The 72,089-nt window shown below is 40.3% G+C and overlaps 1 protein-coding gene and 1 non-coding gene across 3 annotated transcripts in view; one reads left to right on the top strand and one right to left on the bottom strand.

The window, feature by feature from the left end:
- Positions 1–10,148: 10,148 nt before the first annotated feature.
- DCTN4 (dynactin subunit 4) lies at positions 10,149–41,764 on the bottom strand. 2 transcript variants are annotated; one of them, XM_058281026.2, is made up of 14 exons: positions 41,321–41,580; positions 39,877–39,947; positions 37,197–37,375; positions 33,092–33,135; positions 30,527–30,634; positions 29,333–29,353; positions 28,867–28,940; positions 28,505–28,617; positions 28,263–28,372; positions 20,281–20,354; positions 17,349–17,403; positions 15,845–15,952; positions 13,234–13,331; positions 10,149–12,766 (listed from the first exon to the last, which is right to left on the bottom strand). In XM_058281026.2, the coding sequence occupies exons 1-14, from the start codon at positions 41,453–41,455 to the stop codon at positions 12,553–12,555; spliced, it is 1,404 nt and encodes a 467-aa protein (XP_058137009.1). In that variant the 5' UTR covers positions 41,456–41,580; the 3' UTR covers positions 10,149–12,552. The 2 variants fall into 2 exon arrangements, with proteins under 2 accessions (XP_058137009.1, XP_004472056.1); XM_004471999.5 differs by lacking the exon at positions 29,333–29,353 and having other exon boundaries at positions 41,321–41,764.
- A 21,034-nt stretch (positions 41,765–62,798) lies between these two features.
- The window catches only part of LOC101413027 (uncharacterized), a 23,240-nt gene continuing 13,949 nt past the window's right edge, over positions 62,799–72,089 (top strand). The window contains exon 1 of the transcript XR_009181722.2: positions 62,799–63,087. This is a non-coding gene — a transcript (uncharacterized protein). The remainder of the gene's footprint in view (positions 63,088–72,089) is intronic.

Here is a 72,089-nt window from a genome sequence, read left to right on the forward strand (position 1 = left end):
GAGGGTTGGTGAAGCACCTGGAGGTCAGGTGACGGGTGGGCCTCATGTCCTCTGGTGTTTTCTGGCACTAGGTCTTGGGCGGTGATTCCCTGCCCCTCCCCCCCCCCCATGGTCAGGTCTTATCTGATGGTGAGTTTCCCCTGGTCCTCCTCCTTTGCTGCATTATCTCCCTTCTCCTGCCTCTCCCTACCTCATCCCCCTCAGAGAATTCCACCCTTTATTCTTTAGGGGTGATGCAGGAGGATGATCGTCTTCTGCACCTACGTCATGCTGTCATGGGGACATTGTCCCTGTCTGCCAGGGGAATGGAATTCTCTGGCGACCAAATCTAAAGATCTCAGGAGGATCGCTTGGGGGATTTGCGGTTGGAACTGGAGAAAATCCTTGCATCACCATCATCTTAAGTGGAGTTGTTGGAGTCTGAAAGATTCTAATTTAATTTGTAAGTTAAATAAGCAAGGCCCAAAGATTAAGAGTAGAATGACCAGAACCAATGGTTCAAGGAGGAAGGAACCAAGTGAAGAAGGGAAGGACGGGTCTGACAGCCTCCCAGCTGGACGAGGGAGCAAGCCCTAGTTTATTAGTAATTCGGCTGGCTGCTTCTGTATCGGCAGCAGCAATGACGGCAAACAAGGTTTCAGCAGTTGCCTGTTTAGACGAAGTATTGAGAAAGAAACAGGTACACCAGGGCTGAATTGCTTTTAACAATTAGGGGGGCAGGAAAGGATGCCAGCGATGCAGCTGTCGCTTCCATCCACGTGGATGTGTTTGTTAAGATGTTACCAATGGGGACGTCACCAGTGAGGTGAGGGTTGGTATGGCATATCCAGCAGTCCAGCTGATCGTGGGTTGTTGCTACAGTGGCAGTCCAGTCAAGGAAGATGTAGAAGAAGCCAATGAATCTGAAAAATAAGCCTAAGAGGGCAAGCACAATTGTTAAGTAGGTGCCCAAGCGGTAGGTTTTCTCCTGTGAGTAAAATAATAGTGGAGGAAGAGAATGTGGCTCAAGCAGCTGAGCATCCGCCTCCTACACGGGAGGTCCAGGTTCGGTTCCTGGTGCCTCCTGAAAAAACGAAAACAAACAACAAGCAAAACAAACAAACTCAGGGAAGCCAATGTGGATCAGTGGTTGAGTGCTGGCTTCCCACATACGAGGTCCTGGGTTCAATCCCGGGACCCTGGGACCTAAAAAAAAGAAAAAAACTAATGGTGGAATTTTCTTCCATAGGTCTTAGGACATTTGCTTAGAGTGGGCAAGATCCAGGCTTACAATACCACACATGTTAACCCTCCATAGGAGCAGGTGTGTTCTTTAGGTTCTACTCACATTGCTCTGGCAAGTATTGCCCCTGGTGGTATGACTTCCACGCAGTTGGCTCCAGCGTTCCATGGCCTGTTGCATAGCCCCTCTGGCACTATGGAGCGAGACTGGAGGCAGTGTCCACTGCAGGGCTAAGAGACTGAGCCTTCACCTGTTTCCAGAGAGCATTAACTACAACCTCTAGAAGCTTGTATTCATTTTATTTCTACATTTTAACCAAAATTATGTTAATCAACTGGTACTTTACTGTTTTCCTTAGCAGAATAGGGGGAAAAAAACTATTTTCCTAATATTCCCCTTAGTAGTAAACATAAAGTCTATACATTTACAGTAGTCCTAGGAAATACTGTGATTGTGCACAGTATTTTCACAACAAACCAGTTTTTGTTTTCTTTTCTTACTAAAATTTGGCAATTGGATTAATTATTCTCATCCCAAGGCTGTTAAAAAGGTTTAAATTGGGGAATTACAGGACCAACTATGCAAACTAAGGCTTATTCTGTAACATTTCCTCTGTCCCCAACATTCTTAATTTTCAAGCCAAGTAGACCAGAGTTCTAAGCTAAGCTTCCATTTCCCTACCTTATGGCACCTAGCCCTACCCCATAGCTCTCTCAGAGAGAAGGGGGGAGGGGCAGGGTAGGTCAAGTTGCCTAGGAAAACCATTTTTTTTCCTCCAATAGTTTTCTATATTCAAATTTCTGTGTGACCTTTGCATCCTGTCTGGCTTTTCTAGAGGGGAATGAGCATAACAAACAGCAGGTCCCTCGAGGTCAGGGTTTTGATATAATGCCATGAAGTCCTTTTCCCTGTCATTTACAGAAAAGGTCTACTGGGGGTTTGGTATTGTAATTAAGCATTCCATTTTTGGGTTATGTTCCTCCAACCTCTAATTTATATTGTGGCCATGTGGTATTACAGAAAAAGATGAGTTTTTTCACTTTAGGCTGTCCAGTTGGAGAGTGCTCCAGTGTTTCAAGAGGTACCCAAGGGGAAGTCTGTGGGTATAGAGGGAGAGTTACCCACGTCCTGGTCTTCAGCTGGGCCCACACTGACCTATGAAAGAGGAGGGTACGATATGCCCGAGTGAGTGTGGGGTCCCTACAAGGGCTCCCCTTCACTTCCTGGGCTCCAGTTTGAGACCTCCCATCCTGGGTCTTACTGGCCAGGGAGCCCCCAGGTATCCTGGGGTTCTGGCGACTGCTCAAGCATTTCCAAAGTTTGAGAGGACAGGAAAGTCTGAGGCAGAACTGGCAGGCACTGAACTGGGTCACAGGTCAGAAGGGTTTCTAGCACGAAGAAGAGGACGTTTCCCTGGGGGGTGCTTCTGAGGGTGTTTGAACTGTCTTTGTCCCCACACAAGGGTGTGGGAAGAATGTGCCTTGGAAGGAGTTGGGCCATATCCCATGATCAACACCACGTCCAGCTCTCCTCAGTGATGTGGGGAGGTTGGGATTGTGATAACAAAGGGGCACGTGATGGGGAAAAAAGCAGCTACCTAGTGTTAACAGGTTACAGGGGTTGTTAAATGAGAGATCCACAGGTTCAACTGTTTATAGTTAGACTGTGGATCACCACAGAAACAAAATCCCCCTGAATGTTGGATCAGGCAGTGAGACCTGCTATGTGGAGGAGGAAGCTTGCCACCACAGAACCAAAGCATGTCTCCAAGCTGCGAGAAAAGTAAGGTAGTGAGTACTGAACAGGGAAAACAGCAAAGAGAGGTTCTGGCATGACTAGGGTGATTTTCCAGCCAGACCTCCGTGGACGGCATCAGCCGCACCTGCGTGCCCTTGAACCTTTGCCGTACGAGGAGCAAGTCCTCCACCGCCCTCCAGGGAGGGCAGCCGTGGTCAGGCGGGTGGGTCGAGGTCGTGTGCTGTGGCTGAAAGGCGAGCACGTGAAGGAGCAGTAGGAGAGGCCAACAGGCCAATACTTCTCCTGTCCCTTCGTGGTCACCAAAATCTCTTGTTGGAGAAGCCCTAGGAGGTCTTGGAAAAAGACCTCAACCTAGGGTAGGAGGGTTCTTGACACAGTTGTGAGAAAGAATTCAAGGACTAGTCATATAGTAGCAGGAGAATATAATGAAAAGCAAAAGGACATGCTCAAAATAGGAGTGTGGACATGCTCATATGAGTTGCATGAGTTGCACTATTATGTATTCTTGGTGAATACATTTTTTCTATCATTACGTAATATATCATTAAGTGATGTTCTTCTTTATCCCTGGCAATGTTCCTTGTTCTGAATTTGTTTTGATAGTAATGTAGCCACTGCAGCTTGCTTTGATTACTCTTTGCATCTTTCTGCCTTTATTTTTTTTTAACTTTTTATTTTGAAATAATTTCAAACTTAAAGGACAGTTGCAAAAATAATACAAACCCCATACAGAGAACTCCAACAACTTTTGAAGTTCAACTACCATTAGTTTTTCCATACTTTACTGTTAATTCATCTTTATATTTACAGTGGTTTTCTTGTAGACAGCACAAAATTGGGTCTTGCTTTTTAAAAATTCAATCTTATTTATAAAGATGGGATTGGCAGTTATGTAGGGGTGGGGAAGGATAGAAGGATTGAGAGGTGAATGCTAAGGGGTGTGGAGTTTTTCTTTTCAGAATAATGAAATTGTTCTAAAATGTTTTGTGGTGATGAATGCACAATTCTGTGATTATACTAAAAGCTATTGATTGTACACTTCAGATGGATTGTATGTTATATGACTATATCTCAATAAAATTGTTAAAAGAATTCAATCCAACAATCTCTGTCCTTTAATTGAGGTGTTTAGACCATTTATATTTAATGTAATCATTGATATGGTTGGAGTGAAATTTACCACCTTGCTATTTCTTTTCTATTCATTTAATTTGTCCTTTGCTCTATTTCCTCTTTTTTTCTGCTTGTTTTTGGATTAATTTAGTGTTGTTATGATTCTGCTTTATTTTGACTATTGGCTTATCAATTATACCTTTAAAACATTTTTATGTGATTGCTTAGGGTTTTACGTATCTCTAATTGATCACAGTATACTTTCAAATAATATTATACCACTTTACATACAGGGTAAGAACGTTATATCCATATAAGTCCAATTCCTCAATCCCATCCTCTGTGCTATTGCTGTCATATATTTTAATATTCCACATTGTAAATCCCATGTGGTGGTTTTCAGCTTTACATACCCGAGGAAAACATGTTCTTAAATCTAATCCATTCCTTAGGGTGTGAACCCAGTCTAAGTAGAACCTTTTGATAAGGCTACTTTAATTAAGGTGTGACCCACTTCAATCAGGTTCGGTATTAATCCTCTTACTGGAGTCCTTTATACAAGAATGAAACTCAGAGAGAGAGAGAGCGAGCCATGGAAGCAAGAAGCTGAATTGAACAAAATCTGAAGAGAAGAGGCCAGGAGATGCTGCCAAGTGCCTTGCCATGGCAGAGGATCCAAGGACCACTGGCAGTTGGTTCTCAGGACAAAAGCATTGCCTTGATGATGCCTTGATTTGGACATTCTCACAGTCTCAAAACTGTAAGCTAATAAATTCTCTTTGTTTAAGCCAACCCATTTCATGATGTTTGTTTTAAGCAGCCTAGGCAACTAAAACACCTCAAAATACATTGTTACTCTTTTTGCTTTAGTAAGTCAACTGTATTTTAGAAAGATTAAAGATAAGGGAAGAAATACTTTCACAATTACCTTCATTTTTACCATTTCCAGAACCCTTTATTGTTTATGTGTGTAGATTCATGTTTCTTTCTGGTATCATATTCTTTCTGTCTGAAATAATTCTTTAAATGTTTTTGTAGTACAGATCTTCTGAAAATGGATTATCTCTGATTTGTCTAAAAAAGTCTCAATCTCACCTTTATTTCTGAATAATTTTGATAATTTTGAGTTGACAGTTGTATTTTGTCTTTCAGAAATGTAAAAATTGCTACTCTATTGTTTTCAGGTTTACATACATTCTGATGAAACGTGTGCTGTAACTCTTTATCTTTGCTTCTACATATGCAATTTTTTTTTCTTTTTTCCCTGGCTACCTTCAAGATTTTTTCTTTTTCTTTGGATTTCAATAGTTTGAATATGATTTCTTCTTCTCCTCCTCCTAATTACTACTTCAATATGTATCCTAGTTGCATTTACCTGAGCTTCTTGTCTCTTCAGTTTATGGTCTTTCGTTATATTTTGAAAATTCTAAGCCATCAGCTCTTCAAATATTCCTCTGCCAAGTTTCTTCTCCTTCTGGGATTCCAGTTACATACACTAGTCATCTGACATTATTTCATAGCTCAAACTCTCTGTTGTTGCTTCACTTTCTCTTTGAGTAATTTCTACTGACCTATCTCCAAGTTCCTGGATTGTTTCCTCAGCTGTGGCAAGTTTGCTGATGAGCCCATTGAAGATATTCATCATCTCTGATTGTTTTTATTTCTAGCATTTCAATTTGTCTTTCTTATAGTTTCCACCACTTTGATGAAATATGTTCACATACATTGTCCACATTTCCAACTAGCTTCTTTAACATGTTAATCAGAGTTCCAAAATCTAGATCATATCTGTATTTATTCCTGTTGATTGCTTTTTCTCTTGAAAATGAGTTGGTTTTTCTTGCTGCCTTGTGTATTTTATAATTTTTGTTTGAAAGCCAGTCACATTATATAACAGTAGAGACTAAGGTAAATAGTATTAATGCCTGGAAATGAGCAAACCTCTCCCATTAGTATGGGGATTGGTCAGTCTGTTCAGGAATTGAGTTAGATTTGGGTTTTGTCATTGCTAGGTTACTTTTTTTTTTCTTTTAATGAAATAGGTTTTATTATCTTTTTTTAAAAAAAGATACCTAGATCACACAAAATATAGTTACTTTTAGTGCACCACAGATTTTACATACACTAGCATAATTTTGTGCTCTAGGTTGGATCTGGGATGCTGGAGAACTTGCCTCAAGTGTTCTTGATTCATTTTTACCTTATTCCGCTGCCCCGCATGCCTGTACCACACTGGGAAGTCTTTCTATGCTGTTGCCCGTCCCCCATCAACTGATATATGTTACAAGCTGCTTGCTAGGCTGGGGTGGGGTAGTGGCAGTGAGGGGTGGTCCTCTGTTATTTTAGTTCGACCTCACTCTTTAGTAGGAAGTGGGGCTTTTCTCAACATTCTTCCCCCTCCTCACTGTGTAAGCCATCTCTGCCTTGCATCTGTGAGTGGTCTTATGGGGGAGAGAGTTCCCTGCTCGTCCTACATGACAGGTGACCTTTAATGGTATTGGTACTGAATTCTGGGCTTAGAGACTAAACCTTGTCACTTCCTGATGGTAGAGTTTTTCCTGCCCTTCCCCAGTGCTCTGGTATGACAGTGTCTGGTATGACAGTGTCTGCCTGGCCCCCAGTGGCTAAGGACTTTTTGCTCCTTATGGAAGAAAGGCCTGGGCAGGGAGGCAGGGCTCGTGCCTTTCCCACAGTGCAGCCAGTCCACTCCTGCATGCCTCCGCATCAAGGGAGGCTCTCTAGAGCTCTCACCCACCCCAGTCTTCCTCATGAGCACCGGGTGGAGGTTTTTCAAAGACACTATGAGTGCACACAAGCTCCTCTCGTGTCTGGGGCTTCCAGGAGTTCAACACTGTCACGTTAACCCTAATGTAGCCTTTTGAAATTCCTTAATATTTTAGTTAGTTTCTTCTTACCTGATTGTATGGTGGCCAACACCTCTTCTATCCTTGCTCTGCTGCAGGTGAGCCAGTCTACACATCCTTTCTTTCCATGGAGGAGTCTCATCCTCTTTGAAATTCAGGCTATTTGCCCTACAACATTAGCACTCTGAGGGTTCAAAGAAAATTAAAGATTTTATTTGTGCATTTTTCTTAAGAGTAGGAGTGACACTGAACTCCTAAGTCCCTCCTTTTACTTAACTTTAGGAGAAAAATTTCACTACTGTAAATGGAAAACTAGTATCAAATGCTTAGATGTAGCTTTAAAAACAATGATAATGAAAACAAAAGTTATTTAGTTAATAGCTACTGTTGCCTGTGCAAAGGCTTGGAGCCAGAAGCTTATGTTTAAAAAAAAAAGAGAGAAGCATTAGATGCTACAATCATTTTTGATACGTTCTTCATTAATTAACCAGGGCAGAAAATAAAGTTAGGAGGAAACAACTTTTTCATTGCATTATTCTGTTATTTAACGTCACTTTCATTCAACACTTATCATTATTGTGTGTAGGTGTCCCACACTGTGAGATATGCTTCACTATAATGTCACTAAGCACCAGAAAATGAAGGTAAATATTTAAGTATTGCAACTGAGCAAGTGCCTTAACTTTTGAGTCTCGGAGTTTGCTCCAGGCTGCCCATGGAATGGAGTGAAGAAACAGGTGAAGAAGGAGCCCAGATTTGGCTCACAGGGAGTTTGCAAAAAGGAAAGGAGCCACACATATACAAAATCCCATAATACAAGGAAAAAGGAGGTAAAAGGCCTAGACAGGTACAGTGCTATGGAGGAAGATCACATCAGGATGGCAGGGAGAGATGGGAACAGGGAAGAAATTCTGGAAAAAGTGCAGAAAGAGGAAAGAGTAGTCTATGTAGAGAAAACACCAGAGCAGAAAAGCACAAAACAAGTAAGTAGACATTTAGTACATGACAAAAAGAGGCACATGTATTTTTTTTTTAAAGATAAAATTTAAAAAAAAGAAAATGAAAAATTAAATGAAATTAAAAAGGAAAAAGAAACCCAAAACAATAAAAAATAGAGAAAATACCAAAAGCGATATAAATAAGGAAAAGGATGTTAGTGCTAATCTATTTACTTATTCAAAAAATATTGGGTGCCTACTATTTGCCATTGTTCTAGGCTCTGCAGATATAAAACAAAAAAGACAAAAATCCCTGCCTTAACGGAGTTTATGTTCCAGTAAGAGAAGTCAGAAAACAAACAAGAATATAGTGTTTAGGATGGTGATTAGTGCTATGGGAAATGAATCTACAATGTGAGATAAGTACTGTTTGGGGTCAGGGGCAGTTTGCAATATTAAATATGGTGGCCAGGGAAAGCCTGAGAAGGAAACTCACTAAGAAGGAAACCCAGGACCTCACACATGGCAAGCAGGCGCTCAACCACTGAGCTACATCTACTTCCCAGTTAGAGTTGGTTTTTTCCTCTTTTGTTTTTAGGAGGTACAGGGGATCGAACCCAGGACCTCATACATGGGAAGCAGGCACTCAACCACCTGAGCTACATCCACTCCCTTAAGGAAACTTTTGAGCAAAGACCTGGATGTGGTGAAGGTGTGAGCAATGCAGGTACCTGGGAGAAGAGTTAATGTGGCTTAGGTGGCATGAGAATGGGGGAAGAGTAGAAGATGAATATAGAGGTGGAGATGGGAGGGGGTGGGTTTCAGATAATTTAGGACCTCCTAAGCTATTGTAAGGACTCTGTCATTTACTGCTGAGTTGGCTAAGAATCCTTTCAAAGCTTTTAAGTAGATAAGAGATGTAACTTACTCCGGCTGTTGTACTGAAAATCAACTAACAGCTAGGGGTAGTGACCAAGGTGGTTTCAGGGAGACCAGTTCAGATGCTACTGTAATACGGTAGGGGTCTATAGAGATGTGACTTTTCCCAGGATAGTAATGGTAGAGAAGGTATGAAGTGGTCATAGCTTAAAGATTGGCTGCCTTAGCCATGTGGCATGTAAAAGGAGACAACGGTGATGCCAGTTTTTGAGCAACTGGAAAGACAGTTGCCATTTAGTTAGGGACAGCTGCAGGAGGGGCACATGTGGAAGGGAAAAATCCAGGCTAGCTTTGGACTTTTGGAAAATATCCTAGAGTTGGTATTTTAATTTCACAAATGGCCTGAAAACTAGGTGAATCATTAAAAGTGTATGGAGAAGTTTAAGAAATAAGACCTGGTACATGCCAAGGTTAGGGAGATGGGGAACTAGCAAAGAATATGGAAGAAAAGTTGTAAGGTAGAAGGAAAACCAGGAGTTTGTGTCCTGGAAACAAGTGAAGTGTTTCCACACGAGACAGAGCAACTGTCATATGCTACTAAAAGATTAAGTAGGCAAGGACTGAGGCGTGACCATTGTGTCTAAGTGGAGATCACTGGGGACGAGAGCAGTTCTCATGAAGTGGTCGGGGTGACAGCCTAACTGGAATGGGTTCAGGTGAGAATGGGAAGATAGGAACTAACAGAGTTAGGGGGTTTGCTTTAAATGGAGTAAAGAATTGGAGTGGAAGCTGAAGAGGGTTATGAGGGCAGTTTCTTTTTTTAAGATGAGAGAAATCACAGCATGCTGATGGAAACAAGGCAAGAGGGAAAAAACTGATGAGGCAAGAGAGGGAGGGGAGAACTGCTGAAGTGGTGTCCTTGAATAGGCAACAGGAAGGGCTCTAGTGCATATGGTGGGGTTGGGTTTAGACAGGAAGAGCAGGAACAATTCACCTACAATAATAGGAAGGAAGAAAAAGTATATGGGTACTGATGAAGACAGACGGATACTTGTTGGGGCTGGAACATTTTACGTATTTGAATGGATAAACTTTGGGAGCAATGACCACGATAAAAGCTGGGAGATGCCTAACAATGTAGTATTTATTCAATGGTTCTGAGAACATGTTTACAAGGAGCTCAAGCAAGATCTACTTACATGTTTTAGTGAACGAACTTGATTATGAAGTTTTAGCTTAGTTTATCTAAAAAAGTGAATGGAAGCAGCATGTCTCACTGGCCCTCATACATTAACTCTCGACTCTGCTATGTCTTTTGACTCTGAGCCATGGTACTTCCAGTCAGTCTTCAGGAAACCAAACAAAAGACACACCTCAGGCTCTGTCTGTTTTATTTTCCTACATTAAGTTAAGCAATAAGGCAATACAGTAACATGTTAATAAAGATCAAGAGTGCCTCTCATTTCCAAAAAGGGACCAAAAGAATGTTTCTTCACAAATATGCATGACATTTCACTTATTACGCATATAAGTACTTGGAAAAGAAAACTTCAGTGGTTTAATACAATTACAAATCCAAAGGAACTTAGCCTTAAGCTTCCAATATTATCGTATCAAGTGCTAGTGCCATCTAATTCTCCTGCAATGGTCCACATTGACACTGCATTTAACAATCTTGCACCCAATCTAATATAAAAAAGCAACATATGAAAGTCCTAATTCACCAGGTGCAAGTGTTGAACCATTTCTACAGACAGACAAAATAACAGCTTGCACTAAAATCTATCTTGAGGAAACACTAAACCAAAGGCTCTGTTTTTCTGTAAGTTAATTTGGCGTCTGAAGAAAAAAATATTCTATGATAAAAAGTGTTTTTGTTTTCTGTGTCACATGGGGTGATGAAACCCATTACATCATTATTACTTCTGGGAACAAATACCAGCTACATGCCATAAACGCACAACATACAACTTTGTATAGTCTATGCAAATGTGTAAACATATGAAGCCATTGGCTACTCTGATGCCCATTTCCTTCCCTGGCAAAAAGGGAGTGGTGGCTTCACAGCAGGCTCTAGCAGGTAGTGAAGTAAGAGTTAATTTGACACTCTGTGGAGTCACAAAAAACTAAACTCTTGTTATATTCCACAAGTTTATTATTACCCAAGTCCCAACCCCAACTCCTAAAATGCTAAGTCCTATTTATTATTGTCCTAATATAAATGATTATTTTTTTCTTACATTGCAGCATTTATATTATTCTGTAGGAATATTGTTTCATAAAGTTGACTCAACCTTAAGACTACAATTTAGTGTCTTTCAAAGGCTTCCCAAATATTATTTTCCAAGGTATAGCTGACAAATTACTGCGTCCTGTCTATATTCCAGATTCCATTATGTCTTAATTTTATTTAAAGATCTCAAATCAAAAACAAAATCAGGGTAAAGAGGAAATTTCTCTTTTCCCTGAGAGTCTGTTGGATACTTGCTAACAGAAAATGTGGGGCAGCTGGTGGTACACTTTGTCAAGTCTCATTTTAGAAATCATCACAGAAATTAAGGTTAGCAACCCAACTCCAGGATATCAAGTGAAAACAGCATGTGTGCTGTTAGGCCAGTATTCTAGACTATTTGCTGAACTATGTCATGGTTTACAATCAAAATGGTCTTATATGACACATTATATGGCAAGTCATATAATCAAAGTCATAAAGTCAGGAATGCAAAAGGTTCTCTTTCTTAATATCCAGTTTTGGATTTGAGAAATTATAATCATTAGTTTCCCCTTCAAATCAATGGAAAAAACATTAGTTCAGATCATGCTTTTAAAAAATCTAACCTTTAAAATGTTCAGCATTCGGGGAGTACTTGTCCACTCAAGTTTCTTTAGGCTTTTTCCAGGTCCCTAATACTGAGAAGTTACTGAGTTAATGAGGAAGAGCAGAGGAGCAGCAGTAGGGTATATGACATACAGACTGCCTCCTTGTGGCAGAATTCTCCCCTGGATACTGTGGCAACATTTAAATGAATGGAATTTGCCAGTCTCTCGATATGACAGGTAACGGTTTGTTTCTCAAATTTTTATTCAAAGAAAAAGTTCCTTATTCTACTGGGAAATATTTTTAAGAGAACTTAATAAATATGTTCTATATTGTATTTACTTTAGAAGGGGGCAAATGAGGCCTTAAGAATTTCACAGATTTTTTCCATCATCACAAAGCTTAAGACAATGTGACAATTCTATTTTTCTATCAAGTGGAAATCTAAGGCAAGATGGGAACTGTGATGGAAAGTGAAGGGATATGTTTAGATTGCTAGATTCTATCTAATGGAATGCAGAAAGCAGTTGATATGCTCAGACCAACGCTGGATCAGTAAGAACAGGTCCACTTCTGGGTTATCATTTTAGGTTTCATCCATGAGATTCTGACCCTTTGTGAGATCAGATTGGGAGGACAGTATGGTCAGGTGATAAATCTACTGCCACTCCAAGGAACAACCATCCCCTTTCTTCGGATTGGACTATGCTGTTATCAGTCAACGTGCAGGGGTTTAGTGAGGGAGAAGGATTTTCTGGTGCTATAGAAGTAAGAGAAAGAGGAACAGCAGCTACCCTGTGTTCCTAACACCTTGTCTACTCCCCCACTTGCCTAGGAATAGGATTCAGTAGTGCATGGCTACATTGAGTTATAAACAAGACCGAATGAAGCAGTAGCTCCCACATTTTAACACAGGTTTGTGGTGACTGTCCTTAGGGATCTGCCTGCCAGTGGAACCCTTCAAGGAAGAAGTGGGCCCAAGCTGAGTTCCACATGCTGGGTGAGCCAGATGACTTCTGTGCCCTGGTCACTTTCTTCGATGGGGCGGATAGGGGCTGCCAGGTTTTTAAAATCATGCTTCATCTTAAAGCACACGGTCACTTCACCCTCCTCATGTTGTGGGGTAACTCTGATGAAAATACCCACTTTGTTGGCCTTTCTGAAGGCTATAATGCTGTAAGAGGAAACAAATATGGCATTAGGTCACAAGTCAGCCTTATGGTCATTTAAGAGCACAACAGGAAATCTATGATGACAAGACATGACATGACCAACATCCCAATTATCAGCAATGAAGCACTTCTTCAGCAAAATGTTGGTCTTTTTTTTTTAATATTACAAAAGTAAAATATTATCATAAAAATTCAAATGGGAAAAGTAAGTTTTTCTTCTTATTCTCCTCTTTAGCATAGAGAAGAAAACTGTTTATGGAATGATCCTAATGGTAGAAGATATATCTGGAAGAACAAACACCAAAATGTTAATGGTGTTTTTCTCTGGTAGTGAGATAATGGGTAATTTTTATTTTATTTTCTTCTTCATGGTTTTATATGTTTCCCAAATTAGTAATATTTTTATAAGCAGGAAGAAAAAGTTATTTCCAACTGTGGTATATGGAAGGGGTCACAAAAGATCACTCACTCTGGGTCATCCTGAAAGTCCTGGGGTTCTGCCAACTCATCATATTCTGCTGCTGCATCCTTGCCAGCTAAAATGAGCTCTTTGGGAGGCACCACCACCTGGAGAGCAAAATAAAGAGGTCTGGCTCAGAAAGTACATTCAGTTAATGGAACACAGCAAAACATTAAATTTATCTAGATGTATCGAAGTCAAAAGGAAGTTTCAGGAAATATACAGTATATTACTGGAAGAGAACTGAAAAACGTGGTTTAGGAATATATAATACATATCTAGTAAAAGCTTAAGTACAAAGAAGTACAAAAGAATGATAAAGTCAAGTGAGTGCTTATTTCTTTGAAGCTGTATTGGGGAATTTAAGTGGGGAGTGACACACAATGGGCTTCAATTGTATCTTTAATGTTCTAGTTTTTAGGGTGTGTGTGGGGGTCAATGGATGTTTATTTTTCTTTACACATTTTGGTATATCTGAAACATTTCATTATTTTCTTAAAAAAAAATAGAAAAACAAAGAGGAGAAGCATTGTTTCCAACAGCAGGTCTGTTCTGAAATGTATTCATACCTGATTTATGGTCATGGAAAACAGTTAAAGCATTCGTTAGACTTATCCATAAGCTATGACTAGGCCTCAGTTTTGCTATGCCAGAGGCTGATAATAATGTCAACCAAATTTCCAATTATGCATACAAATGTGGCAGGGGCAGCTGTAAAGGGAAAGACAAAATATCTACAAGCTGATGTCTATAAGCATCAGGCACCTCTTTCTGCCTCTGTCCTCATTGGAGCTGTGTATTAGTGCTATTTTTAAAAAGGAGCAAGGACAGAAGTGTCATATTCCTCTCTTTGGAAATGACGCCAGTAAGTGAAATCATTAAAAAATTAGTGAATAACAGAGTGGATTAAAAATATAGAGGTCCTGGGAAGCAGTTGTGGCTCAATTAGTTGGGCTCCCATCTACCACATGGGAGGTCCTGGGTTCACATCCCAGGGCCTCCTTGTGAAGGCAAGCTGGCCGGTGTGCTGTGGAGAGCTGACAGCCCATGCGCTGCAGAGAGCTGGCGCAGCAAGATGACACAGCAAAGGGAGACAAGCAGCAAAAATGTGCAGCAAATGGACACAGAGAAGAAACAGCAAAGAATGGAACGAGCCACAAGGGGGGGGGGGATAAATAAATCTTTAAAAAAAAATAGGTCTTTTCTATAATTTTTGTTATGAGAATCATGCTGAATGTAGTTATGAGTACAAATGTTATGACTATCATGCTGAATTATGACTCAGTGATATATGATACAGAGAAAAGTTCTTGATCTAAAATTTCAAGTCCTAGATGAATCACCAAGTGGCAAAATGTTGAAGGCCACATTTCATTCATTCAACAAACACTGAAAATCAAAATTACCCATTATATTTACTTAGAACTATGTATAGTCTATGTAAGCTGAGAGAATCTAGAGCAGGCATCCCAGCTTTTAAAAGGAGATAATATTTGATAAGAATCTTGAAGAATGAGTGTGTGTTAGACTGAAGGAGAGGTGTGTACATGTTAGGGAAGTGGGGATAGGAAGGAGACATTCTAGGTAAAGCAAATAATATATGCAATTTTTTAGCACAAAAGTCTACCAGTTGGACCTGCTTGGACTGCAACCATTAATCTGTACTATTCAGAAAATGCTAAATATAGGAACCTGGGGGAATACCATAATGGAAAAACTGAGTTGAGTTCATTAAGGAACTCTTACACTTTCCCAGGAGTTTACTTTATCCCAAAGTCAGAGGGAAGTCAAAGATCACCGTGGAAGCAATAAAGAAGATTATGGGATGGTTTGAGCTTTATGTACCCAAGAACAATGCTCTTAAATCTAGTCCATTCCTGTGGGCTTGAGCCCACTGTAAATAGGAGCTTTTGATGAGGTTACTTTAGTTAGGGTGTGGCCCAGCCCAATAAAGATGGCTCTCAATCCTATTACTGGACTCCTTTATAAGAAGAATGAAATTCAGAGAGAAAGCCACAGAGGAAGCAGCCAGAAGCTAAAATAAATGGAACCAGGAAGAGCAAGGAAAGGCCAGGCGATGCCGCCATGTGCCATGCCATGTGCCAAGCCAAGGACCAAGGATAACTACAGCAGCCAGTCACAGAACACCACAAATTTTGGGGAGAAACCTGGAGAAGGGAGAAACCAGCAGACACTACCATGTGGCATGCCATGTGGCAGAGGAGCTAAAGATGGCTAGCCGGTGGTCTTTGGGAAGAAAGTATCGCCTTGATGATGCCTTGATTTGGACATTTTCCTGGCCTCAAAACTGTGAGCAAATAAATTCCCATTGTTTAACCCATCCATTTCATGGTATTTGTGTGAACAGCCAAGAAAATGAGAACGGGCTGGAATGGGGGGTGGGATACAAAAAACCAAGTCAGTTAGGAAGTTATTGTTACAGTCCAGGTGAGGAATTAACCCCCAACTGCCAGTGGCAGTGTATTTAGTGTAAAGTAATAAACTTAGGTGACAGAATGAAAAGAACTTGGTGACAGCTTTCATGAGGGAACAAGACAGTGGCCTCAAATGAGGCCACTCCTGATAAAGAGTCAGTTAGGATGAAGCAAAATGCTTCTACCTTAGCAGTGCTGTTGGTATTATCAGGGTCCCCCTCCTCGCATTCCAACAGCGTCACATGGGTAAGGTTCTCCACTGGATTCGTAAGAGTCAGGAGGACCTGGCTCTCCTGGGGGAATAGGAAAAGCATCTCTCAGACACGTTACACTGCCACCTAAGTCCACCTGCTAAGTTGCTATATCAAATATTCCACAAAATCATCATCTCCTCCCCATTACTTCTAAGCAATCACACCATGCATTCTCAAAGTGCTGATTCCTATTCTATTATTTATATGTTAGACTATCTATTCTCTGCAGTTGCTATTTCATTGAGGAAATGGGACAGATCCATAGAAAGGGCCAGTTACTAGGTCTAAAAATTCTCAGGAATTACATTACCTAAGTGATTAACAGTTCACAACTTTTACCCCATGCAGGTTACCACTTAAGGCTTAAAAAACAGGGAAACTCTCAAAAGTAAAATATGGTGGTCACAGGTTAACCAGATATATTAACACAGGAAAAAAAAATGGCACACCAAAACTGAAAAAGCCTTTCAAGGTGTCTTAAACCTTGATAATCTGCCTTTGTTTGGTACTCCCTAGAGATGAGCAACAACATCTTTAAGATGAACAGGGACTATATAAATGTCTTCATGAACAGCATGAAAGGGAAGAGCTAAAAAGGGTGCCACAGCATGTTCTACAATTAAATAGGGGGTGTGTGGGAGGAAGGGGCATAGATGAAGACTCCAAGGAACAGAGGGGCTGCAGTAAAGACATCTGGCCAATTCTGGGCACACACCCACCTGTGTGCACACACACATACAAGATGGTAGGGGATCCCCAGGCTAGAGAAGAGGAGCCAAAGTTCTCTTTGTAGTCAAAGTGTTCTCCTTTCCTTTCCCTATCTATAATTCTACTTCTGCATAACATGTACACCACTCCTTACACATACATTTCAAAAAAGTTGTCAAGGATCCCAGCTTAGAGGTCCGTGGTTCAAACCCAGGGCCTCCTTGACCCGTGTGGAGCTGGCCCATGCGCAGTGCTGATACGCACAAGGAGTGCCCTGCCACGCAGGGGTGTCCCCCGCGTAGGAGAGCCCCATGTGCAAGGAGTGCACCCTGTAAGGAGAGCCGCCCAGCGTGAAAGAAAGTGCAGCCTGCCCAGGAATGGCACCGCACACACAGAGAGGTGACACAACAAGGTGACGCAACAAAAAGAAACACAGATTCCAGTGCCGCTGACAAGAACAGAAGCAGACAAAGAAGACTACGCAGCAAATAGACACAGAGAACAGACAACTGGGGTGTAGGGGAAGGGGAAAGAAATAATCAAAAGGATCCCAGCTTAAAAAAATATAAACTCTTCATCCTTTTATTCCAAAGTTTCTTCTTTTCTATCTCTTGTTCATTGTTCCTCCATGCTAAACACATACACAGCCACTCAGGCACACATATTCATATATCTTTAGTAAGAACAATCAATTTATTTTCTTTTGATTAATAAGCAACATACTAACCTTCATGTAGCGAAGATTGGGAATAGACATGATTCTCACTTCTGGGATATAATTACTATGCATGAATAAAGAAATGCATTAATGGTCACCAGAGTCCCTTAAAATTATTGGCTTCTTTTTAGCTAGTACAGCAGATAAAGGATTTCTTCAAATTTTAAGGAATCATACCATCGCTGTAATAAGAACTTATGACATGAAACCAAACTGGTAATGAGTTCTTTCTGAAATCTTATGTATACTTCTAGCTTGGATCCTGTATGTGTCAGGCAGATGTCAAAGAAAATATCTACACATTTATTAGATATCTTTTTATTTAGATACATTTTTTACTATTTTTTAAACTTTATTTTGTACATTTAAAAATTAAAAATATAAATACAGATGTTTTTATTAGACATATTTTCTGAGATCTTATTTCATTAATCAATCATTTCATTTATTCATTTATGTAATTATGCAACTAACTGTAAGATCCATGGCTGATTTAATAATAGGTTTTAGGACTATAAAAACACATATACTTATATAGCACATGCTAAGTGCTAGGCACTGATCTAAGCACTTTACAAATATTAACTTGCATAATCTTGATTCTGAATAACAGATTTTTTTTTTTAAGGAGGTACCGGGGATTGAAACTGGGACCTCGTTCACATGAAGTAGGTGCTCAACTACTGAGTTATACCCACTCCCTGAGATAGATACTATTATTACCATCCATATTATACAGGTGAAGAATCTCATTGTAGAGAGAATAAGTACTTTGCTGGTAAGTGGCAGACCCAGGATTCAAACCCAGGCAGAGTGGCTCCATGGTCCTTGCTCTTAACCACTATGTTATACTGCCTTTCTAAACAGCCAATAGAATATTTGCATTAAATGTTCTTCTGGATTCAAAAGTGCCTAAGTTCAAATCCCAGTTTAGTTTTTATATACTATATAATTTGAGGCAAAATACTAACTTCTTTGTCCCGTAATTTTCTCAACTATGAAATGAAACAATAATAGTATCCATCTCTTGAAGTTATTATGAAGAAAAAAATTAAACCATACAAAAAGTGCTTAGAACAGTGTTTGGAACTAAACACTCATAAATGCTGGTTATTATGCATATATTAATATAACACAAAATCTGAGTGTAGAAACACTAAAAATGTAGGGGGAAAAAGTACATCTTAGAGTTGAAGCAAGAAGGTACTGTAACTTCAGACTAGATGTTTTTTAATGCTGGGCATCAGGATTACCTGAGCAAGTTAATATATTCAAGGATCCCATACCAAAGATTTGGATTCAGCAGGTCAAAGGTATGGCCAGAACATGTGTATTAAATTTTCAGGCAATTCTGCCATGAGGCCAGAAAAGAGCACTTTTTCTTAAAGCAAGTTTAAGAGATCAATGCTAAGCACAGTCTGCCATTCAGCATTTCTGTAACGACTGTAACTCTTAAGACTTCCTATGTGCCGTTTTTATTTTCTCATTCTTAACAGTCGGGTATTAAATAAAGTGGGTTAGGAAAAAGGAACATATTTTATAGTGATTTTCAGTTACAAAGTACTGGCAAACATAATAGCTCATTTGCTTCTTCTCAACAATCCTGAGAGGGAGGCAGAACATGTATTACTCCCATTCAGAGATGTGTGAATTAAAGTTTAGACTCAGACAATAACTGACAGACCCTATTCTTGGCCCTCCTAGCTTTTTCTAACTCATTGGACCAGAATGTCTCAACTTCTTTTGTCTGCCACTGACTTCATTTTAATTGCTGCATAATATTCTGTAGAACATCTCAATTTAATCAACTATTTCCCTGCTGATGGTTAATCAGCTTGATATGGAAACTGTTTCATATTTTTTTGCAATGAAAATGTTGCAAGACACATCCTTGTAAATATTTACTTATATACTTTTGCTTCTAGCACCTGAGATTTCTGAGACAAAATTGCTGGGTTAAAAAGTCTATGTAATTTCCCAGACCAGTCACCAAAAAGACTCTAGCAATTCACAATCCTACCAACAATGTGTATGCAAATATGGGTTTCCCCACATTCTTACTAGCATTAAGTGCTATTTTAACTTTTCCTATCAAGTCTCTGTATCTTTCCATACATTTCCTGGCTTTTTGGATCTCCTTTTCCATAAGCTGCCTATCAAATCCTCTCTGCCCAACCTTATTTATCACCACTCCTTTTTTAATCTTTCAAATTTACAGGAATTCTGTACACTAGGGATAGTAAACTTTTTGTCATGAGTGGCAAGTATGTTTTCTTGCTCTTCTGTCTGCCTCATGACAACAATGTTTACTTTGTTTTTCATAACTCATGTTCCATTTTGTAAAGCCAAGTCTGTCTCTCTTCCTTAGTGGCTTCTGGGCTTCCTGCCTTGCTTAGGAAGGTCAGTCTCACCCAAAGTTAGACAAATATTTTCCTAATTTTTCGAAATATTTTTTCTTGTTTGACAGTTGATTTTTATACTCAAAATTCCATTCTTCTGCCAAGTCTCTGTGATTTAAGACGAAATCACTTTCATTGCCTTAATGAAGTATTTTCACAATACAGGTAAATAAAATGAACATATTATAGAGATACTCTTCAAGCTGCTAAACTTGTATTTTTTACTTGAATTTTTAAACACTCATTCCCAAACGTAGGTACCTTAAAATCTGTAATGATGACTAGTGACTCTCCAACCAATCATCAGCATACCACAGAGCCCCAATCCCAAACCATCACTGTGTCCCTGATACAAATACCCTTGATTCTAAGTCTGTAAATATGCCTTAAACTTCAAGGTATATGACTCACTTAAAATTCTGAAGAGGCATAGAAGAGCAGAAAGACTATTCTAATGTAGCTTTTTTTTTTTAAAGCCAAGAGTAAACACAGTTGCCATTGGGAAAATAAAAAAAAACAATTCCCAAGCCCCAAATACTCACACAGCAACAAGTTGGATTTTGAATTTGATAGATGTTGGATTAAATTCTGGCTTGCTCAAATTATGTTCACATTTCTAAAAGGAAAAAAGGATAATTTGTATAGGAGGAAAAACAAGAATATATTTTGCTGACCCATAGAGCTGATAAATTCAAAAGGATAGTACAAGACCATCCATGTTTTGAAACAGAGTGTATGCTACTGATAAATGAAACTTATAAATGAAAATGTTTTGGAATTTTGAATGAGTGACCACAGCATCAAATACTATTATAGCTTTATGGTGTTTAAAAAGTACTGACATAATAGCTAGCACGTACTGAGTTCTTCTTACATGTCTGCTGAGCAATGTGCTCAGTGCTTAAGTGGATTTAAACATCACTTCAACCTTAAGAGGTAGTGTAAATACTGTAGCTATTATCCCTACTTTAGATATGATGAAAATGGGGCACAAGAAGGGAAAGGAACCTTTGCAATTTCTCAGAGCCAGGAGGAATTGGAACTAGGGTCTGAATTCAAGTACTGTGACTCAGGTCCCAAGTTTTAAAATACAGTAACAATTATTTGCTTACTTTCTTGAATGGATATTACACACCTATAAAAAATTTTTCAACAGTACAAAAAAAGTGTACAGTGTAAAGATAACTCATTATCTGTCCCTTGTCCTCCTCCTCAAAGCCAACCAGTTCCTCACATGTTCTTTTTCAGGCTATACACATAAAAGTATAAGCATTATATCATCTTTCCTTTTTCTCAGTAACACAAAAGGGAACATCTTAAAAACACTGGTCTGTCCTTTGCTTTTATCACTTAACTTATCTTGGAATTAATTCTGTATGGGCACACATAGAAGATTTACACTGCTTATTTAACCAGACCCCACTTTATAGACATTTAAGATGGTACCATTATTTTGCTTATACAAATACTGCAGCAATGAATTTTCTTGTACATGAATCATCTCTCACACATGTAAATCTATCTGTAGGATAAAGTCCTAGAAGTGGATCGAAGGGTGCATGCAATTGTTTAAGTATTCAGTGTCAAACTGCCAAAGTCTGTCAATTTGATGACTATGAAATAGTATCTCACCATTTTTTTTTTAAGGAGGTACCGGGTATGAAATCTGATACCTTGTATATGGGAAACAGGCACTCGACCACTGAGCAACATTCACTCCCTAATGACAGTTGGTTTTTTTATTGGTTTTATTTTTCAGGAGATACTGGAGACCAAACCTGGGACCATCATACATGGGAAGCAGGCGCTCAACCACTTGAGCTACATCTGCTTACTTCACTGTACTTAAATGTATATTTCTCTAATTACTATAGAAAGTTGAGTATCTTCTCATATTTACTGGCCACTGCGATCTACTCTGCCATGGCTTGTATGCTGGTGTCTACTGGTTATTTTTATACTGGGTTATCTTTTGCTTATGGTAAGTTCTTAACATACTCTGGATACTAATCTTTTGTTAATTATATACCTTACAAATACAAATTACTCAGAGTGTAGCCTATCTTTTCATATCTTTCTTTCTTTTTTAAGGTAGGGGGCAAAGGTTTTATTTTTAATGTAGTCAAATACATTATTTTTTCCTGTATAGATTGTGTTTGTCTTATTTATGGACTACCCCTGTTGCCCAAAAGTCAAACATTATTCTCTTACATTTCCTTCTAGAAGTTTTCTTCTTCATACGTATCTCTGCACTGTAGAACTAGAGATGAGTAAAAGTAACCTATAATTTTCGTTTCAGTATTTCCTTGAGAGACTTTCAGTATCAAAGTTAGATTTGTCTCATACAAAAGGTAAGGAATATTTCCTTTATGTCTTTTTTTCTGGAAGAGTCTAAGAGTTCATTATGTTTGGAAGAATTCTCCAGTGAAATGACAGTATATCTTTGGGGAAGCCTTTAATTATAAACTGAATTTCTTTAATATTTACAAGACTTAGGTTTTTTGTTTGTTTGTTTGTTTTTTACTTAGGCTTTTTAATTTCTCTTCTATCGGGTTTGGTTTCATTTTTCTCAGAATTTTTATTTTTCATTTAAATTTTCAAATTTATTGGAATAAAGTTATTCAAAATATCCTCATTATGTTTAATTTTTGTAGTAAAATCTTATTTTTTTTAATCCTAACGTTGAATTTGAACCTTTTATTCCCTAAATTGTCTTGTCAGAGGTCATTTTTATAAACCTTTTACAAAATCTAACCTGTAACTTTGTTGTTTACTTCATTAATTTTTGTTCTTCACTTTATTTCCTTCCTTCTACTTGGTTTTAGAGTTAAATTTTTTTCCCTTCTTCTGAAAATCTTCATAAGAATGTGTAGCAGTTTAAAATTATTTTATGACTCCCAAAAAGAGAAATATTATGTTTGTAAACTAATCTAGTCCTCTGGATGTGATATTCTTTGATTGAATTAAATTAAATTGAGGGGCTTTGATCAGATTACTTGCTAAGGTCCCTTTAGGTCTTTGATTGGACTATGCCAGTAAGCCATGATTCAGGTTGCCCCATTGCTGGGTATGACATACACAGAAACAGAGAAAGACTCAGACAGACATAGGAAAAGGAAGCTGCCATGTTTGATCCTACCATGTAAGAGAGAGAACTGTTTAAGCATGAAGCCCCATGAAGCCCCATTTAAGGCAGGACCCATGAAGTAGCTCAAAAAGAAAGTGAACCTGGAGGGGAAGGCTGAAACCTCAGCAGAGATGGCAGCCATCTTGCTTCACCACATGACAACAAGCCAGGATCAGTAGTAACTGACCTTGGTGAGAAAGCATCTCTGATGGTGCCTTGGTTTGAAATTTTCACAGCCTTGGAACTGTAAGCTTTCACCCCCTAAAAAAATCTCCTTCATAAAAGGCAACCCAAGCCAAGTCAAATTTCACCAAAAATTTAGAAAAGTGTACAGTCTAAAATATAAACCATAATGTAAGCCATAATGGAACCAAGGTTGGTAGTTATGTTTCAATATCTGCACATCAGCTGTAGCAAATGTTAACATCCACATGTAAAAAGACCATTGCTGGGGAAGTGGGAAAACAGTTTGATGGTGAGTAATAGGAGTCCCCTATTTCGTTATGTGACCTTACTGAGATCTAAAACTTTTAGAAGACAAAATTTAAGAAAAAGAAAAAAAAAAAGCCAACCCATTTCTGGTATTTTGCTTCAGCAGCCCTTTGGCAAACCAAAACAGAATGATACAATGAACACCTATACATCCTCTACCTAGTAAAATAATTGTCAACATTTTGCCTTATTTGCTTCATCTATATATTTTTTCCAGAATGATCTGGGTATAAATTCCTAAATATCACCAAATATCCAGTTCATTCTGCAATTTCAACAATCTCGTTTATACCATTTTCCAATCAAAAACAGGACTGATCAATATTCAACAAAACATATGGTTGTATCTTTAGTCTCTTTTAAACTAGAATAGTACTAAAAAAATATTCCTTATTGAGGGTGTACACTCAGCATATTGCATTCAAAGTTATGTGAAATAGTTTTTTGTGTGTGTGTGAAGTTATATAACCAAGCTGATAATGAGTTAAGTTCATTATTTTAAATGTTTTAAATTTTAATGTTTTCCTTTTAAACATTAATTTTAAAAAACAGATATCACTTACACGGTTCAAAAACCAAATGACAAAAAAGATATATCTAGAAAAATTTTGCTTCCATCCCTATCTTTTCTACCCTGTTCCATCCCATAGGTAATTTACACTCCCAAATGCAAGTTAAAACAAACAAACAAACAAACAAATTAAACCCAAAGCAAGCAGAATGAAGGAAAAAACAAAGATTAGGGCAGAAATAAATGAAATAGAGAACAAAAAAAACCCAATAGAATCAAAATTTCCTTCTTTGAAAATATCAATAAAATCAATAAACCCTTAATCAGATTGACAAAGAAAAAAAGAAAGCAAATAACTAAAATCAGATATGAAAGGGGGACACTACTACCAACCCCAAAGAAATAAAAAGGACTATGAATTTCATTTTATCACTTAATAGCTCAATGTATTTCATTTTGTAGATATAGCACTGTGTGCTTTTTATATTCATCTATGTTAGGATATCTTGGTTTCTTTCAGATTTTGGAGATTATAAATAAAGCTGCTGCAAGCCTTCAAGTGTGAAAAAAAAAAAGGACTATTAAGAAGATACTATGAACACCTGTATACCAACAAATTAGATGACCTTGATGAAATGGACAAATTCTTAGAAACACACAAACTACTTACACTGACACAAAAAGAAAGAGAAGATATCAACAGGCCAATAACAAGTAAAGAGATCAAATCAGTAATCATAAACCTCCTAAAAAAGAAAAGTCCAGGACCAGGCTTCACTAGTGAATTTCTACCAAACATGCCAAGAAGAATTAACACCAATACTACTCAAATCTTCCAAAAAATTTAAGAAGACAGAACACTTCCAAACTCAATCTATAAAGGAAGCATCATCCCAAAACCAAAAGCATATAAACATTCCACAAAAAAATACAATTACAGATGAATATTCCATATGAATATAGATGCAAAAATCCTCAACAAAATGCCTGCAAAATGAATCCAACAGCATATTAAAGTAATTATATCAGGAAAAACTGGGATTTGTCCCAGACATACAAGGATGGTTCCACATATAAAAATCAATTAATGTAATACACGGCATTAATAAAATAAAGGAAAAAAACACATGATCACTTCAATTGACACAGAAAAGGCATTGATAAAATCTAGCAATGCTTCTTGATAAAAACACTTAAGAAAACCAGGAAGAGAAAGAAATTTCCTCATCATGATAAAAAGCATATATAAAATACCCACAGTTAAAATCTTACTCAATGTTCAAAGACTGAAAGCTTTCCCTCTAAGATTGGCAACAAGACAAGGATACCCACTGTCATCACAATCAACACTGTACTAGAAGTTCTGGCAGAGGAATTAGGCAAGAAAAAGAAATAAAAGGTAGCTACATTGAAAAGGAAGACGTAAAACTTTCTCTATATACAGATGACATGATCCTACATAAGAAAATCCTTAAAAACCTACAACAAAGTTATCAGAGCTAATAAATTCAACAACATCATAGGGTATAATCAAAAGTGTTTCTACACACTAGTAATGAGCAATAAGAGGAAATTAAGGGAAACAGACTTGGCTCAACGGATAGAGCATCCACCTACCACATGGGAGGTCCACAGTTCAAACCCAGGGCCTCCTTGACCCATGTGGAGCTGGTCCATGCACAGTGCTGATGCGCACAAGGAGTGCCATGCCACACAGGAGTGTCCCCTGCGTAGGGGGGCCTCGTGCAAGGAGTGCACCCCGTAAGGAGAACCATCCAGTGCAAAAGGAAGTCCAGCCTGCCCAGGATTGGCACCGCACACACTGAGAGCTGACGCAGCAAGATGACACAACAAAAGAGACACAGATTCCCAGTGCCGCTGACAAGAATACAAGTGGACACAGAAGAACATACAACAAGTGGAAACAGAGAACAGACAACTGGAGCGGGGGGAAGGGGAGAGAAATAAATAAAAATAAATCTTTAAAAGAAAAAAGGAAATTAAGAAAAAACTTCCATTTACAAAAGCAACTAGAACAATCAAATATCTAGGAATAAAATAACTAAGAATGCATACACAGAAAACGACAAAACATTACTAAAAGAAGTCAAAGAAGACCTAAGAACATTCCGTGTCCATGGACTGGAAGACTAAATATTGTCAATTCTACCCAAAGCGATTTACCAACTTGACAAAATTCCAATAAAAATCCCAACAGCCTTCCTTGCAGAAATAGAAAAGTCAATCATCAAATTTATATAGAAGAGTAAGGGACCCCAAACAGCTAAAACTTTTCCATCTTAAAAAAGAACAAAGCTGGAGGACTCACGTCCCAATTTTAAATTTATTACAAAGCTGCAGGGGTCATGGCACTGACACAAGGACAGACATATATAAAAATGGAATAGAACTGAGAGTTCAGAAATAAACCCTCACATCTACGGCCAATTCTTCTTTACAGATTTTAAATCTACGTTATCAGGTACATACAAATTTAAAACTGTTAGATTCTCTCTGTGAATTTAATCTTTTTTTCTTTCATGAAATATCTGCTTTTTAAAAATTAGTGTTTGCACAATATATCTTTTTCCATCTATTTTTGCTTTCAACCTTTCCGAATCCTCCTGTTTGCTTTTCTTATTATCAGCACATACATGTAGATTCCCAGAGCCTAGATTTTACTTTTTTTCAAGCTTCTTTTAAAATTATTTTATTATTCTGTGTAGCAAAGATTTAACCTTGTCTAAAAGAGGTCTACTCTTTGTCCTTGGCTTCTGGGAGGTAATTCCTAAACCCCTGGAAATTCATGCCTGATAGGAAAGTGTTTGTTGCCTGGAGGCCTTGGGTAGTCTAACAGTATGAAAGGGTGGGGGTCTGCCACACTGCATAGCCTTAGGGTGGGGGTTGGCAAGATCAGAAAGACCAGCAATGTGATTTAGGATGGAAGCCTGGAACCGAAGATCAACCATGTAGGCAATCAATCATGTCTATGTAATGGAGCCCCGGTAAAAACTCTGGACACAAAGGTAAGCTTCCCTGGTTTGCAGTATTTTGTGTGTAATGTCACATACAGATGCTAAGAGTAATGCTGTCCTGTGCCCATGGGGTAAGGATAGCTGGGATCCCCATGTTTGGACCCTTCTGGACTGTGCTCTGTGCTCTCCCCTTGGGTGACTATAGCAGTTTGATATTGTTTATGAATTCCAAAAATAGAAATTGCATTATGTTTGTGAACTGGTCTGTTCCTCTAGGCATATCGGATTGGATTGGATATAGAGGTTTCACCTTTACTTGATTAAATAATGATTAAGGCTTTGATTGGGCCACATCACCAGTAAGACATTGAGTCCCTGTCCCCTTGGTAGGTGAGACTCACAGAGAAAACTAAACAGCAAAGGAGTTATTTGGAGTTTTTGATACTGGAGCCCCGGGAAGTAAACACACGAAGAAGCAGATACATGAGGAAGGAGAGAAGGCTCCATTAGACAGGGATGCCCCAGGAAGAGAGATGAACTGTTAGCCTGATAGTCTACAGCTGGCCTTGTGCAGAGAGCAGCTGAGTCCAGGGAAAAAGGAGCCCTGGGAGAGGGACGACTTGTCGCAGCCTACAGCTGATACTGGAAGAAGCTGGGACTACGGAGCCTTAAGAGAAAGAGGAAGACTGAACCCTTGCCGACATCACCAGCAATCTTGCTCCATCCAACACATGGCAACAGACTTTGGTCAGGGAAGTAACTTAGGTTTTATGGCCTGGTAACTATAAGTTTCTACCCCAAATAAATACCCTTTATAAAAGCCAAAAGACTTCTGGTACTTTGCATCAGCACCCCTTTGGCCGACTAATACAGTGATTTTAATTCTCATCCTTTCCCTGTAATAAACCGTACCCATGAGTATAACAGTTCTCAATGAATTCTTTGAGTTCTTCTAGTGAATTACTGAACCTGAGGGTGGTTTTGAGAACCTCAAAACTTGCAATTGGTGTCAGAAGTGAAGGCAGTCATGGGTGGACTGTGCTCCCTCTAATTGTATAGTGAGCTAAACTCTTTGCATATTCTTTTTTTTTTTTTTTTTACACTCTGCTAGCATACAATTTATACATTTTTATTACTCTTTTAGGGGTTAGCACTATGTGCTTGCATGAGTTATTCAATCTTTGGATGCCTACGTTTTCACATCTGCAAAACAGGGATAATAACAATACCTTCACCTCATAGGGTTATAAAGATTGAGTTAATACACTGAAAGGATTTAAAATAGTGCCTGAGAACCTAACACATTCTCCGTGTTTTCTATTTTTACTATACTCCAGAGGTTTTAATATTAGATATCAATCATGTTTACTTTTGCTTTTCCCTTGTACAAATAGCCACTCCATAGAACAGAATACATACCCGGCAACGTAGGGACCGTTTGATCAGTAGATGTTTATGGCGAGGATAGAGCTGTGAAGCACAGACTGGTTGAAAGTCTGGCTGTAAGAGGCGCTGCTGAAGAGTAGTTACTAGCACAAAAGACAGAAACCAGGTTTAATTTACTGTGACTTGCTCAAAATCACACTTATAGGTTGTAATTACATGAAACAATACTGCCTTTGTAAATAATAGAAACAAAGAACAATAATGTATAAAATTACCCTCTGTTAAATTTACTGGTCTTGTATAATAGTCTTCAGGTAGAGGCTCCACTTCATCTACAGCCTGAGCTGGCTCAATCTTTATCTCTTTTTGGTCCTCTCCTTCTTTAAGGCTATAAAATAAAAAGCAGTACTTTCTCAAAGTGTCTGCCTGATTACCCTCAAAGTCTGCTATACCAATAATTGAAGTATTACACTATGGTAGAATATTCTTTCTGTTTAGGTCACATCCTGAGTTCCAATTAATCTTATCTAAGTATGAAAATCTTTTCTGTTGGCAACTTTTAAAAAATATGCCATTCCTTCAACATTCATTTTGACATCTGTTTTTCTCCTCAAAGCTATTTAATGTCCACACTTACGAAAGTCCAGCAAGGGTACTGATGGATGCACCAGCTCGTGGTCGCTGAAGCCGGGTTCCAAGACCATATTTGTCCTAGAAAGGGTTCAGAAATTAAGAGATCTTGAATTTACACATCCCATTTATCAAAAGGAAAAAATCTGGGTAGGACAGCATGAGAAGCTCAGGGAAATAAGCAAAAAAAAAAGCTAACTTAAAAGCTTCTTTTAAAGAGAGTAATATGTAGTCCCAATCATTATCCTTTCTTAAAATAATAATAAAAACACCAAATATGGAGATTGAAACTACATAAATACAGAAAAACTAAACCAAATGTGGTTTTTTACTACTAACTAAAAAATATCTAAGCTATAGCTCAGACCAAACTATGTGGAGTGTCTAAGACACACGATGACTATCTCCCTGGAACATCAGTGATGGTCCACTAACTTCTTCAGGGTCAGTAACAATCATAAAAGAGAACTTACCACTACATGAATAGTGTGTTGCTGTAGAGCCCAAAAATAGCAGCAGGTTGCAACAGAGACAAAAAAATGCAGCATAAGATAGGAGCAAACTCATACAGCAGGCAGTTTACATGGGAGAGTCAGAAGAGTAATTTATTTAATTCAAATTCCTCTCCTAAACATAATATATGTAAAGTGTATATGCTGATTATAACACTGAACTATTCAGAAAAGTTCAAAAGACTTCCTTAAAGTCACTGGCAAATATAGGTGCTTCACAAATGTTAACGTTTTATCAAATTCTACACTAGGTTTTTTTATATGGACCTCACCAGTCCATACAATTTCAATAGCTCCATTAATTCTCTTATAGAAACAGTGTGACATGTTATTTAACCCCTCTAGATCTCATTTTCTTAAATGTAAAATAGGGATACACTGCTCCACAAGATAGTTGTAAGGATTAAATAAACTATGTGTAAAGTGCTTGGCATTTTGTCAACATTCAATAAATGTTATTTATTAAATGTCAACCTGCTGGCCCCAATTAAGCACAGAAAAAACAAACTGTTCTGTGAACAAAAATAAAAACTAGGGGGACAATAAAAGGTCCAATTCTAATCTCTTCCTTCTAACTAGTAGTATAGTATGCAGGTACTTAAATGATATCCATATATAATTCCTGTCAAAAGTTCCAATTGTATATGTAACTATTTTAACCACATAGATATACTGTGTGGCAGTGTTTTACAACCTGAAGAAATAAGGGAAGGTGCCCCCCAAATTATGATAATTTGAGCTGGGAAACCACTACTCCAGGATGTCAAAGACAGACTCCATGGACATTATAAACAAAATCTACCACTTGTTCACCTTCTTCTTCTCAGACTTCCTGTAATACCCAAAAGCTGTAACTAATTGAATTCTGTGGTGTCTACAAAATTAAACAATAGCCTCTTTGGGGAATAATCAGAAAACAAAGGGGATCAAAGGAGAAAGAAACATGAGTGTCCTTATAATTCAAAAAGCCACAGAACTAATTAGTGATATGTGAAGAGTATAACTGCTGAACTTAAACATCTGTAATGTGAGGAACCTTTCTCTGCTATGCACCATCAGAAATCTAGGGAAAACAGACACTGAAATGGTCACTGTTCTTATGCTCCACAGGTCTTGATAATGAACTGCAAAGCCCTTTTTGTACCAAATCCTCACCGAAAAAGCCAGAGGCATATAATTTCGACGCCGTGCTAGTTTCTTGCGATCTCGTTCAACCTTCTCTTTCTGAGCAAGCTGCTGGTAATATTCAATCAGTTTGTTCATCTGTAAAAAATGAAAGACTTAGTATATTAGTTTCACCAAAAAAGCTATCAAGAAACATGCAAAATTAATCAAGTATACTGACCAGACACATAATGGATAGATCTGTATTTAGAATTGAAATGGAACCTCCAAGTTTAACAATAAGAAGAAAGAGAAATGAAAGGCTTAGGTTATTTCATGCTCTTACTTTATATTTCCCCTCATGACTGCTCCTACATATTCTGCATGGCCACAGAACCATTGATTTCTAAGAACATGACATTTCATACTCTATTCCTCCCACCCCCTGCCCACCATATTTTTTCATTCTTAATACACGAGAAAGTGAAACTCCTCTTTTACACCTTGTGCCTGAGTCTACCGCAACCCTCTCCATGGGTAACCACTACTTACAAGTTAGGTATCTATTTTTAGTCCTACCTTACACATTTACAAATACAGGTACGATAATACTATATTTTATATTTTTTAAAAAACTTCCCCATATTTTGTATATATTTTAAAAGCCTGTGTACAGACACATACCTTTGGTATATGTAACAAAATTAAAAACAGGACTTTTTACTTTTTAGTATACAAAAGGAATAATGTTATTTTAAAACTTCCCTCTTAATGTTATCATAGAGTTTCTATCCAATACAAATAAAAATGCATCAAGAACATCACTCCATCCAGTACAGAGACATACCTTATTCTTTTTAAAGGCAAGTTACTTCACAGTACAGATGTCCTACAAGGTATTTAACTATTTCCTACATTTTGTGTAAACAGCTGCCTGTTATGCACTCTTGTCTTTTCAATTCAGCAGCGATTTTTCTTTTTAGAAACACTAATCTGACTCAGGCACCTCTCTGCATAAAAACATTTCAAGGTTTCCCAAACTCCTTAACTTGGTCTACATGGTCCTACATGGTCTGACCCCTAATACCACTCTTCATTCACCTAATATTAAGCTCCACTCTTGACATACTCAAGACAAGAGTTTGGTTCTTGCCTAGTAATAGCTTTGTTGTTTCTACCTATAAGCTCTTTCCACAAACTGTTTCTTCTATCTTGAATTCTTTCCTCTCTGTATCTGTCACTTCTAGATTTCAACATAATCCTCAGTTGTGGGCTTAACTAGTTGAAATTCTTCCTACTACATGTTTACATAGCATATTTTATCTCTTCTAATGCATTACTTACCACAATTTCTTTTTCTATATACTGTTTGATTGACTTTGGTTTTCCCAGTGGACTTAAGCTCTATGAGGGCAGGAACCATGTATTTCTTTTGTCAGCAGTCTCTTGCACATAGTCAGTGCTAAATAAATGTCTGACAAATGAATATGTATTTTCTTGTGAATAAGAGATAATATTTCTATAGTTTAGAGTCTAGGAAGTAGATACTGCCAAAAGCTCAAGAAATGTTACCAATTTCCAATAATACAATAGTATATATGAGAAGACTCATTTCCCCTCAGCCTCACCCTGGGTATTTTCAGTGTTTATTTTTGCTGATCTCATAGGTGAATAATTATGGATTATTGTTTAATTTTTACTTTATGATTGGTCATACATACTTCATTTCTATATCAGCTCATTACTTTCTCTTACTCTAGTTCCAGGGCAGGGGGAATTAGTTCTATTTCCTACAGCAGACATCATTTTATTATGAATTGTTAAAGGATGTTCAAATCATGATCCTATGAGCAACAGCTGAGTCCAAGAGCATCTTCTAAATTGGTAGCAATATAAGTGACTACATACTGATGACATTTCCGAGTATTTCAGAAAAAAAATGAACTTTAACTCGGTTAGTACGTACATGAAAAAAACAAAAATATCTTGTTTCCTTGTTCTGATTTTACATTTATAACTTGAATATAGATATAAAACTATATCTAGGTTTCCCCCATAACTTGAGCCAGACTGAAAAAACTGCTAATATGATTTAGTTATTTTATTTTCACTTATTTATCCCACCCCTGTTGTTTGCACTCACTATCTGCTCTCTGCGTCCATTCACTGTTTGCTCATCTCTTCAGGAGGCACTGGGAACCAAACCTGGGACCTCCCACGTAGGAGAGGCATTCAATGGCTTGAGCCACCTCAGCTCCTTGCTTTGTTGTGTCTCTCACTATCTTTCCTCTTCGTGTCTCCTTGTTGTGTCAGCTTGCTGCTCCTGTCCATCACTCCAGCTTGCAGTCTTGCTCATCTTCTCTAGGAGACACCGGGAACCAAACTCGGGACCTCCCATGTGATAAGTGGGAGCTCAATGGCTTGAGCCATATTCGTTTCCCCTAATGTGATTTAATGTCTTACAATGAGAAACACTTTCTATGTGTAATAAAATACCAAAATACACGTCACAGACTTCTAAGGATAGGTCATATCCACTGACAAAATGGAAGATTTTTACCCTTTTCCTCCATCTTTTCTTATTTCATCCTCTCTCTCTGGTGACTCTTTACTTACCCTTTGTGTGTAAGGATTTTCAGGTTCTTGCCAACCACCACTAGCTGTAAAATAAAGGAACATTAAACAAGACGTTTATAAACTGCTAATTTTATTTTCATGAAACCAGGTCTTGCAGGCCACAAATGAAATGTAAAATATAAAATAACAGAACTTCCAAGAAATAATCCTAGAAATTATACAGAACCAGAATGCATTTGTTAAAAAAAACAATTAAATATAATGACAGTGATGATGATCACCACCACCAGCACAACTAATGCACGCACAGCTTTTGTGCCAGGCACTTTAAATGGATTACGTTTTTATTCTCTAATAACCATCTAAGGTAGGGATTCTTATTATTAGTCTTATTTACAGACAAGGAAACTGAGGTTCAGAGAGGTTAAATAACTTAAGATAATGTAGAGTAAGTGACAGAGCCAGGATTCAAACTCAGGCAGTCTGATACCAGAAACCCTGCTCTTATCTATGACACTATGCAATTCCTATGTCCTATGACCATGGTGTAGAGAAAAATTTTTTTACATAAGAAACAAACTGCACAAATCATAAAAGAAAGGATTCTTCAAGAAACTTGAAAGTAAAACCATAATCAGTATTTTTAACAGAAGGTGCTGGAACAACTGGATACCCACATGCAAAAAAAGATAAGCTCTGACCCTTATACCTCATAACACCAACAAAACTTAACCTGAAATGGATCACAGATTTAAATGTAAGAGGTAAAACTATAACATTTTTAGAAGAAAACAGGTGAAAATCTTAGGTTAGGCTAACATTTCTTTAATAGAACACAAAAAGCACAAACTACAAAAAAAAAATTGATAAAATGGACTTTATTGAAATTAGAAGCTTGTGCTCTTCAAAAGACACTGTTGGAAAAATGAAAAAGCAAGCCCAAGACTGCAAGAATATTTGCAAAACATATATATAATGATTTGTACCCAGAATATATAAAGAACTCTTACAATTCAATAAAAGACGACAACAACAACAACAACAACAAAAGGCAAAAGATTCAAAAGGACAGTCACCAAAGACATGTTTGGCAAATAAGCACACAAAAAGATGCTCAACATTATTAAACATTAAGAAAATGTAAATTAAATCCACAATAAGCTATCTTTACAAACTCACTAAAATGGTTAAAATGAAAAGACTAAAGATATCAAGAATTGTTGAGGAATTGGAACTCTCCTATTTTGTTGGTGAGGAAGTAAAATGGCACAATCACTTTGGAAAATAGTTTGGCAGTTTCTGATAAAATCAAATACACACTTAACATTATGACCAAGCAATTTCACTCCTAGGTATTTATCCAGCAGAAATGAAAACATAGAGTCTCATGAAGACTTGTAAGCAAATGTCCATAGCAGCTTTATTGACATGAGCCAAAAATCCAAAGTTCATCAGCTGGACAATGAATAAACAAACTGTGGTATATCCATACATTAGAATACCACTCAACAATCATAAACAATAAAAAGAAAAAACATGGATATACTTCAAAGCATTATGCTAAGTGAAAGAAGCTAGATACAAAGGAATACAAGACTACAATTATATAAACTTCTAGAAAAGACACAATTACAGTGACAGAGAGCATATGAGTGATAGTCAGGAACCAAGGAGTAAGGGGAAAGAACAAAAGGACATGAGAGTACTTTATGGTGTAATGGAAGTATCTGCATCATGATCATGGTGGTAGCTATATGACTATAGGCATTTATCAAAAATCAACATTGGTGAGCATTATGATACATAAATTATATCTCAATAAAGTTAAATATAAAAGGGAAAAATTTAACTATAAGGAGATACCATTTCACAGTTATCAGTTTGGCAAAACTTTTTAAATAGAGTCCAACAATACTAAGAGTTGCCAGGACCTGGAGCAATAGGGTCTATTCTTATACAGTACCAGTGGGAGCAAATGTGGCAGGCCACTTGGAGAGTTAAAGATGTATAAACTTTATGACCAACAATTTTACTTCTAGATATACAGAGAAGTCCTTATATTAAGAAACACATAAAAGTATGTTTCTAGCAGCATGAGCACTGTTATCAAAGCAAAGACCTGGGGCATGGATCTAGCTCAAATGGCTGAGTGCCTGCTACCCATGTACAAGGACCTGGGTTTGCCCCCGGTACCTCCTAAAAACAAACAAACAAAAAAAACAAAAATACCAACTCTCATTGGGAAGCAGATGTAGCTCAAGTGGTTGAGTGCTGCTTCCCATATACAAGGTCCTGGGTTCAATCCCTGGTACTGCCTTAAAGAAAAAAAAACGAAAGACCTGAAAACAACCTAAACGTTCATCAAGAGGATATAAATAAATTATGTTAAGTATACATGAAATATGTTTTCAGAGAAAAGTTGCAGGACACATACAACATGTTTCCATTTGTTTAAAATCTTTTAAAAACACTGTTAGTTGCTACATACATATGTGGAGAAGTATAAAGATAGGCAAGGAAATGAATAAACACTGAATTCAGTATTGTGACTTATTACTTCTGGGGAGGAGGGGGAGAGAGTGGAAGGGGGCTGCAATAGGAGGAAGACTACACAAGGGGCTTAAACTGTCTTATGTTTCATTTCATAAACTGGGTGATGAGAAAATGAACATATTATCTGCATAATTAAAAAAATTTTTTAAACAAAAAAAAAAAGGGACTTAATTATTTTACTGAAGGTGACACAGTACTCTCTTGTAAGAAATGGCAGAAAAAACATCCTTTAATACAATATTCATATTTTAAAGTTGCCTGAAGGCAATCATGAAAAAGGAAGAATTACGTGATGAAATGTTTCAGTTGTAATAATATTTTTAAAAATCTGTTCTATCTAATTGCTTCTTTAGAGCTGGTAATTTATTCTAAATAGCACCTTGGGAGACTTAACAAATTCATAAGTTTTTCTCTGAACATTACTGACACAATGACTTACTTATAAATAAATGGTTCTAACAAAAGTGCTTTCAGGGCTTCTCAGACACTGATGATCTCATGGAAGAAAAGAAATTATCTTTACTTCTTAAGAGCCACAGGCATTCAGTTATCTCTGTCAAAGTACCCTAGCAAAGAGAGATTTCCAGAAACAAGCACAGGTTTTTAATGTTTGAAATATAAATTCTCTAATCCTAATGCCTCATAATCCAAAAAACATGAAATAGGTAGGTGCTTCACAGAGTAACAAATCATGAACTCTTTTAGGATTTCTGGGCTTTGTTTCTTTTACTTGATAAAAAGAGGCAAAATACAAACATGGAAAAATACACTTTAACTTAATAAAGCATATGCTATGTCTCTTTGAGAATGTTTTTGTCATTTAACTCAAATTCTAAGGCAAATTCTAACACCTTACTTGTTATACTGACATTACAAGACATATTTACAATGTACAAAGCCAGAAAAAAAGTGGTCTTTACATCCACACACAATTTTTCTTTTAATTTATAAACTTATCTACCAATCCATCTATTCATCTATCCATCCATATGTATCTTTGAGCACATGTTTGAATATTTCTCCAGGATAGATACCTGGACATGGAATTGCTGAGAAAGATAAAAATTTAAAATTTTAATAGATATCAGTTTGCTCTCTCAGGTGGTATTCTATGAGAGAACTATCTTTCCATTTTCTAGCCAGTACTTGATATTACCAGATTTTAAAACTGTTGCCAAATTAAGTTTTTATTTGCATTTCCCTGATTACTAGTGAGGTTGTACTAACCTTTTTGCATATTTATTAACTTTTTTTTAAGGAGGTACTAGGGATTGAACCCAGGACATTGTATATGGAAGTTGGCACTCAAAACCACTGAGTTATACTTGCTCCCCTATTCACCATTTTTATTTCCATTCTGAGAGCTCATCTCCTTTGCCTGTTTTTTTCTCAATGATTTGTCTTTTTCTTAATGATTTGTAAGGGTTCTTTATGTTTTGATTATTTACTTTTAGACTGTCATAAATGTTACAAATTATTTTTCTTAGTTTGTCACTTTTATTTTTATTCATGGTATATTTCATCATCAAAAGAACTTATATTTTATGAAGAGTACTAATATTTTGATTTCAAGAAAGTCCACCTCACTTACCCACAGATTTGTCTGCCATGCCCACATCTCTAGATGTCCAGCGACAAAATCCACATGCTAGGTAATAAGCTTTCTTCATGGTAGTCTTGGCTGGGTCATCTGGGAGCTGTGTGGAGATGCTTGTTGCTCGGGTGGAGAGGGTATGCATGCAGCCAGGACAGTCAAAGCAGTTGGCACATCTGTAACATGACAAACCCAACTATTCATTCATTCAACAAACAATTATCAAGTACCTACTATGTGCTAGACATTGTTCTATGTATTAGGAGTTCAAGAGAGAATGAACAATAGGAAGCAGTATCTCTCAAGCAAAAAGAAAATTTTGAAAAAGCATTCCTGGGGGCTTCTTAGCAACTTTGTTTTAAAACTTCTCAAGTATTATATGTTCTTTTTTTTTTTTTTCAAGATTTATTTCTCTCTGCTTCCCCCACCATTGTCTGCTCTCTGTGTCCATTTGCTGTGTGTTCTTCTGTGTCTGCTTGTATTATCTGGTGGCACCGTGAAACAGTATCACTTTTTTTTGTTGCATCATCTTGCTGCATCAGCTCTCCGTGTGTGTGGCGCCACTCCTGGGTGGGCTGCAGGTTTTTCATTCGGGGAGGCTCTCCTTGTGGGGTGCATTCCTTGTACTTGGGGCACCCCTACGTGGTGGTGCCCCTACATGGCATGGCACTCCTTGCGTGCGGCAGCACTGCACGTGGGCCAACTTACCACACAGGTCAGGAGGCCCTGGGGATCAAACCCTGGACCCTCCATATGGTAGACGGACATTCTATCAGTTGAGCCACATCCACTCCCTATATGTTCATTATTAAAAACAAAAAAAAAAACAAAATGCAATCATCACTAAAGCCCCTGAAGAATTAGAGCCTGACCCAATCCTACTCTACAGAGGGAATCACTGTTAATAGTCTGGAGTTTACTATTTCAGGTTCTTTTTATGCTTATACAAACCAAAAAGATTTCAAAGGAAAAGAGAAATATCATAGCTTATGCCTTTAGATAGGGCAGACAAATTGCAGGATAGAAAATTCAGAGTCAACAATATGAAATTTGGTTTGGAAAATAACTGCTTGTTTGCTGTGCCAGAGACCTGAAAAAGATAACAGACAAAGCTATCAAACTGGAACAGTTCAGAAGTGGAGAGCATTTACAGGGTTTTCAAGTTCTCTCCTTAGACAATACTCTTCCAAGTGCTCATCCAACATTTCCCTTTCAGAAATTCTGTCACTGTGCTCCATTACTCTTACCTCCAGACCAGGCTTAGCTCAGAAGTGTAAACGGATAATAACTCTAATTATCTACTATATTTTGCCACATGGATGCCTCGTTTTTCAAAACAAGGACACTAGTATCCACCTTATAGGGATACACTGAGAATTAAATGATAAATTTAATGTGTTGAAAAATACATAACACAGTGCCTGGCTCATTAGGAGCTATTTCTTGTGGTTTACATACATGAAGGGGTAGGGGTATGACTGCTAGTAAAAAGACTCTCATACCAAGCTAAAAAATCAAGCAGTACCTAATAGCAATTAGTAACCTAGATTCTAGATCCTAGTTTCTACAACCATTCTCCAGTAAAAGCAACCAGAGCTCCTTGGGAAAATGATTAATTATAGGACTAAGGCAAGAAATATACAAGATAGGCCTGGAGCATATTACATCATGTAGTGCCAGAAAATAGAAAAATGCTCAAAGAAATTAACAAATGAACCAAAAAACCCATACATGCAATGATGCAGGTATGTCAAAGAGATATAGGAATCAACTGAAAGAGTTCCCAATGGTCAAAGTTAGAACAATTTGAAGAAAAAAATTAAGTGGTACTGGCTTATAACCGAAAGTAAATATTCCTGAGTCCACACTGATTTAAGTAAACGACTGAGTAAATAAGTGAGGGAGAAGAGACAAATCTTTCCATGTAAAAGAATTCCAAATAATTTGTGGAGTCCAGTTTTGTTCCTTAAGTGTGGGCTGTGCACAGTGACTTCCTTCCAAAGAGCACAGTATGGAAAGGGAGGAAAAAAAAAATAGTAACTTTATGTGGAAAAATCTGACAAGTCAGGTAATCAAAGTTTGCAAAAAGTGATAAATCATAATGACAGTACATACCCTTGAAAGGATGTGATGAGAAATTGCACTTTACTTCTGTGGTTTTCCCTCCAAAACACATTACCCACCCACCTCCCCCTTTCTAATTATAGAAAAACATCAAGTCCCAAATTTAAAAATCCCTGACTAGTACTCTTCAAAATTGTCAAGTTTATCAAAGCCTGAGAAACAATCACTGTCAAGAAGAGCCTAAGGAGACATGACTACTAAACATAATGTGGTATCCTACTTGGGATCCTGGAACAGGAAAAGGATATTACAGGAAAACTGTGCTTAGTAAATAATGTATCAATACTGATTTATTACTTGTGGCAGATGTATCATGTTTATGTGAGATGTTAACAAGGGGGGAAACTAAGTGTGGGATAAACGGGAATTCTCTGTACTATCTTTGGGAAACAACTGTTCTAAAATAAAATGTTTAGTTAAAAAATATCTAAGGGCATTTTTTCTTGGCATAGGTGATACTAAAGAAGGAAAACCAGCTGGCTGAAAAACAGTTAATGCCATATGTTTTCTTAACAGCTTCAGAGGAGAACAGAAAAAGTGGAATCCTGGTCACCTATTCTTTTTCAGTTTCGCTTCAGCTGATGGCATATTTTCTAAGCAACTGGGACAATAATGGGAGTCCACCTAGAAGGAAACAAAAAACAAAGTAGTCAGAGGAAGAGAAACTCAGTTTAGCTAATGTGTACGTCTATACCAAACTGTAAATTTTAGTAATACATTATTCCACAGCTGAAGGTGAGAAACCACTGGTACATATATATATGTAAACATATATATATATGCATATAAAAATATGGCATTGACTTTTACTATTTAATTGCTTTCCTTGACTATTTTGTAATATTGTGAAAAATATCTCCAATAAAATAATAATTATTAATAATAATGTACAAAATGGCTTACAGTATAGGACATGCTTTTGTATATATATTTAACAGTCCAGGAATATTCAGTGAAGTGCTCTGAGTTAGGCTGTTTAGGTTCAAATCCTAATCCTCCCTCCTATTCCCAAATTACTGGCTGCATGACCCAGGGCAAACACTTTATATCTGTTTCTTCACCTGTAAAATGGTAGAGTTAAAAAAAATTTTTTTTTCCTTAAAGTATCCACTTCACTGGTTTGTAGGGAGGTTTAAAGATCACGAAATAAATACTTGGCACATAGAAAGTACTGAATAAACCATAACTCTAATCACTATCAGTCTTTCCTTCACTACACTGTGAGTTACTCAGAAGTACGGTTATACTGTATTCGTCTTTTAATCTCCAAAGCTTACTGAATGAACAAGATGTGCCAAGTGCTACAAAAGTGGACTTTTCTTTACTATTTATTTCATACAGGGTGTGGTCTTCCAAGTTCTAAGCATCCCACCTCCAACCCCTAGTGTGACCATAAAGGATAACACCACATCCTCAGAGGCACCAGGAATTTAACACTTTGAGCTTCTTAATTGACAGAACCTATTCTAAGCGCGTTTCATTCAGCATCTCCGACCCCTATCTCTTCCTTGATGCGCTGGGCAAAGTAGTCTGATGAGAGCCCAATTTCCTGCCAAAGTAGGGACAGAACTTCCAGGATGGGTGGAGCATGAACTAGAATGTGGCGTGCCTTCCCAAATCAACCCTGGAAAAGACGATATCTCATCCCTCAAGTGGCCTGAACTAAGCACCCTCACACCCCTTTCTCTCAACCCATCCATTTACGACGCCACCCAGGAGACAGCCAAAGTCCCCCCAAGTCAAGTCGGTCCAATCAGAGGGAGCTCTGGAACCTGAAGATCCGCTCAACCCCACCCGACCTCGCCCCTCCTCTCCCAAGTGACAAATTATAAGCAAATTAAATCGCAGGCGAATCTGAAGGACGGAAGACAGAACCAATCGTCAAGCAAGGAAAATGACTGCCCGCCTCCAATCGGCGGAACTTCCCTGCCAATCGCGGTGACTAGGACGAACGCCCTCCCGACCCCCCAACACCCTTCATGGGACGACTCCGTTACCTCGTGAGACACACATTCAAGCGACCGCAGCTCACTACAATAACGGCAGAAGTAGAGCTGCGAGAGCGGGGCCCGAACCTTCTTTTCTCCCTGGACTAGATAAAGAACCCGCTCCGACTGCAGCAAGGACGCCATCTTGGAAAAGGAGGAGGCAGCGGACCTTCCGTTGCGTCACGTGACCCGCGGTTTGGCGGCGTTCTCGCCGCCTTCCGATCGTCTTTCAGCGTAGACTTTGACGTAAGGCCGGTCGAAATCAAAGTGCGCGTGCGCAGCTTGGATCCTAGCCTTTACTTCTTTACCGTCGCCACTCCTCTCTCGCCTCTAGCTGTTGAGTGACTTCTGCCGCCTGGAGGGCGCTCGAAGTTTTTTATCCTTATGTATGACTCATAGCTAGGCTTAGTGCTCTCCTTTTCTCCGTTTCGTCCAGAAAGGAAGGGTGCTCTCTTGTTTAATTTACAATTCCCCCTGCTTCTCCCAGCTCCTTTCTAGGCAAGCCTCCAGGAGACAGATGGAGGGTCTCAAATGTAGAGTTCTATGGAGAGTGGACAGCAGAGTCACGCCAGCAGTTTCTTTTGACATAGCGGCATACAATAAGTATTGGGGAATAATAGGATGGCTTTAGTGAATGTAAAGTGTTGCCAGGTGTCGTCTAAATTTTTCTAATGCGTAAACTGAAGTTGAAATCTAGACATATAAAATGACCACTAAGAAGTGGCCTAGCAGAGACTGGAGACCATGTTGTCTGTCACTAGTTTCTGTGTTTTTTTTCACCTTAGTAAAGCTGGTGTATTCCCTGTCTGACATTAGGTTTGGTAATTGAGAAGTAGGGGAACTGAATAATATTAGCTAACATTATTGACCACGTTAAGTGCAGGACACGTGTCAAAACTTTACACACATTATTTCATTTAATTCTTATTAAAAGGCAGGTACTATTATCTCCATTTTACAGAGGAAGAAATGATTGCAGTGACTTGTCTAAGCTTTCACAGATAGAACCCTGTTGTGACTTGAGAGCTTCCATTCATTGCTTGTCTATATACTGCCTGTAGCATATTTTCTAATGCAATATTATTAACACCTTAATAAAGCATAGTGCTTTCAATTTATACAGTACTTTAATATCTATTTTTCACAAGTTATGTCACCCTAACACTTTAAGCCTAAAAACCATTTATACTCTGACCTTTAATTCACTACGCAACAACATAGGCCTAATTTATTTTCATAAATGGACTCTACCTCTGAGAAGATATATTACCAGCCAACTGCTTTCCAGTTATTTCTTTTTTTTAAGATTTATTTTTATTTATTTCTCTCCCCTTCCCGCTCTTCCCACCCCACCCCCCATCTGTTTTCTGTGTCCATTTGCTGTGTGTTCTTCTGTGTCCACTTGTATTCTTGTCAGCAGCACCAGGAATCCGTGTCTCTCTTTGTTGCATCATCTTGCTGCGTCAGCGCTCTGTGTGTGCAGTGCCACTTCTGGGCAGGCTGGACTTTCTTTTGTGCTGGGTGGCTCTCCTTATGGGGCGCACTCCTTTCGCGTGGGGCTCCCCTACACGGGGGACACCCCTGCGTGGCAGGTCACTCCTTGTGTGCATCAGCACTGCACTTGGGCCAGTTCCACACAGGTCAAGGAGGCCCTGGGTTTGAACTGTGGACCTCCCATGTGGTGGGCGGACGCTCTATCCGTTGAGCCAAGTCTGCTTCCCCATAGTTATTTCTTTATGTTAAGGAATTCCTTAGCCATGTTGTTTATGAATTAGTCTCTGCTGAGTTTGAATTCCTTTTCCCTGATAATATTCCTTGGTAAAATCAAGTCCCAGAGCTTGCAATTGCAGAGAGGTTGCAGACTCAAGCTGATACCACGTGGAACAGATACTTTTTGGAGGACTGGTTTTGAGTAGTTCAGTCCATTGGACAATTATCTGGCCCTTGCTATGTGCCCAGTATGGTGGAGGGAACTGGAGATAAATGATACATAGTCTGCCACACAGGGCTCCAAGTATAGGCCCTGGGGCAATGTTTCTCAGATGTGACTATCTATACTAGGACTTCTTGAGGGTTTGATTATAAATATAGATTCTGGGCCCTTCCTGTAGCAGTTAAATATTATTAATTCCAAAAGGAAATATTGGATGATGCTTGTAACCTGATCTGTACCTGGGCATGATTGAGTTATGATTAGGGCATTGAGTCCCCTTCACTTGGTGGGTGGGGACTCACAGATAAAAGGCATGGCAAAGAACAGAGCTGCAGGTTTCCGATGTTGGAGTTTTGATTTTGGAGTTTGATGCTGAAGTCTTAAGCTGGAGCCCCGGGGAAAGGGACAGAGCCGTTCACCTGATAGTCTACAACTGACCTTGTGGAGAGAGGCAAACCCTAGAGAGCCTCATAGTTTGCAGCTGACCTCGTGGAGGAAACAGAGGAGCTGAGCCCTGAGGAACCCAGAAAACCTGAATCCTCACAGACATCAACAGCCATCTTGCTCCAACATGTGGAAATAGACTTTGATGAGGGAAGTAACTTATGTTTTATGGCCTGGTAACTCTAAGCAGCTACCCCAAATAAATACCCTTTGTAATGCCCAGCAGATTTCTGCTGTTTTGCATCAGCACCCCTTTGGCTGACTAATACACTTCCCAAGAACTGAGTTAGAATATTTGGGATGGGGTGCAGGAATCGAAGTTTTTAACAAGCTCCCAGGTGAATCTATGCCCACTAACATGGAGAACCACTGCTTTCTAAACATCACTTCTTTGATTTTCTGTCTTCTGCCCCAGGACTGAGTATGTCAGGACTTGTTTCCATTGCCTTCTGACCTCTAGTAGCACTAATTTGCAAGATTTTAGACATTATCTGCCCATGATGCTGTGGGACATGGAAAGTCTTTTGTGGCAGAAGAGTAAAACACCCTGCCAATCTCCTGCCAAATCCCTTTTCCCACCTTCAGGACCTGGATTCTATTCCTCATAATTCTAATTCTTTCACGCTTCATCTCCAGACTCTGAAAATTAGACTTGACTTTGGAGATCTGTGTTCTAGTGCCTATTCTAGCCCCCAATCACAAAACCACCCGCCAATCTTTTTATTTTTAACTATATACTTAATGCATTAATACATCCTTGAGATACCTCTGGGAATCCACTTAGCAAACCTGAAAGTGCAAATGAGTTAACCTTTGACCAACAAAAGGTGGGAGCCTGTAAGCCTCTTCTGTCCCTCAGATATTCTTCGTGAGTCCTCAGAGGGTTCCAGCAGGATCAAGCCCTAATTAAGGACATCAATGACAGACTTGATGATGTACCCTTGTGTTGACTTTTCACCCCCCTGTTTCACTTTTCCAGGCCCCAAGCTAACTCCAGTTCACTGGGATCACTCCTCAATATAGGTTCCCTGCTGCAAGCTCTTGTTTTACGCTCTGCTTTCCAGGGGGAGTTCAGGCTAAGACAGAGACCCAAAAGTTGAACCACCAGATCAAAGGGTAACCACGTTTAATAAATATTGGCAAAGAGCCCCGTGAAAAGCTGAACCAATTTATTCATCTCTCAGCATATGTATGAGAGTTCCTCCTTGCCCCACTGCTTTGCCATCATGGAATATTATCAAATCTGGGGCAAGGGTTTTGGCACTTTCTAGCTATGTGTTCTTGAGAAAGCTATTTTCACTCTAAGTTTTGTTTATAACTGGGAATGGGAAAAACAATTCCTGTCTTGATGAAAATAAAAAGTTATGGCTGTGAAAATACTTTGTAAGCTATGAAGTGCCAGGCCCATGTAAGAATTGGTCCCTAATTATCCCAAGTATGAAAAACCAAAAGAAGTTTTCAAAGAGTCCTTGATCTTAGAGTAAATCCACAATAATAACAGGAAGAACTGGCAGTTATTCAGACTTTGGTGAAATGGGGTGTTATGGAAAGGGCCTGAATTTGGGCTCCCACATCAAAGGCTTAGGGTCCTCCATAACTTAGGAACCCTGGAAAATGCTCTGACCAAACTTGGCAGTCTACCAGGACTGCCCTCTCCACTTTCGGTTCCCTCCTTGTGAACTGCATTCGTCTCAGGTTTTCCTTCTCTGAATCTGCAGAGTCATCTAAAAGCCATAGTAATTGAACAGTGGGGGGATAAAAAGCCTGTGTTTCACCAATATCCACCCTGGCTCCCTTGAGGGGCCCCATCCAGGAAATGTGCTGGTGTGCTGACTAAAGCTCATTTCCCAAGTATCAACATGGCAGAGAGCTGTGGACATGCTTTCATTCTGAGAAGTCTGGCCAGAGGCTGTACTTTGAATTTTTTTTTATAGATCTTATCTTTTCCCATATGCCTGCCGCTCCTATTATATCTGTACTCTATGCACATCTGGCTTCTCCAGCCAAAAACCTGGGAACTTCCTACTGAGTAGCTCTAACACCTGCCTCTCTTCATCTTCATAACCTCTGCGTTAATTTAGGGTTTTACCATTTTTCTTCTGGACTTATTGTGGCTTCCTACCTTCTACCTAGTTTGTTCTCTAAATGGAGCCAGAACAATCTTCCTAAAAAATAAAAATTAAAAATAAAAAACCAAAACATTTTGGTTTTGATATTTTTTGTTGTTTAGCTTCCTCCAGCGACTCTCCATTGCCTACAGGAAAAACCCCTAGACTCTTGGGATAGTGTGGAAGGCCCTCCAGGTTCTGGGACCTGTCTACCTCCTAAGTCACATCTTCCAAACACCTCCTACTTGGGCTCAAGGCCTGTCTGACTCTGGCCGATGCACTAACAGAAAAATGCAGTGTCTTTTAAGTGCCTTCAGGCTCCTTACGTGTAGTTTCTTCAGCCAGGTCAGAGGTATTTTCCTCTGTGAAACCTTGTCTGGCCCTACAAAAAAGGAGCTGACCAGCCCACCTTTGTCCCACATTGTGTTCATTTAGAGCAACTCACACATTGCATTGCGTTCATTTTCAAACACATTTGTCTTCCCTTCTAAGCCATGGGCTCTGTGCAGGCCTGGCAAAGGGCTTTGCCTAAAGTAGGTACTCAACCAATTTTGTCTGGTGACCTTTACATCTGGAAATATTTTTTACATGTACACATTGCTGAATTTGTTAAAATTAGATATTATTTGCAAGGTACCTTACATACCTAAGACATTCCTGTGTGGCAGGTACTATAATTATTAACCTAATTTTACAGGGGAGGAAACAGTCTCAAAGAGGTTAAGTAATTTGTCCAAGATAGAACTCCACACTGTACTATCTTACAGATTGTACTATAGCCCATGGGCTAGAAAACTTTTTCTGCTAAGGGCCAGGTAGTAAATACTTTAGGCTTCACAAGCCAAGAGGCAAATCCCTCCTCCCTATTGCCTGGAGTGGGCCACACAGGGTGATGGGTGCACCTGGCACTTTGCTCCCAGTTGTAGTCAGCTGGAGGAAGGAGGGAATGACCTGCTGAAAGTGAGACAGAGAGAGAGAATAGAAGAACAGAGGAATAGGAGTGGGGGAGGTCCTTTAGTTTTACTCTGCAGTGAGGTTGGCTGTCTTAACTTGAACAGATTGAGATTCCACAGCTCTTTGCCCAGCGGTGGGCAGTTGCCTGCCGTGGAGTCCCTAATGTGTAGGCAGCTATAGTTGTGGGCCCTGGGCAGCAGCAAGGTACAGGCACTGGCCAGGGAGGCAAGCAGTGGAGCAGAGGAGGAAAGCTAGGAAAGAGGACTCTTGCTTGGTTTCTAAGGCTCACCGTGGCAGCCAGCACAGAGGTGCTTACCAATTTGGCTTAATGGCTTGCGCACAAACAGGCAGTGGCCATATTTGGCCATATTTCGCTCACTCCTGCTGTAGCCTCCTGGTATGGCAAACTGGAGGACTTGGAATGTTTATGTACTAGAGATCAATCCCTGTATTTTCCAGATGGAGAAACTGAGGCACAGAGAGTCAAAGGGGGCATACTGACAGATTTTCTCACTCTTGGAACAACATTCCACTTTCTAATTCCATAAATGTAGTTCCCTGCTTAAACCACATCAGTTAATTTATATCTATAGCACAATAAGAAACTGTTTGCTCTTCTAAAAACACCTAAAAAGAAAGAAAAGGAAGAGGAAAGTGGACTGCTAATGGATAACCTATTCAGTTTTGTGCTTGATGTTTGTAGGAATTGCTTCATTCCCACTTTGGGCACATGAGTTTCACATCCTGAGGTGACTCTCCTCTTGGCTTCAGCCGAAACCTTCTATTTGTACCTCCAACCTAACCAAAGCTTGTCCACTCCACTCTCTCTTCTCTGTGCCTGCTAGATTCACAGGGAGCTAGTATCAGTTCCTTCGCATCCTTGGGACACTTCCTGTGTGTTCTGCTGTGGCTGCAGAGATGTGAGTTGGCATCCTCTTTTGGCCAGTGGACACAGGGTGACCACAGCTTAACCACTGCTGCTGTTAGCCAACTGCCACCAGTGCTTAAAGCAGGTACCGGGTCCTTGAAACGCTGGCCAGTGACTTCCTGCTCTTCATTCCATTGTCTCCTCATGTGTCTCCCTGCGCACCCCTACGGGCTCACAACTGGGTCAGGAACCATAACTCTCAGCAAAATAAGGGCGAAATCATGGGACAGTAGAGCCAGAAGTGACCTGAGAGATTAACCAGACCACTCCCCTTATTTTAAAGATGGAGCACTGAAGCCCAGAGAGGGGAAGTGACTTGCCCCAGGCCACAGAGGAATTTAAAGGTGAAGGTAAGGTTTGGACCTCCGTTCCAAATTTAGTCTTTTCGTTGCACTTGGCTGGACTGTTTCTACACAATTTACCTCACAACGCCAAGGCTTGCTTTTAGGAGGCCACAAGTATAGTGCTTGTTGAATCAAATAAAATAGAGCTGAAGACTGAGTTCTCATCGCCTTGACTCAGTGCCTGGCATGAAGGAGGCACTCAATATGTAGTCGTTGAAGGGATGAATGAATGTTATTTTCAACCATCTGGAACTTGCTGGTAGATTGAAGCCATCAACTAAATTTTTTTTTCTTTTCAATCTTTAAGGAATTCCTCCTTTAGAAGGTAGAGGAAGGCATGGGGGAGGGGCAAGTTGCAATTTTAAATAGGGTGGTCAGGATAGGCCTTGTGAGAAAGAGAGATTTGAGCAAGATTTGAAGGCGGTAGGGAGTGAGCCAGGTGGGCATCTGGGGAAAGAGCCTTCCAGGGAGAGGCCCACCTGAGGTTCTAAGGCCTATTGCAGGATGGAGGGGGCGGGGGAAGGAGAGGTGGTCACACAAGTAAGGGGGGAGAGCAGCTCAGGTAGGACCTTGAAGGGAATTTTAAGGACATTGATTTCCCCATTGGGAAAGGGTAGCCATTGCAGCGTTTCAAGCAGGGCAGGGATAGGATCTAACCTACATTAACAACAACAAAACAGCATTATTGAAATTCACATACCATACAAGTCATCCATTTGAATTGCACAGTTCAATATGCTTTTGTTAAACATTCTGGTGGTTTAATTAACTAGTATATAATACATATATTGCATACTGTATATAGTATATGAGGATGGTGCACTACAAATTTATGTTCACAGTTTTTTTGTTTGGGTAATGATTTTTTTAAAGAAAAGCTATGTAAAAAATATAGGGGATTTGCACATACTCCACCACCTCCCCCTCTCACATCTTCCCCTATTAATAACATCTTACATTATTGTGTACATTTGTTACAGCTGATGAACAAACATAGAAGCATTGCTACTAACCATGGTCTAATGTAAACATTATGGTTCACATTTGGCTCCGTACAATTTTATAGGTTTTGACAAAATGTGTAATGGCCTGTATCCATCATTGCAATATTATGTAGAACAAATCCAATACCCTAAAAATGCCCCACGTTCCACCTATTCTTCCTTCCCTCCTCCCCTCAGAACCTCTGGTAACTACTCTCTTCATATCAACGTTGCAAGTTCTTCCATTACTACAATAATATGTCTACTTTGGTCCATGGTTGCATTCCCACCTTATATTTGTTCATTCCTCAGTCTTGAGGGTTTTGGGATGGTGAATGCCTGCTCTGCTTCAGATTGAGAGGGAGCTTAGATCTTATTGGGCAGATGGAAGAAACTGTTTTGATTGCAATTTAGATACTCTTTCCTTTTGGGGATGGGGGTTGCCCATTATCATCATTTTGTTAGTTGTCCTGTGGGAGTCTGATGAACTGGAGAGTAGGTGTTGGCTGCAACTCTACTGAGATTCTGAGCTCAACTGGTGTATGAATAGACCAAAGATTTCAGTCTCTGGGACATATATTTAACAGGTATAGTGCTAACAATAAGTTCAAAAAAAGGGTAGCAGACTCATGTGTCAGGAAATTATACATGAGCCTAACTGTTACAGCAGAGAAATAGGTTATCATATATTCCAAGGTAAGGTCCACTGAGAGGGTGCTGATTTCATGGGTTTGTGTGCCTTGCCTATAGTGTCCAGATGTCTAGAGCCCTCAGGAGCACCCCTATTTGAGGCTTTGCTTACTGTGGCAGTAAGATCTGCTTGAGATGTGCATAAGTGTAACCTCTGGAATATGTTCACAGTTTGACAAGACAAAATGTCATTAATTTCCATTGGACTACAGAGTAGACACAGAGAAGGTACATTAGATATTCACACCTTTAGTAAGAAAGGTTACCAAAATGCTTTAGTATTTGCAAGTATACAAATGCATGCTAAAAACCTTTACCCATTCAGTCTTATTAGTTTATAAACTATATTACACTTCATTAAAAATTTCTGCATAATTTTACAGGTATTAAAGTTCTATAATCTTGCTATACTTGCAAGTATGGTTTACGAGATGCTAAGCAGAAAGATTATTTTGACCTTCTAACACAAAGTACATAAAAGCAAAAAAAAAGTGCTAGTATTTGTAAAACATCATTTAATTTGTGTAAAATAACTTTGTAAATGTATTATTTACATGAGTTTGCCATCATTTAGCAATTGTTAACCTTGACCAAGAATAGAATAAAGACAATTCTGAGCGACTTCATGTAGTTTTTATGTATATTCACAGATATGGGCAACCATCACTACAGTCAATTTTAGAACGTTTTTATCACCTCAGAAAGAAACCCTGCGTCCTTTAGCTATCACGACCCTATCTCCTCATCCCTTCCCTTTGCCCCAGCCCAAAGCAACTCCTAATCTATTTCTGCCTCTATAGAGTTCTCTATTCTGGACTTCCAAATGAATGAAATCATATAATATGTGGACTTTTGTGGCTGGCTTCTTTCACTTAGCATAATGTTTTCCAGCTTCCTCCAAGTTGTAGTATGTATAAGAACTTCATTCCTTTTTATGGCTGAATAATACTCCATTTTATGAATATAATCACATTTTGTTTATCCACTCATCACTGATGGACATTTGGACTGTTTTCACCTTTTGGCTCTTGTGAATAATATTGTGAACATTTGTGTACAAGTCTTTGGGTGGACATATGTTTTCATTTCTCTTGGGCATACACCTAGGAATAGAATTGCTGTGTCATCTGCAACTCTAAGTTCAATTGCCTGAGGAACTGGCAGACTGTCTTCAAAGAGGCGGCACTATTTTACATTCCCACCAGCAATGTAAGAGGGTTCTGATTTTTCCACATCCTCACCAGCACTCATTATCTGACTTTCCAGCCTGTAATTTACAAGGGTCCCTCTGGACACTGATTTGGGAGTAGACTGTAGGGAGAGGGTAGAAGCAAGGGTCAGCTCGGAGATGACTGCCACAAATCAAGCAAGAGGTGCCATGGGCCAGGGGTTCTGGATATATTTTAAAGGTAGAGCCTGTGGAATTGTCTGATGCCCAGTTCTGGGGTATCATGGACATAAAACTACCGTGCAACAAAGAGGCCCTTGCTGGGCTGGAGGATAACCCATTTCATTTTTCAGCTGGATTCAGCCACTGTGAGGTTTCTTCCTCAAAAATTATCAAGACTATCTGTTTCTTTTTCTTGGGGTCAAAATCAAAAGCACCATGGAAAGGAGCAGACACGTTTTTCGTTTGAAAGAAGGGGATGAAGCTAACTTGTTTAGTCTCTAGTTTACTTTGTTCCAAATCGCTAAGGACGGTGATTACCACACAGGAAAGCGTATTTCACAAGAGCCCTGAGTAGAGCCATTCAGTTAGTAAACATATTAATCAGATCTTCAGCACTCCAGCTCAGGCTGAGGACATGCCGGCATGGCCCAGCCAAGTCCGTTTGGAATTGGGCCGAGTTCTTCCAAACAAGCTTCGCTTCCCGATGGCAGGGTAAAATAGTAAAAGTAGAGTAGGTAGAGCATGGCACACTGTAAGGGCCATGTAAGTATTTGTTATTAGGCCACAACATTTAGTCCAATCCCTTAATTTACAAGCGGGAAAACAAGTCCAGACAGAGGAAGTGGTTTGTCTAAGGTTACACTGGATCTCCAGTTTAATCAGTGGTTTCTTTTGGTACGTTTGAACAATTGGGATTTCCAATCTTGCCCACACTCCCATCTGTCCCTCTTGGGTGCCTGTTACAATACATTTCTGGACAGCTCTTTTATACTTTGAGCTGCTGTTGTTTCATCTGAGCATCCTTCTGCCCTCACAGGGATGTTCAGTGGGAAGTTTTGTTACTCTTGGGCACCTGTGGAAGCCAGCCTCCAAGTTGGCCCTCACTGGTACCCATCTCCTGGTATTCATATCTGTATTAGTTTCCCATGGCTGACAAAACAAAATTCTCACTGGTACCCATCTCCTGGTATTCATATCTGTATTAGTTTCCCATGGCTGACAAAACAAAATTCTACAAACTTAAAACAACAGAAATGTATTGTCTTGGAGCTCTGGAGACCAGAGGTTAGATATCAGGGTGCCAGCTGGGTTGTTTCCTTTTGGAGGCTCTGAGGGAGAATCTGTTCTGCGTCCCTCTCCCAGCTTCTGGTGGCTGCCTGCAGTAGCTTGCATTCCTTGGCTTGGAGACGTATCACTCCAAATTCTGTCTGAGTCTTCATGTCACTCCATCCTCTGTGTCTTCTCCCCTTTTCTTGTCTAATAAGGAAACTTGTCATTGGATTTAGGGCCCATTCTAATCAAGGGTGATCTCCTCTCCAGATCCTTAATTTTATCTACAGACTCTTTTTCCAGATAGGTCACATTCACAGGTTCCATATAGACATATTGTTCAAGTGTCCAAATTCAATCCACTCCCCTCCTACATTGTACCATGGTTGGTTTGTGTGACAAAGCGTATGACGGAAGTGACCTGACATTTCGGAGTTTAGATTATAGAAGACTGTGGCTTCTATGTTGGGTGCTTTCTTGCTGACTCACACACTCTCTCAGATCACCTGCTGTGGGGGAAGCAAGCTGCCTCATTGTGAGCAGCCCTGTGGAGAGACTCATGTGACAAGGAACTGAAGCTTCCAGCCAACAGCCATGTGAGGACAGAAGCCTGAGATGGATTCTCCAGCTCTAGTCAGGTATTGAGATGACTGTGGCTCCAGCTCACAGCCTGACTGCAGCCTCTTAAGAGACCCTGAGCTAGAACCACCCAGCTAAGCAGTTCCTTCCCCTCATGTCAGGCTTCCTGATCTTCAATAATTATGGTAATTCAACATGCTAAATGTTGGGGTGCTTTGTTATGCAGCAATAGATAACCAATACAACCACCTTCCCTTGCCACACCATAACAATTAACCTCTGCTGCACTGCACACTTCTCTTTCCATTCCTGCTCCCTCCACCATCCTTGTCATTGCCTTGTGCCCTGCCCTTGTATCCTTGTTACCAATTATCTTCTCTGAGGCCAAAGCCAGAAGTCACCAAACTTGCTGAATCAGTCATGGTCCCAAACGGAAACAAAAGGGGCTAAAATGGATGATTTGAGAAAAGTTTAATGATGGGACTGTTTGTACAAGTGTGGATGGCCTGGAGGGTAATGACAAGGAATACTGGAATATCTCAGAGAGAGTAATGGTGGGGTAGTGTTCATAGCCTGAGGCCTGAAGTGGAGGGGGGGAACCTGGAGACAGAGAGAACTATGAGGAGAGGACCCCAGACAGAAACTGGGACAAACCTCTTTGGCTGAGTGCTGCTCCTGGGGGACCAGGGAAGATTAATTCCCAGGTGCATCTAGCCTGTTAGCTGACAGACTAGCCTTCTGCAGTTCTGGAAAAAGTGCTCAGACTCAAAACATACCAGCTCTGGCAGCTGGAAGTGTGCAGCACACTCAAGAGGTTAAGGGCCAAGGGATTTGAGCAGAGCGTTGACAGATGCCCATTTCAGGACCCTCTGAGGCTGTAAACCACATACGGATGCACCTCCCCGTGCACAAAGCAGGATGGAGAAGGGTAGGGAGGGTGGTTCTGGAGGCGCAATGGAATTTGAATACATATTTTAAATAAATGAGTAAAATTCATATTCTCTTAAATTTAATAGCACTGTATAGGTTTCGGGACAATACCTTTTCCTTTTGATTCTCACAATTACTGTCCTTTGCGCTTTCTCATAGTCATTTATCTAGTTGTCTGATTGTGCATGGTGCTTTAGCTAGGAAAAGAATTACCCGTTTTAAAGAGCAGAAAACAGTCACAGAGAGGAACTAGCTCAGTAAGAGTTAGTTAGGTGCAAGGCATTTCAAACCAGTTCTGCCATTTACTGGCTGACTAATCTTAGACAAGTTAGTTATCCTCTATGGGCCTGTTTTCGCATGTGTAAAATGGGGGTTCATACATTTTCAACATAGAATTGTGACAGCTAAGTGGTATAACACATGCAAAGTTCTTGCTATAGAGTAAGTGCTCAAGAAGTACTTTTTAAAGAAAATAATCTTTTAAGAAATAATAAAGGCCAAGTTTCTATTTTATTTTATTTTTAAGACTGCAGTTTACTTCAACAGTTAGACTGACTGAACTGAGCTATCTGCCAGTAATAGACATTCTATTTTCTCTCAGCTACATGACTGTATAATAATTGAACACTTTGGAATTAAGCCACGAGAATTGATTCAAATGATTATAACCCCACTAATGAAACCATGTGACTATCACTCCACTTCAAAGCTATAAAATGAAACCCTTCAATTTCCTTTTCTTTCTTCCCTGTCTCCTCAGCAGCCTGTTTGATCTCACATTCCACATTTGCAAAATTCCATCATTTTACTGCCTTACCTAGTCATTTGTTCAATGAGGTCTTTCATCTATAATTTTTTAAAAGTTTTAATTAAAATAAAAATTCATGCATCTAGTTTTCAAACTAAAACCATATTTCTTTGGAGAGCCAGCAGGCAGGCGGAGCTTCCCCAAAGAGTAAAAGGGCATTTTGCCCAGAATCTGTACAGCAAAAAGAACCTTGGGAATTTTTTCAGGGGGAGATGGGCGGGTGGGGGGAGCAGTACTCTCAGGAGGCCTGGTGTCCAGTGGCTGACTTCTTGGGAAGAACTGAGCTGTTTAGGGGCCTGCAAGGAGGAATCTGAGCCCAGGCACATGCATCAGTGCAACAAGAAGCTCAACTCAAAACTGCATTCATCTTAGAATCCTGAGCTTTAGCTTTGAAAGGATTTTGGAGGCAGAAGTAGTTAGATTAGAGAAAATGTAATTCAACTCCCCTCTTTTCACTTCTAGGGCTAAATGGTTTGAGAAGGGAAGGGAGTCAGTCAAGGTCACAAGGCAAACTAGTGGTGGAGCCAGAACAAGAAGTCGTGGCCCTCTGTTGTCAGTTCAGTGCCCTTTACATCGTGCCAGTGGTGCACCCACTTCCCTCTGTCCCTCCAGGCCTCCACACCCAGGTGGCATCCCTCTGCAACATCTTTCTGGTTGCCCACCTCCAATGTTAGGAGCGCATGATGTCCCAAGAAAGCCCATTCCATTCTATTCTAGGTAGCTCTCTTTAAAAGTTATTCCTGGGAGCAGATGTGGCTCAAGCGGTTGAGTGCCCTCCTCCTACATCAGAGGTCATGGATTCAGTTCCTGGTGCCTCCTGAAAAAAAAACAACAAAATAAACAACAAGCGAAACAAAAAAACCAACTTAGGGAAGCTGATATGGCTCAGTGGTTCAGTGCTGGTTTCCCATATATGAGGTCCTGGTATGTCATGCCCATGGTATGTCAAAAAAAAAAAGTTATTTCTTAGAGTGAGCTAAGGTCTGCCTCCTCTCACCTGATTCTCTTTGGTTTTAGGTCTGCACTCAAGTCCACTCTGTCTGCCCAAGGACATACCTTAGAGGTTTCCTCAAGAGTCTCTATTCTTCCTTGGGTCTTTCATTCTCCAAACCATACATTCCATTTCTTGCCATTCTGGTTGTTGGGGTCCTAGTTTGGAGGCTCTTTATATTCTATACACCACTATCTAGTTAAGTTTCATTCAGCCTGTGGCATCCTGAAAGGAACACAAGTTTCCAAGCTTACTTTGCCTCTAGCCATGACCTCATAACTGGAAAGAGAAGCTTAGGTGGATCTCTCATCTTGTTCTTAGCATCCCCCTATCATCTGCTCATTCAACACTTACTCTGCATCTGAAGGCTAGTGATAGAAAGAAAATGTTACATCAGAGTTTGGAATTTAAGGCCTTGTAAAGATTAGATCCTGCCCCAAATTGAGAGTGTGTAGCATTTAGGTTCTGGACTCAGACAGTCCCGAGTTCCTATTTTGTCTCTGACCATTACCAGCTGGTAGCCCTGGCAAGTCACTCACCCTCCCTGAGCTTTGGTTTCCCCATTTGTAGGAGGGGTTTGGAATTAGATTATCTTTAATTTTCCCCTTAATTATGGACATGCTGTGTTTCCATTAGTGGCAATTCAGGAAGGAAAGAATTGTACATAATAGCAGGGATCTACTTCAGGGCCGAAGGAAAAAACCTAGCTATGAATATGTAATTCATATATGCCGCATATGCAAATAAGTAACACTTAGATCACAAGCTCTTCCACATTCACAGTTTCACTTGATCCTATTTTATCCTCGCCAAAACCTCTTGAGGGAGGCATTAGTGTTCTCATGTTGCAGAAGGGAAAACTGACGCTCCTAGACATTAAATATATTGCTCAAGGTCACATGGTTAGTAAGTACCAGACTCAGATTTCAAACTTAAGTTTTAAAAATTCTGAACCACTGTGCTACTTTTGCTTGGGAGTTCTTAGCATTTGGGTAGAATGGCATAAGTTAAAGAAGTTAAGTATCTGTTTCCAATGCTGGGTTCTCCTTCAAACAGTTTGTCAAAGTATAAGCTTCACAATGTTAAAATATATATACATATATAATTCATACACATAATGAGAATGTATCAAAGTTCTATTTAGATGTTTAATGAGGGAACCAGTATGATGACAAAAAATGCTGAAATGAGATTGACAAGTAAGATGCAAAACTGGCTAATGTCCAACAGAGCAATAAAAACATAACCATGGGGTTATTTTTCTACAGAAATCAATTGCATCTCTACTGGATAAGGCAAAACAAAACAAAAAACATTTGTACCTTATCAGTTTTCTACAAGCTAGCATTTAACTTTTTGGAATTGAAAAATCTCGGAATATTTACTATTTAATAGTAAATAGTGAGTCAAATTATGCTCCCCTTAGGTAGGCTTGTTAGGTGATGCTATGACATTGAAAGGACACCCAGCCATCCTTTCAATTTATTTCCCAGCTTTGAATAATTTTTCTTAACACCTCTATGACAATAAACTTAAAAAAGATTTTTATTACCACAAAATGGCAGGTCTCATTATATTTTGGGATTATTGGCCTGACTCATCTACATGGAGGCTTCATATCTGTATGATTGGCAAATCTAGAGCCATACAGTTCTGAACACCTATTATAGCCAGAGAATTACTTCTGTTTGGAGATTTCCCAAGAAACCATGACTGAATTTTCATAGCCCCAATAATTCCAAAGATATATATTTTAAATTTTTTTCTTATTTGCTCATCTATTTCAAGACCAGAAAACCAAAGCCAAGAAATTAATCTCTATCAGGTTTCATTGCAGTCTCTAAGAAGGTGGGTGACTTCCTCCTAACTCAAGATCCTTGACACTGGCAAAGGTTCCTGGCCTACCAGAAAGGAACTTCCTTACTTCCTACCATGTGGCTGGGGCCCGGCAAGCCAGAAGACCAACAGGTACCAGACCAGTTTCCTGGGAGGGCTTCGCAGGCATTGACTCCACAACTATTGTTCTTTACCTGATTACATGAAATTTATTCACAAATATAAGACTCTTGGGATGGTTTTGGTTGGCAATAGCTTTGTCCAATTATATACTGGTAAGGAGGAGGGCAGATTCTTGAATCTGTGCAAATAATTACATTGCCATGGGCTTGGTAAAAGCATTGAATCTTGAATTCTGAGGGAACAGTGGAAACAAGCTATCAATCAAAAAGAATTCTATTTCATAATTAGAAAGAGACAATTCATAGATTCAGATCTATGAAAAAGACAGTTCATAGATACAGTTTGCCAGGGGCCAGGGTGGAGGTAGTGAATGGGGAGTTAATGCTTAATTGGCAAAGAATTTCTGTTTGGGATGATGCAAAGGTTGTGTTAAGACATGGTAGCGATGGTAGCACAACACTGTGACTGTAATTAACACTACTGAATTACATATTTGAAAGTAAATAAAAGGGGAAATTTTAAGTTGTATATATGTTACTAGAATAAAAATTTTTTAAAAACCCATAAGCCTGTACAACAAAGTGTTGTACCTTAATGTAAATTATGGACTATAGTTAACAGTTCAATTACAATAATATTCTTTCATCAATTGTAACAAAGGTACCACACTAATGGAAAGTGTTAATAATGGGCATGGTGGGGGGAGTATACAGGAACGGTATTTTCTGTTTCATTCTTCTGTAAAATTACAACTTCTCTAATAGAAAGTGTTCCCTTTCCGTTTGCATAAGCATAGATTGCTAAACTAAGGATTAGCAATAAATCATGAAGAAAGCAACAAATTAAAAAAACAAAAGAAAAAAGAGCTTCCTCCTATGTTCGTCAGAAAACAGAAGGTTAAAAGCAATCCAACAACATTGCAAAATAAATGATCACAATTATACTTCCCTCATCACTTTGTTAGGCTCATGTGTTTATTTTGGGCTCACAAATCTTGGATTAGCAGTCTGCTTCCATGAAATCATTTGCTTCTGGACTATAAAAAGAGTCCTGATTCAGTCCCATAGTTCAGCCTATAGATGTTTATTCCAATGTAGGCTTATCCTGAGAAGCTTGGCCCTTAAATCTATCCAGTTAAGTGTACCTGGTATTGTCTCTTCCACCAAGGTGCTAGGACTGTCCTTTGTTGAAGACTCTGAAGCTTATAGTAGAGGCCTTCAGGTGAGCATGGAAGGAAAGCAGAAACTTCCTGTTTTTAGTAAGACTGAACGCTCTGTTAATTTATTACGGTAGTCAACCATATTTGAATGGAGGAAGGTAAAATCCTTTGTTGGGATTTGGTCAGTGTTTCCTCAAGGGTACAAATATACTGTGGACATGGGGCATTGACAAATATACTTTCAAAATTAACATAGGGAAGATAAAACTTTTTTTAAAAATTGGACAACTTGTCCAATTTTGTGGACTTAGTAAATAGTGCAATTTTTATAACAGTTTTAGCCAATTAAAAAATATGGAGCATACCACACATACTTAATTATTCTAGTGTTCATCATCCTTAGGAAAGACGCATCGTGTTATGAAGTTAGAGAGCAAGCCTTTGGTATTTTAGCCACCTAGGAAGCACCGAAGATGATCTGATATGTGAATACACCTGTACATTTTAATTTTTCAAAATGAGGAACTGATCTCAGAAGTCAACATAAAGAATTTTCAAAGACAAATCAACACTGGCTTAAGATAAAAGCCTGGAAACAATGAATGGTTGTAGCTTAGCTACCTATTAACCAGCGTGACAAATACAATATTATTAAACATAACCAAGGGAAACATAATTATAAGGAATTTAGCTCCTTTAGAAATGAGGAAATTTTGCTGTTTTTCATTTTGTTTTAATATAATTAAGGACATGACAGTTTTAGCAAGAAGTACAGAAAGTTATTCCAGTGAGATTCATAATATCTGCTACTTGGGCATATTACACATAAGTTAAAAATAACTTTTACTATCTCTTGTTAAGAACAAACTCTATACTCCAAGACCAGTTTGTCATTTTAACATAGAGAAAAAGAAAACTAAATTTTATTCTTGCATTAACATAACACTTGACAATAAAGGATTCACAAGTTTTTGAAAACAACCTAATAAGTAAACTCATTAAAATAGAGCTAATTTTGTCAAACTTTTAATATATTTTTTTGCTTCTTTCCAAAGCCTGGGTATCCTAAATCAAGGAAAACAATTTTTTTTTCTTTAAACTTCTATTATCTGCTCAAATTTTGCCTTTTCCAAACTTCTTTCACATTCTGGCATAATCAGACATAGTTTACTTACAGACAAATGTCTCTTTTTCCCCTGATAAACAAAACCACACCCATTTTCTTATATATACATTCATATTCCTTTACCATTTCAATTCTAATGTAGTCTCAATGGCCCACATTGATTGCAACTTTTTTTTTCATCTTCATAAATTATTTTATATTTACATTTTGTATATATGGACTCATACAATATGTTACACAATATATTTAATTTATAATAATAATGCAATCATACACAACTTTTAACTAATGCAACTACCTTCTATTTCCTCATAGACAGAGGAAACTATGGGCAGGCACCTGAATATGGTTTGAAATCTAACAGCAATTAATAAATCAGCAAAAATCAGAAACAAATATTATTAGTCTTCCTATGGCCACACCCAACCCTCTAACATTTCTTAAAGTGGCAAAATTGAACATACACATTAACATAACACTAGGATTTAGCCACTCTCAAACATAAAAATACAAGGAATGGTGTGTGTGTGTGTGTGTGTTTACTGCGTTTTGTGATCAATGTTTTTATATTCTACCTTATTTAGAAATTTTCCAGGTACCTAAAGATTATTCATCAATTTATTTCATTTAAACTTAGTTTAAGTTCTTAAAATTAATTGAAGACTGGCAATTATGGTAAGGCTGATAAATTACAGAATAATATAATCAATGAAACAAAAATTTTAAGAAGTTCAGATTACGCTCTCAATGATAAAACACCCCCATCATTCTGTCACTTTTTTTTTTTAATTAATCTTTTTTTTTAGGTACGAGGCTGGGGACTGAAACTGGAACCTCGTATATGGGAAGTCGGCGCTCAGCCACTGAGCTACACTGGCTTCCCCAAATTGTTTTTTTCATTTGTTTGCTTGTTTGTTTGTTTGTAGGAAGCACCAGGGATCAAACCCAGGACCTCACATATGGAAGCAGGCGCTCAAGCACTTGAGCTATATCCGCTCCCCTATCTCATTTTATGTTCTTCATAATCATCAAAACTAACATCAACTTGCTTATTTTATTTGTTTACTTCCTGAACTATTGTGATTATTTTCCCACTAGATATAAGCACAATAGGGAAAGAGAATTTGTCTTCCTTGCTGCCATATTCCCAGGATCTAGAACATGTAGTAGACTCTTAACGAACATTCTACCAAATGAATAAAAGAAGGAATAAATGGATGAAATCTTTACTCATATAATTATACCAGACAGGAAGAATAGTTCTCATTTTACTATTTTATGAGTGAGGAAATGGAGGCTTTGGTGATTCTTTAACTACTGAGTAACAGACTCAGAATTCCAATTTCCTGATTTATAATTCAATCATCCTTGTGAATCCTTGTGAATTATCCCCACAACTAAATAAATACCTTGAATAAGTGAAAAATGAAAAGAAAAAATGGCTTGTGTAGATGTGGCTGACAGAGAAGATACCTGATACAGATTGCATCCTACTGAGGCCCTGGAGGCAACATAACTACTCTCATGAGTCCATAGCTTCCTCTATACAAATTTCCCCCATTATCAGAGGATGTCCTCGTTATTATTATTAACACCTGTTTCTTAGAGTTCTTGATGGTTTTTCCTTTGGATACTTGTAATTGAGGACCAAGGAAGAGAAATGAAAGCAGTTCCCTGGTTGTAGCTGCATCAAAAGCCTGTTGCTGAAACAGGCTGTTTCCTCTCTACCACACTAAGACAGTGTCCATCACTTTTCCCTTCCAGTGCTGTCATAGCTAAGTCAGTCCAGCTGTGGCATCAGACTTAATGCCAAAAGTGTTTCCATCAATTTGGTTTTTGAGTCTAAGGCAAAGCGATATTAAAGAGCGACTGATGCACTGCTAATCAGGAAAAGTATACGTGGCTAATGATGGCTCCAGGCCTGGGTCTCCACATTGTCTCAGACAGCCAGGGCATATGGAGTTACCGTTTGTCCAGCCAAAGAAACTTTCATGCCCTTCCACTAGCCAGGGAGCATTCTGTACTAAATAGAGATGGTCTTCATTTAACTCTTCTTTTAAATGAGAGTTTTGTATTAAATTACTCAAAATTTGTGGTACTTGTTTTTAGGGTCCCATGCTTCTCTTTGATTAAAACATGTTGGATGACGATGCCTAGAATTTTTATCAAGTCACTTGCCATGCCAGTTCCTTTGGTCTTCACTGGCTTCCCTCAAAAAAAAAAAAAAAAAAAAAAGAACTGGAACCCAGTCATGATGACTTAGGAGTCACTTCTGTTGACCTCAGGCATGAATCAGGAAGCAGCTGGGGGTAGGTTCTCATACAGGACACCATCTCAGATTTAGGTCTGGGTGAGGCAGCATGACTCTGACCATATCCATTGGGCCGAGGAAGAAACTGACATATATGTGGGCTCCACATCAAGGTCCCACCGGTAGTCAAGTTACTCAAAAGAGGAGCCAGATCACCCAATAGATGGAGCGGGGGACGGGAGAAGGAAGGGTTTATACCACCCTGCCTGGCACCCGGGCCACAGAGTCCGGGAGGCCTCTAGGAAGCTGGACTCTAAGGGCCGTGGTCGCCTTGGACTGGGCCATTTCACTGCTGCCACACAACAGGCACGGTGCTGAGGCGCCTACAGCCGAAAACCAACAGCTTTCACCCTGGTCGTCTCAGTCCATCCTCACAACAGGGCCTGGAGACAGGCCTTATTATCCTCACTTCACAGGAAATAAGAGAGGCGAAGTTGTCTAGGCTCTTACAGTCAGGATACTGCAAAGCTAGAACTCACGTCCCTGGGTCCTCCATCCAAATCCACTTGCTAGAGCGTCTCAGGGGTAGGGCACAGCTAGACAGGGTCTCGGAGGACACGTTTTAGGCCAACCCTATCGGCTTACAATAAAGAAAGCGGAGGTCACCAAAAGGCCAGGTGACTTGCACAAGGTCACACGGCGAGTTTGTGGCAAGGCTGAGATAGGAACCCTAGACTCCGCGGTTTCTTCTTTTCCTTGCAGGCTCTTTTTTCACCCCCAGTCCCCAGGGGAGGCTGGGGGAGGAGCTGAGCAGACGAGGCCCGGGGTTGGGGGCCCGGGCTTTCCGGGGGCGGCCCCTCGCTGTTGCGCATTCCTGAGCCGAGCGCGCCCAGTCCGGGAGCCGCGTCCCTGTCTCTCCAGCGCGCTCCCGCCTCGCCGGGGCTTGGAAGAGCCGGGACACGTTCGGGGCGTTCGCTGAGGTTGAGAGTCCAGGTCTGGGGATCATTTCCGGCCGCCGGATCCTGTGCGATCCCGGAGAACCCCGAGAAGCGCGTTCAAGCTGTCCCTGCCCCAGTACTTTACGCAGACGCGCCGCGATTCAGCTGTGGCGAGAGCCGCGAGCTTTAAAGGCAGTTCTGTGGATCCGGGGTGAGTGGGGCGTCGGGTGGAGTGTGTGGGGTTCCGACCGAGCCGTCCTGTTTCGGACTCGTGACCAGACTCGTGCTGCCTCCCACCCCGGTGCCTTCCCGTCTTTCCCTTTTCATCCCCTCTTCTCCCGCATTTCTACCCCTTCCTCATTTTTGCGGTTTTCTCCTCCCATTCTCTTTTCCCTTGCGTTCCTCTCTCAGTACCTAAGTTCCAGCCACCCTGCGCACGCGATCCTGGGCCTCCGGGAGGCCGAGCTTGGGTGGCTGAGCGCCAGCCCCGGTCCTAGGTGGGCTTCTCTCCCGGTTTCCCCGCCCCTGCCTTCTCGGGAAGCGCGCCCCCTCCTCGAGAGGCTCCGCAGCCTCCTCCCCCAGGCCCGGTGTCGGGGCTCGGCGTCTGGGCCTGAGCGCCGGACTTGGGCGCCGCACTGGAACTTCGGGTCTTTGTGCCACCCCCAAACAACCGAGTATCTGTCCCGCTTGTCTCAGAGCCCCGCGTGGTAGCGCCGGGGGTTCGGAGTCAGGGTGGTGCGTTCTAGCCCCGGCTGTGCCACTGACCACCCATCTCCGACCCTTGCTTCCCATCTGCGCAGTGGGGAAGATAACCTCGGAGTACAGAACGCTGAGGAGAAAGGGACGATGAAAAGTTTCTCGGAGAGAAGCCTTTCCAAGCGCCCGCCTCCTCCAGGTTATCTGCCCCCTTACGTCGTTGGGCTGCGGGCTTTCCCGCATCCTCTCCCCCTTCCACAAATGTGTAAATTCCTTAAGGGGGGGGGACTTTTTCTGTCCTGATCCCTGAGGTTTCCTCTGCATGAGGCACAAGGCCTGGCAAATAGCAGGTGCTCAGTGCGTGCTTGCTGAGTGAAAGAATGAAAGATGAAAACCTTGAAAGCCTGTATACTTGTCATAGTTCTTTTGGACAGTGGCCAGCCTGAGCGCCTTTCAGGGCAGCCCCAGTTGTTTCTTCCTGAACAGCCCTGGTCTTGTGGCATCGGGGGGCTAACCATTCGCCCATTTGTCTGTAGACAGTGAATAAACTCTTCAGTGCTCCAGGCTGTAGTGGTGAAAGCTGCTGGGTCAGTGAAGTACCAAAGATTTCTCGACCATCAATCAGCTCCAAGTGTGCCAGGAGCGATGATACAACGGCAGCTGGTAAAACCCAGGAAGGGCTCTTCTCTGGGAGGAACGAGACCCTCTGAGTTACCTTTACTGAGGCGTTTTCCCCTCTGGACCTCTCCTCCCCCATCTGTAAAAGGAGGAAGTGAGGCTGAAACAGATGCATGTCTGTCTGTGGTTGTGGGTCTTGTGCTCTTTGGGTGATGCAGGCCACTCAGCATGCCCTTTAGCCCACACAAGACAACCCTGCTGGGCTTAAGAATGCTTCTCTGCTCCAGCAGCGGCCCTCTGTCTCCATCTGTCTCAAGGTTATGAATCACACTCCATCAAATTTCCCAAACACTGCCGGGCCTCAAAACAGGGGGCTCCACTGCATAAAAGGCCTGGGGATTTCCCCTCCCTGGCACAGTCTCTTGAGTCACTGAGCTGTGGTGAGTTGTTGAACACAAAACAAACTAGAGACTCTGGGGGCCTGTGGTTGGGTCAGATACTGGGCCCCAGGGGTGAGAAACCAAAGGGATCAAGAGGGGGTCACAACCTCAGATGCTTTCCCAGCCACATTCTGATCCTTTTTAAAAAAACACTTGCCTTTGTTTCTTCTCTGTGGATGAAAACTTGCAAACAAAGGTAATGCCTCCAAGGAAAGTGGGTCTTGATCTTGGCTGCTCTTCCATTGCCACTGTTGGCATTGGTATCAAAGCGATACACATGCATTCAGTTTGTTCAGTTTATAGGAATAAATGTTGGCACTGGCACCCCCAGCAGCCCCTGCCCTGATAGGCCAGGTAAGCTGAATGATGTAGTGATAATCATCCATGATATTTTTTTGTGGGCAGTCTTTTACATGCATTAACTCATTTAGTCTTTACCACAATCCTATGAAGTAGGGACCGTCATTACTCCATTTTATAGATGAGGAAACTGAGGTCCAAAGAGAGTAAGCCAGTCACTCATGCTCACCCAGGAAGTAGGTGGCAGAGTGCAGTTTGAACCCAGGCAGTCTGCCTCCAGAACCTATGCTGTGAAGATCACTGGAATTGGGGGAGTCTGCATTTAGATCTTGGCGTTGTCATCTACTTGCAGAGTGACCCGAGGGAAGTGAGGTGAGGATTTGGGAGTCTGGATTAGAGGATTACTAGGGACCCTATCTCCCTTTCAACTCACTAGGGAACCAGAAGGTGAACCTTGAGAGAGAATGGAGTACATCTAGGAATGAAGTTAGGAGTTAGTTAACCAGGGAGGGGGTGAAACTGGTCAGAGCTATAATTGCCTGGCATGTTAAACTATAGCAAGCCAGAGTCAGTGGCCAAAAAGTGTACTTTAAATTGCCAGCTTCCTTATTTTGTTGATTTGGACTCTGGGTGACTGATGGGGCATATGATTTGTCGATGACCTATTACATATTACTGGGGAAAATGAAATGGAGGGAAAAGGAGAGAAAGTTTCAACCAGTGATGATGAATATCTGGCACTCCTCACCCACTGTCCCAGGCAGACACTGACCATAGGACTTGGCTTCTATCCTCCACAAAGCCAGGGAATCCTCAACTCAGTGCTCTGGACAGCCTCTACCAACTGACTGGGAAGCTTTTATCTTTCTCTCCCAGAGGCTTCCCATTTATTCCTCTGGGGTATGGTCAAGGAAGTAAGAAGTGTCAAAACAAGAGTTTCTTTTGAGTGCCCTGGGTGGCATCATAGGAAACACCTTGGAGCTTCTTTCAGATTAATTTTCTCTTTCCTTCCTCCTCTCAGCATTTTTCTTTAACAGTCTTCAACCCAAACCACCCTGGAATTGGGGACAGGGCAGTGAGGGAGCTAACATGTCTAGGAGCAGAGTCATTCTCTGAGAGTCGGCTAGACCTGTGGCAGTCACCTCGTCTGTCCTTTCCGATTGACTGCTGGGAAAACTGTGGCCCAGTTTGGGAGATGGACTTGCTCAGGATCACACTGTCTAATAGGTTTCCTGTTGCTGCGATTACCACAAATTTGGTGGCTTAAAATAACAGCAGTGTATTAATTTACAGTTCTTTTGGCCAGAAGCCTGGTGTGGGTCTCACTGGACTGAAATCAAGGTGTCAGCAGGCTCAGTTTCTGGAGGCTGGATGGGAGTTGTTGTCCTGCTCATTCAGGTTCCTGGCGGAATTCATTTCCTTGTGGTTGTAGGACTGAGGTCATTTTTCCTGCTGGCTGGAGACTCAGGGCCATTCCTTGCCTCTGTCGAGCACTGCTGTTCCTTGGCTCGTAGCCCCCTTCCTCCTTCCTCCATCTTTGAAGCCATTTGCAAAGACAGTCGAATCCTTTACCTGTCACATCTCTCTGACCCACTCTTCTGCCTCCCTCTTCCACTTTTTAAATATTATGCCCCCCTATTGCGGCTTTTTTTTTTTTTTTTTTGCATGCTGCCTGCTCTCTGTGTCCATTCGCTGTGCATTCTTCTGTGCCTATATATATTTTTTTTATTTACGCCCCCCTCCCCCAGCTTGCTTGTTGTCTGCTTTCTGTGTTCATTCTCTGTGTGCTCTTCTGTGTTTTTGCTTGTCTTCCTTTTTGTTGTAGCCTTGCTGAGTCGGCTCTCCACTGTGCTTGCAGGCTGGGCGGCACTTGTGGGCTGGAGGCACTCCGTGGTGCCCGGCCAGCGGCTCTCCTCAGCGTGCGGGCTAGCCTGCCTTCACAAGGAGGCCCCGGGATGCGAACTCAGGGCCTCCCATATGGTAGGTGGGAGCCCAACTGATTGAGCCACAGCTGCTTCCCCTCCCTCTTCCACTTTTAAGGACTCAAGTGATTATATTGGGCCCATCCAGATAATCCAGGATAATTTCTCAATATCCTTAGCATTTTTTTCCTTTCAGGAGGGACCTGGGATTGAACCTGGGACCTTGTACATGAGAAGCAGGCACTCAACCACTGAGCTACACCTGCTCCGCACGTCCTTAACTTTAATCATATCTGCAGAATCCCCTTTGTCTCTATCCTCATGGTTCCACCCTCTGAGTTATCTTTCCTTTTCCATATTCACAGGTTCTGGACACTGGGGCGTGAACATCTTTGGGGGGGTGTGTTTCTGCCTACCATACATAGTGAGGCTCTCCTTGAGTGAGTGATTTGTTCAGGATCACACAGTGAGGTTGGGGATTAGCTCCACCCTGAGGCTCTTTCAACTGTGTCCTCAACACCCTGACAGCCCAGTCTCGTGGAGATTCTCCTTTGATAGCCATGCACACAGCAGGCACTTAGTCACTGGCAAATAACGATGACGGATGGTAGCAGCTTAAACAGGATGCTGTGGATTTGGCCTGGGTTTTCTCCTCTCTTGGCTCTCTGTTAGTTCCTAAGACTCTGTGATTGGTTGGGTCAGACTGTACTTGCAGTCTTGACCAGCTCTGACTGTGTTCTGATCTCTTTGAAGTATCCTGGTGTTTTTCCATTTTTTCAGCCACAGAGTAGCAGATAGAAGCTCGCGCAGAGAACAAGTCTTTAGGCGGCTAGGAATTTTTGGAGGAGATAGGGGCCAGTTGGGGTGAAATGAGGACAGAGAACTCCTCAGGGACCTCGGGTCATCAGAGAAAGGCTTCCGATTGTATTCATGTCACATTTTTTAATAATGTGTGTCCTGTCTTTTCCTTCCTCTGATTCTTTTCTTGGGAACAAAGGTCCCTGGTGAGGTGGATTCTGTGCTGGGCTGGCATATGCCTGAGGCCAACTATTACACAATGTGAGAACTATTTCCAAGGATAAATGTGAGGCTGGGATGGCTTTTGCATGGGAAACCCCCTCACTTTGAATCATTGTCCTCTTCTGAGAACAGAGAAAGAATGGCTCACCCCCTGGGCAGCCCTCGCCTCCAGGCCCATTTCAATATCTAGCTCAGGAGCCCAAGGAATCAAATCTTGAATTTGGCCTTACCAGCCCAAGCAAGCCAAGAGGAGTGAGTCCCAGAGGACCAGGGTGGGCTGTGAAGAAATCCTTCTGATTGTGTGGAGCATTCAGAGAACCGTCAAGACTGGGGATGTCATTTTGCTCTGGAGATTTGGTTCTTACCTTTGGGTCATTGGGGCTTTTTTGCAGGGGTGAGGGTTCTTTCTGGACCTCCTCCCCCAACTAAGTTCACGGATTTAAGTTAAAATCTGAAAGTCCCCAGTATATCCATATTCATTTCTTTGTTGATCTTATGTTTATTGGGCAGACATTTGATAGGAGCTGAGGATACAGCAGTGAACAAGAGACAAGGCTTCAGCTCTCCGTGTACTTGCATTTGAGTGGGCAAAGATGGTGAATAAAAGCAAATGAGCTAGTTTGCTAAAAGTGTAAGAGAAAAATAAAATGAGGTTTGAGACAGAGAGCGGTTGATGGATGGGTTGTAATTTAACAGGATGGGTCTAGAAAGGCCTTTCTAGAGAGATGATACTTCAGTTGAGAACACCGACTTTGAGACACTAGGTGCTGCCTGGGAAGAGCTGGGGGAAGCACCTGGGAAGAAGAGGGAACAGTGAGAACAAAGGTCTTCAGGTGAGATCAGGGCTTGGGACGGGCCCTGAGGCGCCCCCGGCTTCTAGGAGGTCAGTGGTCGCTGAGGCTGCCCTCCGTGCCTGGCCTAAATGCTCCCTCCTTGCCTGACGAGCCCAGCAGTGCTTTCTGAGGGCTGAGCCATAGGGAGCGGTCTGGACGGTGGGTAATCCCCGTAGACCCCAGGCCCTGTGCCCTGTGAATCATCCGCCTCACTTCCCACATTCTGCAGGATGTTTGAAGAGTCCTGAGCCTTGCGATGCCCCCAGCCTCAGTGACTCAGTGGTTCCAGCAGCCTGCCTGGCCACGGTGTCTGCTGGAAGCAGCAGCAGCAGCAGCACTGCCTGCCCAGAGCCCCTGCAGTGCTGGACTGAGGCCACACCTGCAGAACGGCCACCTGCTTCTGCCATTTCTCCCACTTTGGGATGATTAGGTTTGCCTGCCAACAGGAAGTCATTTCTTTTATTGCCTTCCTCTTCAGCCGAAGTCCTGGGTGGTGAAACCGGTTGGAAAACCATTGGCAGTCTCTCAAAAGTTAACTGTTAGCTGTAGTTCAGATGCAGAGGGTGCGCATTTCCGGGAGAAGGTCAAAGCTGCCCAGGGGACAGACCATCAAAGGCTGTTTGTTTATTAATTTATTACTGTGGCTTCCTAGATCAAACTTGGAGAAGTTGCCGCACCCTACATAATGGTGGGGCCTCTGACCTCTGAATTTAGGAGCTAAATTGTGTAGGCAGGCTCAGTTTAGCATTATAAAGTCCTCGCTGTCCATCAGGAACTGTGCTCAGTGCTTTACATGTGTTAGGTCATTTGACTCCCATAGCAACCCAACAAAAGAGTTACTCTTAGTTGTTATTATTCCCATTTTCAATTGAGAAAAATGCAGTTTAAAGAGGTTAAGCCGCTTGCCCAATCCTCCAGGACTAAGTATGCTCCTAGCCTTTGGGCTTTTTATCTCACCACCTGTGGCCTTTGTTGATGATGTCAGTTCTGCTCACCCTGCCGTTCCCCTCATTTTTATCTTTTGAACTCCTACTTATTCTTCAAAGTCCATATCAAAATCTTCCTTCTTCATAAAATCTTCTATCCTGCTTCAGGCACAAACAAAGGAATGAGGACTAATATTTTTTGAGCATCTCCTTTGTTGCAGACTTCTTTATATATTATTTCCCTTTACCCTCAAATAGGATGTTGTGATAGACTGCTTTTATTTATTTTTTTAAGATTTATTTTTATTTATTCCCCCCTCCCCAGTTGTCTGTTCTCTGTGTCCATTCGCTGTGTGTTCTTCTGTGAACGCTTCTATCCTTAGCAGTAGCACCAGGAATCTGTGTTTCTTTTTGTTGTGTCATCTTGTGTGTCAGCTCTCCGTGTGTGTGGCGCCATTCCTGGGCAGGCTGCACTTTCTTTTGTGCTTGGCAGCTCTCCTTACGGGGCGCACTCCTCGCGCGCGGGGCTCTCCTACGCGGGGGACACCCATGCATGGCACGGCACTCCTTGCGCGCATCAGCACTTCGCGTGGGCCAGCTCACCATATGGGTCAGGAGGCCCTAGGTTTGAACCATGGACCTCCCATTTGGTAGGTGGACGCTCTATCGGTTGAGCCAAGTACGCTTCCCTAGACTGCTTTTAGTATCTCTGTTTTACAGATGAGAAACTGAGGTTTAGAGATTTAGGTGACTGTACAGAGTCACTCTTCTAATAAGGGTGAAAGCAGAATTAAAATCAAGATCCCCTTAACTTTAGAGTCCATGCACTTTCCACCTCTTTCCTCTTCTCTGTAGCATGTGGCTTGTGTCTTCAGTGTAATAAGTCTCTGTCTTGTATTGCAATTAACTATTGCAATTAGTGTCTTTTCCCTCCAGAAGAGAGGGAGCTTTTTAAGGACAAGCGCTGTATTTTTTTGTCCTTATCTCTGCATCTCCTCGACCATCCCCAGTGTTAAGCACAGTGCCATAAATGTTTACTGAATTGAATTGCCTGACTATATATGTTTCATTCCTGGACTGATGAATAGGTCATTTTAATCAATCACTCTGCTGCTTGATTTAAAAAAACCATTAACATCCATTAATCATCTGTCCTCTTTGTTGATAAAGCAAAGACGTGTTCCAAGTCTGGGATGCTGGCAAGCTCTGGCTGAAGGTGGGGCGGGGGGGGATTTGCGTAGATTGGTGAGTCTCTACAGCCAAGAATTATTAATCATAATAAGAATTAACATTTGTTCAGTGCTTGCTGTGTGTCAGAATGCTGCTAAGTACTGTGTGACAATCTCATGTAATTCTCCTAACCCTTAGAGGTAGATACTATTAATATTTCCCCATTTTTGTATTTGTTTTCAGCTGAGAAACTGGAAGGATAAGAATGTTTAAGTAACTGATTCAAGGTTGCTTGGCTAGAAAGGGGTGGAGCCACATTTAAATCCAAACTGGCCTTAGAGCCTGTTTTTTTCTTTTTTTTTTTTTTAATTTTTATTCCAGTGACGTATGTACAGCATAACATTTCCTATTTTAACCACTTTCAAGTATACAATTTGGTGGTGTTAATTACATTCACAGTGTTGTGCTGCCATTACCACCTCTATTATCAAAACCTTTCCATCACTCCAAACAGAAACTATGTACAATTTAAGCATTAACTCTCCATTTCCTACTCACACCCTGGCTCCTGGTGACCTGTATTCTCGATTCTGACTCTACATGTTTGCTTATTCTTATTATTTCATGTCAGTGAGACCATGTAATATTTGTCCTTTCGTGTCTGGCTTATTTCACTCAACCTGATGTCTTCAAGGTTCACCCATGTTATAGCATGTTGCAGAACTTCATTCCTTTTTAAGGCTGAATAATATTCCATTGTATGTATATACCAAATTTTGTTTATCCATTCATCCGTTGATGGACCCTTAATTTGTTTCTATCTTTTTGGCTATTGTAAATAGTACTGCAGTGATCATCGGTGTGCAAATATCTGTTCAAGTTCCTGTTTTCAATTCTTCTGGGTATATACCTAAAAGTGGAATTTTTGGGTCATATGATAATTCTATACTTAGCTTTCTGAGGAACTGCCTAAATGTTTTCCACAGTGACTCCATCATTTTATACTCCCACCAACAATGAATGAGTGTTCCTCTTTCTTCACATCTTCTTTAATACAGGTAATTTTCAATTTTTGAACTGTAGCCATTCTAGTGGGTGTGTGAAATGGTGTCGCATTGTGGTTTTGATTTGCAGTTCCCAAATGGCTAATGATGTTGAGCACCTTTTCATGTGCTTTTTGGCCATTCGTATATCTTGAAATGTCTTTTTAATTTTTAATTTTTAATTTTTTTTGAGGTATTGAACCTGGGACCTCGTGTATGGGAAGCTGGTGCTCATCTGCTGAGCC

This window comes from Dasypus novemcinctus, chromosome 2, assembly GCF_030445035.2.
Source record: "Dasypus novemcinctus isolate mDasNov1 chromosome 2, mDasNov1.1.hap2, whole genome shotgun sequence".
NCBI lineage: Eukaryota > Metazoa > Chordata > Mammalia > Cingulata > Dasypodidae > Dasypus > Dasypus novemcinctus.

Excerpts from the sequence above, each read along its gene's own strand:
- DCTN4 (XM_058281026.2), bottom strand. The coding sequence starts at position 41,455 with ATGGCGTCCTTGCTGCAGTCGGAGCGGGTTCTTTATCTAGTCCAGGGA. Across the intron at positions 28,941-29,332 it reads AACACACTATTCATGTAGTG|GACAAATATGGTCTTGGAAC; the intron begins GTAAGTTCTCTT and ends AACCCTTTCTAG. Across the intron at positions 28,373-28,504 it reads ACCAGTAAATTTAACAGAGG|TAACTACTCTTCAGCAGCGC; the intron begins GTAATTTTATAC and ends CTTTTGTGCTAG.